This window comes from Lolium perenne, chromosome 2 (assembly GCF_019359855.2).
Source record: "Lolium perenne isolate Kyuss_39 chromosome 2, Kyuss_2.0, whole genome shotgun sequence".
Classification (NCBI taxonomy): Eukaryota; Viridiplantae; Streptophyta; class Magnoliopsida; order Poales; family Poaceae; genus Lolium; species Lolium perenne.
This window is the reverse complement of record NC_067245.2, coordinates 297,561,486-297,632,669: the sequence shown is the minus strand read 5'-3', so window position 1 is coordinate 297,632,669 and position 71,184 is coordinate 297,561,486. Positions and strand designations below refer to the sequence as shown.

At 46.1% G+C, this 71,184-nt stretch overlaps 3 protein-coding genes and 1 long non-coding RNA gene across 6 annotated transcripts; 1 reads left to right on the top strand and 3 right to left on the bottom strand.

Moving 5' to 3' along the window:
- Positions 1-7,803: 7,803 nt before the first annotated feature.
- Positions 7,804-9,289, bottom strand: LOC127336110 (3-ketoacyl-CoA synthase 12-like). Its single transcript, XM_051362874.2, has one exon. It carries the CDS (start codon positions 9,253-9,255, stop codon positions 7,864-7,866), a length of 1,392 nt encoding a protein of 463 aa, XP_051218834.1. The 5' UTR covers positions 9,256-9,289; the 3' UTR covers positions 7,804-7,863.
- A 20,365-nt stretch (positions 9,290-29,654) lies between these two features.
- Positions 29,655-34,227, bottom strand: LOC127336111 (G-type lectin S-receptor-like serine/threonine-protein kinase B120). The gene is made up of 9 exons (XM_071826752.1): positions 34,147-34,227; positions 33,534-34,058; positions 31,950-33,458; positions 31,396-31,494; positions 31,138-31,322; positions 30,806-31,016; positions 30,468-30,705; positions 30,219-30,369; positions 29,655-30,136 (listed from the first exon to the last, which is right to left on the bottom strand). Exons 3-9 carry the CDS (start codon positions 33,190-33,192, stop codon positions 29,837-29,839), a joined length of 2,427 nt encoding a protein of 808 aa, XP_071682853.1. The 5' UTR covers positions 33,193-33,458; positions 33,534-34,058; positions 34,147-34,227; the 3' UTR covers positions 29,655-29,836.
- A 1,113-nt stretch (positions 34,228-35,340) lies between these two features.
- LOC127336113 (G-type lectin S-receptor-like serine/threonine-protein kinase B120) lies at positions 35,341-50,098 on the bottom strand. Of its 3 annotated transcripts, XM_051362882.2 has the most exons (8): positions 49,246-50,098; positions 40,195-40,263; positions 39,164-39,262; positions 37,324-37,505; positions 36,507-36,717; positions 36,172-36,409; positions 35,915-36,065; positions 35,341-35,819 (listed from the first exon to the last, which is right to left on the bottom strand). In XM_051362882.2, the coding sequence occupies exons 1-8, from the start codon at positions 49,334-49,336 to the stop codon at positions 35,517-35,519; spliced, it is 1,344 nt and encodes a 447-aa protein (XP_051218842.1). In that variant the 5' UTR covers positions 49,337-50,098; the 3' UTR covers positions 35,341-35,516. The 3 variants fall into 3 exon arrangements, with proteins under 3 accessions (XP_051218842.1, XP_051218841.2, XP_071682854.1); XM_051362881.2 differs by lacking the exon at positions 49,246-50,098 and having other exon boundaries at positions 40,195-41,300; XM_071826753.1 differs by lacking the exons at positions 36,507-36,717; positions 37,324-37,505; positions 39,164-39,262; positions 40,195-40,263; positions 49,246-50,098 and having other exon boundaries at positions 36,159-36,299.
- Positions 50,099-50,810: 712 nt separating this feature from the next.
- Positions 50,811-52,593, top strand: LOC127336115 (uncharacterized). Its single transcript, XR_007873175.2, has 2 exons — positions 50,811-51,321; positions 52,254-52,593. It is a non-coding gene; the product is annotated as an uncharacterized lncRNA (long non-coding RNA).
- The last annotated feature ends 18,591 nt before the right edge of the window (positions 52,594-71,184 follow it).

The following is a 71,184-nucleotide window of genomic DNA, read 5'->3' as shown; positions in this document are numbered from 1 at the left end:
ACGGAAAGCAAATTGTAACCAAGGGTTTTGACAAGCATGACATCCACAAGAGTAATGTTGTGTGCAACCACAACCTTGCCAAAACCCAATACCTCGGATGTAGAATTATCCCCAAAGGAGACGGTGATATGATTTATGTTGGGCCTCAACTCCTTGACGAGGTTCTTGCCACCGGTCATATGACTTGTACATCCACTATCAAGTACCCATTTTTAACCTCCGGCGGCATAGTCCTACATGAGATCAATTCTTGGATTTAGGTACCCATTTTACAATGGGTCCTCTTTTGTTAGCAACAAGGGTCTTTGGAACCCAAATAGACCAAGCAACATAACCATCATATGGACCAACATATTTAGCATAAACATCACCATAATAATCTTTAAAGAGAACATAGTGAGGGTTATCTATTCCTGCACCATCATCATTAATGGTATTGCCCTTTCGGGTTTCACCATTAGCTTTCTCATGTGCGGGCTTGGTCTTTTTCTTGTTTGCCTTTTTAGCCTTGGTATTATAACCAAGTCCCTCCTTCCCATTGTTTGACCTTTGCTTACTCAAAAGATCATCCAAGGAAAGTTTACTTTGGGGAGAGGAGGCCTTAGCAAGTTCATCCTTCAACCTAGCATTTTCCTCAATAATATTTGCATGATCACATGAAGGAGTAGAGGTACTAGGTATGTCATATGAAGCAAGCCTAATTTGAAGTTGCTCATAAGACTCGGAGAGGAGAGAGTATTCACTCTTCAAGGCTTTGTGAGCCTTGTCTAGTTCATCTAGATCCTTCACAAGTTTCTCATGATCAACACCAAATTTGGCCTTTTCCTTTATAAGCAATTTAGTCTTAGCTCTAGCAAGATCTCTAGCTTTAGTGAGCTTGTTAAGTTTATCTTGAGGTTCCTCAAGACTTTCTAGCTTCTCTTCAAGAGATGCTATAGTTTCTTGACATTCCTCAAGAGCATTTTTAAGAGCATGTGTTTCTAGAGAGTCTTCTCTCTCTATTTGGCACTTTTTCTCAAGAGTATCATTTAGTTGAGCCATACGAACCATGAGACTTGAAACATGCTTCTTAGTGTTACCTTGTAGGTTACTAATGAAATCATCAAACTCTAGCATTTCTTGTTTCACTTTTAGACTAGCGGGATCAACCCCTAGATCATTAGCAATGTTAGGCATAGAGGGGTTAGGAGATGATACCTCGGAAGATTTAGCCATGAGGCAACTTTCTTCCTCCACATGAATGACCTCATTGGGAGATTCACTTGTTGATGAAGAGTTAGTAGCGAGGGAGGCAAGGGCAACCAATCCATTTGAGGTTGCATCTTCTTCATCATCAACATCTTCATCTCCGGAGGTATACTCTTCTTGAGTTGATAGCACAATAGATGTGTCCAAGGTGGACCTTGCCATGAAGCAATGTGCATTCTTGCGTTGAGGGTTCTCATTGGGTGAATCAAAGAGAGATGAAGAGGGAATGTTGGTGGTGACAATGGCGGCCACTTCTCTTGAGCTTTCCTCTTCATCATCACTAGCACTTGCAATCTCATCGGAAGAGTATTCTTCATTAGCCACTAGCACAATCCTTGAGGGCCTCTTGCCCTTCTTGTTCTTGTTATAGAACTTCTTGTTGGGGGGCTTTGAATATTTGCCCTTTGAGTCTTTGCTCTTGTCCTTGGGGATGAGCCTTCCACCATTAGTCTCCCTATTCTCATAGGGACATTCGGCAATGAAATGGCGCTTGTCATTGCAATTGTAGCAAGATCTTGTTCTTGGGCCCGAGCTTGAGGGACCCCTTGAGTTGTTTCTCTTGATGTTGTCCTCCTTGGCCTTGGAAGGATCAATCCAAAAGGTGTTTGCATGGAATGCCATGTGGTCATGGTAGTGGTGTTCCAAGTCTTCCGGATAGGTCATGCTCCAAGATGCCCTATAAGATTCTTGAGGAATCACTTCTTGCACGGGGTTGACCACCAAGGCAAGGTTGGACCCTTTTGTCATCCCAATGGCACGATTGCGGGAATCATGAGAGTTTTGCTCAAGCACCTTGAGAGCTTGCATCTCGTGCACGGCTTGTTGAGAGGTGAGAGAGGCATAGCATTCTCTTCCGACAAGAGTCTTGACATCAATAGGCTCGAACGGCATCATGCACTCAATGTACTTCTCCTTGATCCAAGAGTCATTAATGTGAGAGGCACCAACAATCTGGAAGGCGTCGGCAACGGTGAGAAGTCTTCCATACATGTCTTCATGATCTTCATCCGGAAGCCTCATGAATCCTTCGGCTTTATTCCGAAGAGCATTATACTTGTTCCTTCTTGTGCTCTCACTTCCAATGCAACCCGTGGCCAAAGCATCCCAAGCATCCTTGGCGGTGGTGAAATGCCGAACACGAGACAACTCCTTTGTCCCCACGGCGGTTTGAATCATGTGCAAGGCGGTATTGTTGAGTTGACTATCAATCGCTTCTCTTCTAGTCAACTTCTTGGGGTTGTAAGGATTGAAGCCTTCCTCGATGATTCTCCAAAGTTCATTGGAGGCACTGCGAACATGAGAGCTAAACTCAAATTGCCATGTATCGTAATCATTAACGGAAAACTTAGGTGGGTCGCCCCGGATGTTTATATGAGGATGGGGAACCGGTATATCGGGTGATTGGAAAGGTGGAGCTACTCGATTGTAGCTCTCACTTCCACTAGTTCCCTTGGGAGATGCAATGGGGGGTTTGATAGTGTTTAAGTTATCACCATTCATGGGTGCGGTAGCGGAGGGTAATACCGAAGTATCACCCTCTACAACCGCATCCGTGATATTAACCTCTATGGTGGGAGCCACAGGACGGGGAGGGGCCAAAAGCTCGGAAATCATTTTTCTCATGCTTTCCATTTGAGCATCCATGGATGATTTCAACGAGTTGATATCCTCCATGGTGACCGGCCTAGTCTCCCCTTCCGACGGTCCATCGTCCGGCATACTCTTAGGCGGTTAAGCCCGAAATAAGAGCCGAGGCTCTGATACCAATTGAAAGGATCGTATGCCGCACCTAGAGGGGGGGGGGGGTGAATAGGTGCTAACCAATTTTTAGTTCTTTTTCAATTTAGGCTTGACACAAAAGGTAAATTCTCTAGATATGCAACTAAGTGAATTTACCTATATGACAAGGCGAACAACTAAGCAAGATATAGCTAGGCAATATAAGAGATAGAATAGGATAGAGGTAACCGAGAGAGGAGCACGCGATGACACGGAGATGATTCCCGTAGTTCCCTTCCTTTGCAAGAAGGTACGTCTACGTTTGGAGGAGTGTGGTTGCTACGAAAGCCAAACCAACAGCCACGAAGGCTTCACTCAAATCTCCGGTGAGCAACGCCACGAAGGCCTAGCCCACTTCCACTAAGTGATTTCCTCGAGGCGGAAACCGGGCCTTTACAAGGTTCTTGGGGCACACATCCACAACCGAATTGGAGGCTCCCAAATCTGTTACAACACAACAATCAACAACAATACATCAACACAAATCAACTAGGGAACCAAATAGGAACACTAGCATGAGATCCCTCAAACAAGAGAGGGGGAAATGAGAATCGCTTCGGTGAGGATGTAGATCGGTGTCTTCTCCTTCGAATCTCCAAAGATCAAGAGCTTTGGTTGGGGGAGGAAGGAGATCTTGCAAATCTTGTGTTCTTGAGGTGGCTCTAATGGTGGTGAAGCTTGGCAGATTTTTCTTGCAATGATTGAGCAACTTGTCCCTTTGGAGAAGAAAGCTATTTATATGGGTGGAGCTTTCAGATCTGACCGTTGGGGACGAATTTCACTTACACCGGAAGTTCCGGCCAGGATGGCCGGAAGTTCCGGCTTCCACCGGAAGTACCGGCCATTCGGGCCGGAACTTCCGCCTTCGATAAAAACCCTGCAAAACAAAAGATGGGGCGGAACTTGGGCGGAACTTCCGGTGACCAGAAGTTCCGGCCAAGTTCCGGAAACTTGCGAAAACCTTACTGGACTATACTGAGCCACAAACTCGGAATTCCGGAACTTGTCCGGAAGTTGGGCGGAAGTTCCGCTGGGCGGAACTTCCGGCCAACTTCACCGGAACTTCCGGTCAGGAAGAAAAGAGCTGAGCCCAAACTGCGCTGAGGAGCTTCTGCTGAACAAGCCAGGGCGGAACTTCCGCCTGCTGGGGCCGGAACTTCCGCCAGTCACAGAAAAACTGCAGAACTTCAGAACAGCTATACCAATTCACCGATCCAACATAATTTTTGATAGCTTGTACCTGTCTACATCAACACACATAAAAATATACATAGTGTTGACATCAAACACACAAAACCCAAAAGGGCGGGAAATGTTCTTTCACTTCCCAAGGACAGTAAGTTCTGATGCAAACCCTCTCATTTTCGTCTAATACTGATCCGCAGTCATGGTGAGCTTCTTGGTGTCATTGAGCTGTTCACGCAGATGTTGAGCCTTGGTGCGAGAGGCAGTTTTGAACATAGCATTGATGGTGTTCCAGGCTTCAGCAGTGGACTCAACTCCAAGGGGATGGGAGAGGATGTCCGGAGACAGCGTGTTCAGCAGGAAACGAAGAACCTATTGATCCCTCGCCATCCAAGCGACACAGGCCGGATTTTCCACAGAGATTTTCTTCTTGTCGGCATCCTCTACTTCAATGAGCTTCGGCGGAGCACGATCTGTTCCCTCAAGGAGGGACATCACGTTGGCACCGCGAAAAGCGGGAAGGACCAACGCCTTCTATAGCAGAAAATTGCTATGGGTGAGCTGTTGGGCCAGAGGAGCTCCAAGGGCGGCGACGAGGCCAAAGCTTGCCGAGGACGAAATCATGGCGGCGGCGGGGCACGGGATGGGATGTAGGGTTTTGATGCTTTTTGGTGGTGGGGTTTTGAGATCGGTGGCGGCTGGCTTACAGCGGCGGCGGGGTTTCTTGATGTATGGCGGCGGCGGTGGCTTTAGGGTTAGCACACATCGTCGGCGGGTTTTGTTGGTGTTTAGTGTAGGGTTTTGATCGCGGTGACCGCGGGAAGGCTACGGTGACGGCCAGGTGTAGGAGAGGCGGCGGCGGCGGTTCGAGGGAGGAGCAGCAGCGGCGGCGGCGGTCTTGGGGTCGGCAGCTAGGTCAGGGAAGAGCCTACTCTGATACCATATTGGATGTAGTTTGGCGGAACGTACCGTGGAGCTGGGTACGGTTGCGTGTTATATAGTGGGGCATAAAAGCCGTATAGTACATGATAAGTATCCTTATACAAGGCCATACGGTATACAAACTTAACATCTAACAATGAACAACTATTCACGGTAAGTTCTTGCCTACAACATTTAAGACCTAGGCTATGATACGCTACAAACGTATCTATAATTTTTGATGCTCCATGCTTGTTTTGCACCAATTCCAACATGTTTTATAGGCACTTTGTATCACATTATGTCATTATTTGGACTAACCTATTAACAAGTGCCACAGTGCCAGTTTCTGTTTATTATTTTTGTTTATTGCAGAAATAGTCCAAAAAAGAAAGTGCTCGGAAAAATCTGGAAAATTCACAAAAATTCTTATTCACCAGAAGACTCCGGGAGCCAAAAGGGAGTGCCGGGAGAGCCACAGGGTGGCTATACAGGTGCCAGGCGCGGCTTGGGCCCTGGCCGCCCTGGCCCATGTATTCCCCCCTCGAGCACCGCCTCGCGTCGCCTCTTCGCCTATAAGAACCTCCTGACCCTAAAAGTTATGAGGCATAACATTTTCGTGGAAGAAGATCTCCTTAGCCGCCGTCATCACCGAAACCAAGTTTCGGGGGACAGAAGTCTCTGTTCCGGCACCCTGCCGGGACAGGGAAGTGCCCCCGGAGCCATCGCCATAGACTTCACCGCCATCTTCATCGCCATCGCTGCCTCCTATGATGAGGAGGGAGTAGTTCACCCCCGGGGCTGAGGGGCCGTACCGGTAGCTATGTGGTTTCTCTCTCTCTCGTGATATGCTCTTTTATGTGATCGTGGGCTTTGTAATATAGATGTTGTTGTGCTACTCTAGTGTTTTATCATATGAACTTTGGGGTCAGCGTGATCGCGATATGTACCATGTGTGGCTCCCTTATGAATTGTGTAATGTTAGTTCCTCCTATGAATGCTCAAAGTGATAGCGTGGGGTGTTCATGGTACTTGGGGCTGCATCTTGAGGTGTGCTTTTATAGCCCATGCACGATGAGTTTGTGTTCTTTATCCAACAAGAAAGTGTTTCGTAGTAGCATGATGAAGTGCTTATATTTATATCTAATTATGATTGCATTATTGAGAGTGCCACTGGTGAAAGTATGATCCCTGGGCCTTGTTTCCAAATATTACATCACACTCCTTAGTGCCAACGAAGCTCTTTTCTGGCACCGTTCGTTTACTGTTTTACTGCATGTTTACTTGTTGCATATTTATATTATCGCTCATATTCATCCGTACCACCTGTGTTTTACTATCTCTTCGCCAAACTAGTGCACATTTGATAAGTGTATCGGGTGTGTTGGGGATACAAGAGACTTCTTGCATCTTAATTGCAGGATTGTTTGAGAGGGATATCTTTGACCTCTACCCCCTGAGTTTGATAAACCTTGGGTGATTCACTTGAGGGAGACTTGCTGATGTTCTACAAACCTCTGCTCTTGGAGGCCCAACACTGTCTACATGAATATGAGTGTGCGTAGACATCAGGTTATCGCCTTCTTTTTTATCTTGTGAATACCTTCTGAAGTTGGATTTGTAGATGATACGTGCAGCTGGTGCACCTGGTATGGCCGAGGCACCTCTTCTTCCTCCTCTCCTTCCTCTTTCTGGGCCATTAGTAAGTTGTCTTTCATATAATTTGTTAGTTCATCTTATTTGTTTCGTGCTTACTGTCTCATGCATGGATACTCGCAGGGGATCCCATCGGCTGGTTCCACGACCCATCACATCATGCGGATACAAGACCTGTGACCCCATCTGGTAGTAAGAGCATGCCTCCGCCGGCCAATCATGATCTTCACAACCTAAGGAGGCAACTCTGCCGAGTTCTCATGCTCTTCTCCTTATCATGCTTGTATAAATTAAGTACTATCTTTAACCATATTGCCCCGTAGATACTCCCTTTCGTGCTTATTACCTCAACTTGTTTTTTTTTGCCTTGTGAGAATCATGTGTCAATAATGCTTGTCAAAATAATCTATTGTTTTTTTAGGTAAACCTTAAGCTTGTGTGATTTCAAACTTGTAGGATATACCTAGTTGATATCGACTTGCATCGAGGACGCACTAGTTGATGTGGACTTGGATGTGTTATGGCGGAGGCATGCTCGTAGTTGATGGCGGAGTCGTGTAGCACATCCTTATGTTGAACTTTTCACCCCTTGATGGCGGAGAAATTGTTTGGTCTTTGTGAACTATCATGTGTGGCGCCTCTCAGTCGAGCTTACTGGATTTCTGAACACGTACGTACCAATAAGGCGCGACGTGAAAGCAACGCGAGGTATTTATGAACTACTTAGCTAGCAGCGTACTCCCTCCGTCCTCAAATAAGTGGACATCTAGTTCTAAATCTTGTCCACAAAAGAGTGTACTCCTATCTTCCCAATGCATTTTAATTGTTTCTCTCTCGGAAATCAAACCTAATAATATTGAGCACATGTTCCCTTGTTTTCTACATGCACTTATCTCATTGGAGGTGAAATAATTAAAGGGGAGAGATGCATCTTCCCAATGTATTTTTTACTTCACTTTATAATTTATCTTTAAAATCCGCATGTACACTTATTTGTGGACGGAGGTAGAGTACTACGGTGACACACATTATGATTATTAACCTCACATTGCGCAACGTACGGGTAGCAGAGGTCTATAGAAGCAGGGTGTCGCCTTGGACGTCGTTCAACCAGCTATACTTCTCCATGTAGGGGTTCGCCATGGTCTCCGGCGGGTATTCGTCGACGCACTCCGCCCAGGCGCCCTTGTCCGCCATGGAGCCCTTCACCTCCCACACGCAGCTGTTGCACTTAAACCCCGACCCGAACGTGAGCATGAGCACCCTGTCTCCTCTCTTGAGCCTCCCCTTGGCCTCCATGTACGACAGCACGTACCACAGGCTGCTCGCCGACGTGTTCCCCCACCGGTGCAGGGTCATCCGCGCCGGCTCCACGTCGTAGGCGTCGAGATCCAGGCTCGCTTTCACCCCCTCAATGACCGCCGTGCCGCCGGGGTGGATGCAGAAGTGCTCCACGCCGGCCTTGAAGTTGATCTTGTTGGCAGCAGCGACGTGTGTTTTCTTGGCGTGGCCGCGGGAGAGAACTAGGTTCTTGCAAAGGTTACGGACAGCGAACCGCGCGAGCTCGGTCACGGGCAGGACGCGTGGGGCGAGGCGGCGCAGGTTCAGGGTCAGCGCCCGGGCGGCGGCCTTGGGCAGGTCCTTGCTGAGGCTGATCCCGGCGCGGCCGCTGCCGTCGTCGCGCTTCTGCGCGCTGGCGTGCGCCTCGTCGTCGGCGGCGATGTTGGCGCGCACGAGGTGTCGGAGCGCCATCTTGGCGCGCCTGCCCAGCGAGGGGTCGTTGGTGAGCAGCGCCGCGGAGCCGCCGCAGCGGAACAGGCAGTTGCCCAGCATCATGGACCTGTCGGTGCCGGTGTACCAGTGCGGGGCGATGGACTCGGTGGAGACCACGAGGGCGACGGACGCCGGCCGCGCCCGCAGCGCGTTGCGCGCGAGGTCCAGCGAGACGAGCCCGGCGCTGCACCCCATGCCGGAGAGGTTGTACGCGGCCACGTCTTCGCGCATGCCGAAGCGGCGCACGATCCGGGAGGCGAGCGACGGCCCCGGGGAGAACATGCAGACGTTGACGACGAGCACGTCGACGTCGCCGGGCGCGATGCCGGTACGTTGGAACAGGTCGAAGATGGCGGCGTCGAAGAAGGCGTCCATCTCGTCGAGCGCGTCCTGGTGGGTGGGCGCGTGCTCGCGGCGCTCGACGAAGTTGCGCGGGCAGTAGCTGTGCTCGCCGATGCCGGAGCGGACGATGACGCGCAGGAGGAAGCGGTGCTCGGGGAGGCCGAGGCGGTGGTTGCGAAAGATGAGGCTGCCGGCCATCTCCGTGCTCACCTTTCGGTCGTCGGACGGCTTGTGGCAGACGTAGTCCAGCAGGTAGCAGTGCGACCGCCGGCGGTGGGCGACCGCTGCGCGCACCAGGCAAGCCGCCGCGCGCGCAAGGAGGAGCAAGGTGAGCAGAAGAAGCAGATCCATTGTAGTACTCGTGAAATGTTAATTTCGAGCTTTGAGTTGTGTAGAGACACTGAATATATAGCCGACCGTGTGAGCTAGGCTGCCACTCAGTTTGCAACTTTGCATGCATTATAAATTGAAAAGTGTAGAAGGAAAAAAGTTGCATGGTACTCGGTCGGGATCAGTTAATCCCAACCTACACGAAGTGATTTCGTCAGTCCTTCCAAATCCAACTTAGGCAAGCTAGCTCAGGATCAGAGCCTGGGCAAGATGATTTCGCCCAGCCAAAATACTATTTTAGCCAGCTTTCTCTATTTGACCTTTAAAGACATGCACGATGGGGGGAGCCCGGGCAGCTGCCCATGCTAGCCGGGCCCTGGCTCCGCCCATGGCAACGGATCGACCTCCATGTGACGTTGCCGCACTTCATACCACTTCACTTGATAGTTGATACCTCTATATTCAGGCACGGATTAATTAATACCGGCATACACGGAGTAAGCAATATCACACTTAATCGCAAATGCCAATATATTTTTCAAATGCAAACTTTATCACAAGCTAGATATTATTGTTAGTGATGTATAGAACCCTTTATGCTGTGTTTGGTTGCAATGAATTGAGCTCTGAATTGAATTGGCAATGGAAAACCAAATCAACCAATTCAATGGAATACCACAAAGAGTGTTTGGATGCGCGTGGTATTCAGCTACAGAATTCAGATTTCAATGGAATACCAAATCCTGTTTGGATGTCACATGTGTGGAATTGAGAGTATGTTTTACTTTGAACAATATAACATATGTAATATGAATGAAAATAGCACAAATAGCAGAAAGTGGATACATTATGTCTTACAAATAGTAGAAAGTGGATACATTATGTCTCACAAATAGCACAAAGTGGATACATTATGTTTCACAAATAGCATAAAGTGGATACATTATGTCTCACAAATAGCACAAAGTGGATACAGTACGTCTCACAAATCATCAAGACAAGGTCATGAGCCATGCCTTCCTCAGTTCCATGGGTAGTGCCATGAGTGATTCGAAGGTGCGCTCGTTGGCGGTGACCTTCCCATAAGCTATCAACAGCTCATTACCCACCAAATCTTGGTGAGACATGATGATTCTACAATGCACAAACAAAGTTTGAAATTTAAATATGCATAGCCCAAATTCATATTAACATGGAAGCATTAACATTATGAACAAGTATGCATAGACCAAGTTTATATCTCATATTTTGCATAGCCCAATTTCATATCTCATAAAAGAAAACATGAATTTCAAACCTTGGCCGCAACACGAATTGGTCTCAACACTTCTCCTCAACTTCTGCAAAAATCGAAACAAAATTGTTGTCAGTACATACTCGGTACAACACAACACAGGGGATGCCGCCGCTCGTCCACACCGGGCAGGGACGCCGTCGCTCTTCCGCCCGAGTCCGCGCGATGGGACGTCGTCGCTCTTCCGCGCGAGTCCGCCCGAGTCCAGCGCACGATGGGAGGCGCGCGATGGGAGGCGCGCATCCGCGCGGTGTGGGGAGTCCAGCGCACGTCCGCCCGAGTCCGCGCGATGGGAGGCAGGCGCACATCCGCGCGAGGGGAGGCCGCCGCTCGTCCGGGAGAGGGGAGGCCGCCGCACGTCGTGGACCACTTCCCGCCGCCTCTCTACCACCGGCGGCCGACGAGGGGAGCTACCTAGGGTTCGGGTCGCGCGGGCAGTGGGAAGCCAGGGGGAAGGGGACCAAGGGGGAGAGGACTAGGAGGGGCGGAGGAGGACGGCCGGAGTGAGGACGGACGGAGGGAGGGGGCGGCGATGTACCTGGCGCTGGCGGCCGGCGATGCGCGGAGGAGGACGAACGGAGGACTGCCTCATACTTTTTCGGGAGAGACCGCTCGCTCGATTCAGAGGGAATACGGAGGTCGCGAGCTCTGAATTGGGGCACGGCATAAGTTTCCTCGCGCGGGCCAGCGCTTAGAATTGGGTAGCAATTCCACACACCAATATCTAGCACATCCAAACAACAGAATTGGGCCCTCAATTCTAGATTCCCCAATTCAGAGCCCAATTCATTGCAACCAAACACAGCATTACTGTATATTCCCAGTGTATGAGGAGTTACCTGCATATTGTACCACCTGTATATGTATTGGCCTTTGGCCAACAGTGAATACTAGTTGCTCATACACAACATGGTACCCGAGCTTTTGGTTTAGCTCTTTGCACGCTGCAACTCCGTGCTCGATCCGCACCACCGCCGATGATCTTTCCGGCTGCTGCTGCTTCACCTTCTTCCTCCTCTCCCATTCGTGTCGAGATCGAGTTCTTCTAGCTATTTTTGTCGTTTTGGAGCTTGATCTAGAGCTCCCGCTGCCTCAAGCTGTCCAAGATCCAGCCGTCCCCGCCCTCTTTGCTGCTGGCCGGCCCCATTTCGGCCATCACCGGCCCCGGCGCCGCCCTACACCGGCCGGCTGTGCCCGACCCGGCACCGTGCAGCCCTCTACAGGCTTGCCTCGGCCACACTCTGCCCCGGGCCGCCCCGGGCCGCCCCGGCCGTGTCGCGTCCTCTGCCGGCCACCCTAGCCTGCACCGGCCGGCTGTCGGCCCGCTCCGGCCGCCCCTTGGCCGGCCCCGGCCCGTCCAGGCGTTGGTGGCCTCCGGCCGGCCATCTGCTAGCCACGGGAGGGCTCCTCGTAAGCCTCCACGAAAATCTGGCTCTGGCTAGATCCAGATCCAGATCTGAGGGTTGACGAAAAAAAAGGATGGCATCCTCCCTGTCTGGCTATGTCAGTATCCCTCGCTGCCCCGTGATCTTTGATGGTACCAACTATGGAGAGTTTGTCGCCTTTACGCGCATTCACATGCGTGGTCTTAGGCTGTGGGGTGTTCTTACCGGCGAGGTCTCTTGTCCGCCGCACCCCACTGCTCCTGTGCCTCCTACCCCGTCGTCCGTGCCACCGGCCCTTATTGCGGATGCTACTTAGGCTGATCGGGATGCAGCCAAGTCTGCCGAGACTGATGCTGATGAGGCATATGAGGAGCAGGTACTTGCCTATTCAGAGGCTCTTGGCTCCTACCGTGATAGTTTGGCCATTTTTACTTAGTGGTGTGATGAGGATGCTAGAGCTGCTGTTGTTCTTTCGCAGAGTGTTCAGCCACAGTTTGCTTCTGAGTTTATTGGCCTCGCTATTGTCGCTGAGATGTGGTCTCACATTCGTCAGCGCTATCAGCCTTCTGCGAATTCTCTGTACTTTTCTGTGTTGCATCAGGAGCATGATCTTCAGTAGGGTGACTCTACTGTTGATGAGTTCTACACCTAGAGTGCGGCAATCTGGCGCCAGCTTGACTCCCTTCGCAGTACTATCTGTGGTACTTGTCAATGTTGCCGGACATTACGTTCAGATATGGACTTTCAGAGGATCCATAAGTTCCTGTCTAGACTTCGTCCAGAGTTTGAGCCCCGTCATGCTCAGTTGTTTGCTCGAGGTCGTGTTCCTATCTCAGAAGTGTTGACTGAGCTTCGTGCTGAGGAGACTCGTCTGTGTGGTGCTGGACTGCTTAGGACACCCTCTGTTCTTGCTGCTCGAGTTCCCACTGCACCTGCACTGCCGCTTCTACTCACACCACCGCCAGCTTCTTCTGGAGGAACCCGCCCTTCTCGCGGTGGGGGTCGCCCTCGTCCTCCTCGGTTCTGCACTCGCTATCGGAGGCCTGGTCATCTTGAGTCTGACTGCTATCAGAAGCAGTGGGGTGTGCCTCCTCATGCTCCCCCTTCAGCGCATGTCACCACCGGCTTCACTGAGCAGGATATCACGAGGCTTCAGCGTCACCTTGCCTCCTTTGGCTCTGCTTCGACGTGTACTGCTGCCTCCGCGGCTGGTTCCTCTACACAGTTAGGTACATCTTCGTGGGTTCTGGATTCTAGAGCTTCTTTCTCATGTCTCCTGATTCTTCCTCTCTTCTCTTCGCCCTCTTCCTCTTCCTGTCCGTGTTCTTACTGCCGATGGTACTTCTCTTCCTGTTGCTGGTCGTGGCATTATTTCTACTCCCTCCTTTTCCGTTCCTGATGTTTCTCATGTTCCCCATCTTACTCTTACCATGAACTTGTTTTCCGCTGCTCAACTTGCTGATTCTGGTTGTAGGGTCATTCTTGATGTTAATTCTTGTTCTATTCAGGACACTCACACTCGGGCACTAGTTGGGGCTGGCCCTCGGTGCCATGACTCCCAGGGACTTTGGGAGCTTGACTGGCTTCATGTGCCTTCTTCTACCACTTTACCGACCACACCACATGTGCTTGCTGCTTCCACTCCCGCCTCCTTTCAGCAGTGGCATCACCGTCTTGGTCATCTTTGTGGTTCTCGCTTGTCGTCTTTACTTCGTCAAGGTCTTCTGGGGTCTGTCTCACGAGATGTTTCGCTTCAGGGTTGTCAGGGCTGTAGGTTTGGTAAACAAAATCAGTTACCTTACCCTACCAGTGAGTTTGTATCTCAGCATCCCTTCGATTTGGTTCATTCTGATGTATGTGGCCCGACTCCCTTTGCTTCCAAGGGGGGCAACCGCTACTATGTTATTTTTATCGATGACTTCTCTCGCCACACTTGGATCTATTTTATGACTTCTCGCAGCGAGGTTCTGTCGATATATAAGAGTTTTGTTGCCATGGTCCATACTCAGTTTTCCATGCCTATTCGTGTGTTTCAGGTTGACTCTGCTGGTGGGTATATCTCCCAGCTGTTGCATGGTTTTCTTGCTGAGCGGGGCACTCTTGCCCATTTCTCCTGCCCTGGTGCCCATGCCCAAAATGGCGTGGCTGAGCGCAAGCATCGCCACCTTCTTGAGACGGCTCGTTCGATGATGATCGCAGAATCTCTTCCTCCTCACTTCTGGGCTAAGGCTGTCTCTATTTTCACCTATCTCATCAACCTTCAGCCCTCCATACCTCTGCAGGGTGGTATCCCTCTTGAGCGTCTTACTGGCTGTGCTCCTGATTATTCGACCCTTCGTCTTTTTGGTTGCGCTTTCTATGTTCTCCTGGCTCCACGCTGAAAGGATCGTATGCCGCACCTAGAGGGGGGGGGGGGTTGAATAGGTGCTAACCAATTTTTAGTTCTTTTTCAATTTAGGCTTGACACAAAAGGTAAATTCTCTAGATATGCAACTAAGTGAATTTACCTATATGATAAGGCTAACAACTAAGCAAGATATAGCTAAGCAATATAAGAGATAGAATAGGATAGAGGTAACCGAGAGTGGAGCACGCGATGACACGGAGATGATTCCCGTAGTTCCCTTCCTTTGCAAGAAGGTACGTCTACGTTTGGAGGAGTGTGGTTGCTACGAAAGCCAAACCAACAGCCACGAAGGCTTCATTCAGATCTCCGGTGAGCAACGCCACGAAGGCCTAGCCCACTTCCACTAAGGGATTTCCTCGAGGCGGAAACCGGGCCTTTACAAGGTTCTTGGGGCACACATCCACAACCGAATTGGAGGCTCCCAAATCTGTTACAACACAACAATCAACAACAATACATCAACACAAATCAACTAGGGAACCAAATAGGAACACTAGCATGAGATCCCTCAAACAAGAGAGGGGGAAATGAGAATCGCTTCGGTGAGGATGTAGATCGGTGTCTTCTCCTTCGAATCTCCAAAGATCAAGAGCTTTGGTTGGGGGAGGAAGGAGATCTTGCAAAACTTGTGTTTCTTGAGGTGGCTCTAATGGAGGTGGCTTGGCAGATTTCTTGTGCAATGATTGAGCAAGCAACCAAGGTAGAAGAAGGGGGGTATTTATACCCCCCCCCCCACAGAAAATGAGCCGTTGCAGCTTCCGGGGGGGCGGTAAGGGCCGGATAATCCGCCCCCCCCCCCCCCGGATAATCCGGCCTCTGGGACAAAACCATGACAAAATCCGGCCAAATGTCCGGCCCCATGCCAGACTTGTTTTTCTTCAGGTCCTTAGCCAAATTCGAGGGGGCCGGATATTTCCAAAATATCCGGGCCGGATATTCCGGCCCTGGTACAAAACCGGGACAATATCCGGGCAAATGTCTGGCCCCATGCCAGACTTGTTTTTCCTCAAAGACTTAGCCAAAAACTGGGGGCCGGATATTTCCACAATATCCGGCCCGGATTATCCGGCCTGACCAACTTATTGCTGCTTCCTTTTGACATATATGAAATCTCTGTACCACTTAAACACACATTAGTGTATGACATATATTGACATCAAACACACAAAACATAATGTGAGAGATGTTCTTTCAATCTCCCCCTTTTTGGTGTTTGATGACAATATACGGATTTGCAAGAGAATCACTATAGAGACAAGCATGATGGCAAAAACATAGAGGCACTCCCCCTACATGTGTGCATATAAATAATTTGCATTTGAATACAAATACACAACACATAGGAGTGAGATGCCTCAACACAAGAGGTATCCAACATGAGCTCTAACAAATAGACATTGACAAATATGAAGTTGAGATAGGATGCAAGAAATCATACCCATGTGTAGATATATAATACGGAGATATAGCATCACACATAACATAATAGCCTTGATCTCAACAAATAGAAATCCGAAAACCATAACAATGTCTCACACCACATAGCACATAGTTTTGAACGGAACACACAAGCAAACCAAATAGTTCAAATAAGAGGGAACACAAGCAATAGAAGAATGATAAACGCATATGCTTGTGCCCAAGCCATGCAAATCCACGAGAGTCCTAATAGAACACTTCTCCCCCTTTGGCATCGAGACGCCAAAAAGGGGACAAGCGCGATGCTACACGTCCCATGGGAATCACTCGGAGGCATCTTCATCATCGGACTGGTATGCCGCTTCCTCATCTTCATCTTCAGTGTCAGGTGCATCCGGAGAGCGGCGAGTGAGGTTGGACCTTTGAAGACAATCATCAAGATCACTCCATGGAACCTGTGCAGAATGCCATCCACTATAACCTTGGTGAGCTGGAGGCTGAGGCGGGGGTCCTTGATCACCACTGAGCTTGTGTAGAATAACCGCCTGAGTATGCTTAATCTCAGAACGCTCTCGGCTAGCCGCATAGTTCTCCTTATGGATCTCAATGTTCATGCAAAGGATGTGACGCTGAAACCAACTAAGATGGCTCACTTGCTTCCTCATAGCCGGGACATCAGGATGGCGAGCAGGAGCAAAACCACTAGAACGAGCATCACCCATGAAAGAGTCAGGTGCAGGTACAACAGAAGAGACTGGCTTAAGCCTGTAGGCCTTCTTGACATTGTGCTTCACCAAAGGGTACCCACTCAAGTCTTCACCACCCAAAGCCACAGAGTTGTTGATGAGAAGCTGGATGTAGGGTGCATAAGGTATGGTGGTCCGGGAGACCATGGCATCATGGATCTCATGAAAGATGAAGTCCATGACATCAAGAGTGAAGTCCCGTTCCTCATCGACATCACGAGCACACCTAAAGCAGAGGTGCATAAGATCCACAAGAGTTCCCCGGAGAGCATCATTGTTACCACCACTTGGACAAATGGTGGCCTGAAAGAACCGGAGCAACTGACTGTAGATAGGAAGCAGTCCCTTGGCGAAACCAACTGTTCCCGCTGAGGTATAGAGATGAACCAGTGCATTCTTATTTGTCTTATGTGGTCCATGAAGGCGACGACCACCTTCTGCAGGAACTCCAAGAAAACCAGCAAATCGGCGTAGAGTGGCACTACAGTGAGTGGAGCCCATCATCCATTCCATAGTGCGGTCATCATCTTTCTTGATTGCCAATGTGTCAAAGAATTGCTTCACCAACTCTGGGCTATAGTCACATTGAATCTTCATGATATCCTTCAAGCTCATCCTGCCAGCTACCCAGATTGCATCTTCAAAGTGATTATTGACTGCCAGAAGGTCCACATCAATAGACTGCATGGGTCTCAGATTCTTCATGGGCTCATAGATGTCCTTGTAGATGAACTCCTGCTCCATGCACCAGTATCTCCTGCCCTCTATCTCTTCATCCCTTGGGAGGTCTTCATACCAGTTCTTCATGCGGATAGCGGAATAAGAGATTGGGTCCATGGTCTTGTAGTTTTCCCTCACTTCCTTGTTCTTCCGCCTTGAAGTGACAGACTTGCGAGGTGCATTGGGTGCAAACTCGTCACTTGAGCGATCATGCCTAGGGCGTCTCCGACCACCCCAAGAAGCACCACCTGTGAGAAGCAAAGGCGGGTAGCAAAGAGAAGGTAATGCTCATAAGTCATGTAAGATACAGTAATATACTCTAGAAACATACTATAAGTCGGTACAAATCTAGACATGATAGATTGAAACAAAAACTGCAGTGGCGATGAAGCTCCAGGCCGGATAATCCGGTGTCCCCTGGGGGCGGATAATCCGGCCTGCGCGGGGGCCGGATAATCCGGCCCTGCGAAACTTGCAGTTTTCCAATCAAAAACTTGTCTAAGACCAGATCGGCCTCATAGCATGCAAGAGGAGTATACTACACTTGATTTGGAACAACTAGACACCAATTCCACCAAGAAAATAGCACATATAAAACACAACATCTAGGGTTAGAGATTGTGAATCATACCCACATCCATTGTGGAAACCGCTTGGAGGAGAAGGTAGCTAGGGAGGAGATGCACCCGATCCACCCAAAAACTCCGAGAGGGAGCGGACGGAGCGTCTCCGGCGAGGAGGAGGAGTTCCGGCGACCTTGAGAGGAGAGAGAGGAGAGAGAGGCGCGTGGGGGGTGGTGTGAACCGTTTGCCCCCCCCCCCCCCCCCCGCGGCCTCGTCCTCAGCCCTTTCAAGATCTACCCAGGCCGGATAATCCGGCCCTAGCTTAGGGCGGATAATCCGGCCGGGCCGGATTTTCCGGGGTGCCCTGGGGCCGGATTATCCGGTTTTCTGGAAAATTCCAGAACACCGGGAATCCGGCCCATCTTTTGTTGGTTATTTTCATAGACCCATATGCGATGCAATAATGTATCACGTCACATATAAGATGCAAATTTACCAATAAGATGGAGCAACCTAGATCATCCGACCGAAAAACCTCAAACTCCAAGTTTTTTATCAAACATGACAAATGAGCAAGATGGAAGTGGCTTATAGGAGAGAGTAGGCTTAGGTTTTAGAAGATACAAACTGTTAATGGTACATGGTCACTCAAGTTTGCAAGATATGAGCAAATAAGGCCAAACTAGAGTGATTTCCCATAAGAACATGGAGTTGTCAAATAAAAGGCGATAAGATCCAAATAACTCCAACTCTTCACAAAGAAGAGTGTGGTGGCCTAGGCCACCATATATGAGTGTTGTGGCATGGCACCGCGAAGATATATCTTGGGTCCAAGCCACTACTCATCATTGAAGCTCACATATCAACATATGATATAAAGAGAATGATTTCTTAATGTTGGCATTATGGGGGGAGGGATAGCTCAATAATTTAAACCGAACTCCCCCTATTTCCATGCCCACATCTAAACCAAATAAAGTTTTGAGACGAAGGTGTGTTTGCAAGATGGTCAAGCTATACTCCTTGAATCAATGATATTTAGCTCATTCCTCAAATAAGTGAACCTTGCTTCATCAAGAGGCTTCGTGAATATATCGGCAAGTTGATCTTTGGTAGGAACATAGATAAGCTCAATATCACCACGGGCAACATGATCCCTAATGAAATGATTCCGGATCTCAATATGCTTATTTCTTGAATGTTGCACCGGATTATAGGCAATCTTGATAGCACTTTCATTGTCACATAATAGAGGCACTTTGTCACAAATGACACTGTATTCCTTTAAAGTTTACCTCATCCATAACAATTGAGTGCATCCACTTGCGGCGGCAACATATTCGGCTTCGGCGGTGGAGAGAGATATACAATTTTGCTTCTTAGATGACCAACACACCAAGGACCTACCAAGAAATTGGCAAGCCCCGGAGGTTGATTTCCTATCATCCTTGTCTCCCGCCCAATCCGCATCGGTGTATCCATTGAGAATAAAACTTGACCCTTTGGGGTACCAAATACCATATCTTGGGGTATCAACCAAATATCGAAAGATTCTCTTGAGAGCTATCATGTGGCTCTCATTAGGAGAAGCTTGATACCTTGCACACACACCAACACTCAACACTATGTCCGATCTAGATGCACAAAGGTAAAGCAAGGATCCAATCATGGAGCGATATACCTTTTGATCCACCTCTTTACCATTGGGATCAAGTGCAAGATGACATTTGGTAACCATAGGAGTGGCAACACCTTTCATCTCGGTCATCTTGAACCTCTTGAGCATGTCTTGGAGATATTTTGCTTGGTTGATGAAGGTTCCTCCTCTCAATTGCTTGATCTCAAAGCCAAGGAAGAACTTCATCTCTCCCATCATAGACATCTCAAACCTATCGGTCATAAGCTTTGAGAATTCATCATTGAAAGCTTTGTTAGTAGAGCCAAAGATAATATCATCAACATATAATTGGCAAACGAAAAGCTCCCCATTGACCCTCTTAGTAAAAAGAGTGGGATCGATTAGCCCAACATCAAACCCACGGTCTACCAATAATTCCTTAAGGTGCTCATACCAAGCTCTAGGAGCTTGTTTGAGACCATAAAGAGCTTTATCGAGCTTGTAGACATGGTTAGGGAAGTTGAGATCCTCGAACCCCGGGGGTTGCTTAACATAAACCTCTTCATGCAAAGGACCATTAAGAAAAGCACTTTTCACATCCATTTGTTGTAACTTAAAGTTATGATGCGATGCTTAAGCAAGAAGGATACGGATGGACTCAAGGCGAGCCACGGGAGCATAGGTTTCTCCAAAGTCAATTCCCTCAACTTGAGAGAACCCTTGAGCCACCAATCTTGCCTTGTTCCTCACAACATTTCCAAACTCATCTTGCTTGTTCTTGAATATCCATTTAGTGCCAATAACATTGCGGCATCCCTTTGGCTTCTCTACTAAGGTCCACACTTTGTTGCGCTTGAAGTTGTTGAGTTCTTCGTGCATAGCTTCCAACCAATCTGAATCTTCAAGGGCTTCAAATACTTTCTTGGGTTCCACTAAGGAGATATAAGCATGATGGTTGCTAAAATTAGCCAATTGCCTTCTTGTGGAAACCTTTGCCCTTATATCACCAAGAACCTTATCATGAGTGTGATCACGAAGCTCAAGATTCCTTTCTCTTCTTGCTAGACGACGGGCCTCGATCTCCTCCTTGGTTCTTCTTGGCCTTGGAGGTATCACTTGATCAACTTGATCTTTTGGGTCCCCGTCTTGACCTTCAACTTGAGCAACTACAATTTCTTGTGAGTGCTCAACATCATGTGCTTGATCTTGGACATCATTTGGTGCGGAGCAAATATCAAATGGATACTCGCCGGAACCATCATGAATTCTTGGTTGATCTTGACCTTGATCTTGTCCTTGATCTTGTCCTTGATCTTGCCCTTGATCTTGTCCTTGATCTTGCACACTAGAGGGAGGGTTTTGTTCTTGTTCTTGGGTTGGTGCATCATTTGCTTCACTTGATGGGGTTTGTTGATGTTGAGAAGATGAGGGCTCCACCGTGGTAGAGCATAGTCCTTCCCGAGACGCCACACCGTGTCCCTCAACGGGGCGGAAAAATCCCACACCCATTCTTACTATGGCATCTTGAGGTATTTCATCACCTGCACATACATCAACTTGCCCCACTTGGAAGCCATCATTTTCTTCGAACCTCACACTACAAGATTCAATGATAATCCCGGAGGCTATATCAAAGATTCTATAAGTGTGAGACTCGGCACCGTAACCAACAAATATACCCTCCAAAGCTTTAGGAGCGAATTTAGATAAACGAACCCCTTTGATTTTGTAGAAACACTTACACCCGAACACCTTGAAGTATGAGATATTAGGCTTGTTCCCGGTGAGTATTTCGTATGGAGTCTTGTTCAAGCCCTTGCGGAGATAGAGCCGGTTGGAGGAGTGACAAGCGGTGGAGATGGCTTCAGCCCAAAAGTTATAGCGGGATTTATACTCCGCCATCATAGACCTTGCCATATCCATAAGAGTCCGGTTCTTCCTCTCCGCAACACCATTTTGTTGAGGGGTGTAAGCAGCGGAATATTGATGACGAATCCCCTCATCACTAAGAAAATCATTGAGTGTGTAGTTCTTGAACTCAGAGCCGTTGTCACTTCTTATTGCCATAATGAGGAGGTTGTGTTGGCGTTGCACCTCGGTAGCAAAATCAATGAATATTTGTTGAGTCTCATCTTTCGTCTTGAGAAAGTAGACCCAAGTGTATCTTGAGTAGTCATCGACAATCACCAAGCAATGTTTCTTCGCACCAAGGCTTGCATGAGTAACGGGACCAAAGAGATCCACATGAAGGAGCTCCAAGATCCTCTTGGAAGAGATGATGGTCTTGCTTGGGTGCGGAGAGTCATGCATTTTGCCTTCAACAAAAGCCCTACAAACACGATCTTTGGCAAAAGACACATTTTCCATTAGTCCCACAATATGGTTCCCCTTGTGAAGACTTTGCAAAGTTCTCATGTTGACATGGGCTAGGCGGCGATGCCACAACCAACCCACGTCCGCCTTTCCAAATAGGCACATCGCACTTGTCGTGGTGGTCCCCGAAAAGTCCACCACATACAAGTTGTGTTCGCGATACCCAACGAATGCGACTTTTAGAGTCTTGCTCCACAAGAGGACCACAATATCATTATCAATAAAGACGGCAAAACCCATCTTGCCAAGGGCGTAAACGGAAAGCAAATTGTAACCAAGGGTTTTGACAAGCATGACATCCACAAGAGTAATGTTGTGTGCAACCACAACCTTGCCAAAACCCAATACCTCGGATGTAGAATTATCGCCAAAGGAGACGATGATATGATTTATGTTGGGCCTCAACTCCTTGACGAGGTTCTTGCCGCCGGTCATATGACTTGTACATCCACTATCAAGTACCCATTTTGAACCTCCGGTGGCATAGTCCTACATGAGATCAATTCTTGGATTTAGGTACCCATTTTTCAATGGGTCCTCTTTTGTTAGCAACAAGGGTCTTTGGAACCCAAATAGACCAAGCAACATAACCATCATATGGACCAACATATTTAGCATAAACATCACCATAATAATCTTTAAAGAGAACATAGTGAGGGTTATCTATTCCCGCACCATCATCATTAATGGTTTTGCCCTTTCGGGTTTCACCATTAGCTTTCTCATGTGCGGGCTTGGTCTTTTTCTTGTTTGCCTTTTTAGCCTTGGTATTATAACCAAGTCCCTCCTTCCCATTGTTTGACCTTTGCTTACTCAAAAGATCATCCAAGGAAAGTTTACTTTGGGGAGAGGAGGCCTTAGCAAGTTCATCCTTCAACCTAGCATTTTCCCCAATAATATTTGCATGATCATATGAAGGAGTAGAGGTACTAGGTATGTCATATGAAGCAAGCCTAATTTGAAGTTGCTCATAGGACTCGGAGAGGAGAGAGTATTCACTCTTCAAGGCTTTGTGAGCCTTGTCTAGTTCATCTAGATTCTTCACAAGTTTCTCATGATCAACACCAAATTTAGCCTTTTCCTTTATAAGCACTTTAGTCTTAGCTCTAGCGATATCTCTAGCTTTAGTGAGCTTGTTAAGTTTATCTTGAGGTTCTTCAAGATTTTCTAGCTTCTCTTCAAGAGATGCTATAGTTTCTTGACATTCCTCAAGAGCATTTTTAAGAGCATGTATTTCTAGAGAGTCTTCTCTCTCTATTTGGCACTTTTTCTCAAGAGTATCATTTAGTTGAGCCATACGAACCATGAGACTTGAAACATGCTTCTTAGTGTTACCTTGTAGGTTACTAATGAAATCATCAAACTCTAGCATTTCTTGTTTCACTTTTAGACTAGCGGGGTCAACCCCTAGATCATTAGAAATGTTAGGCATAGAGGGGTTAGGAGATGATACCTCGGAAGATTTAGCCATGAGGCAACTTTCTTCCTCCACATGAATGAGCTCATTGAGAGATTCACTTGTTGAAGAAGAGTTAGTAGAGAGGGAGGCAAGGGCAACCAATCCATTTGAGGTTGCATCTTCTTCATCATCAACATCTTCATCTCCGGAGGTATACTCTTCTTGAGTTGATAGCACAATAGATGTGTCCAAGGTGGACCTTGCCATGAAGCAATGTGCATTCTTGCGTTGAGGGTTCTCATTGGGTGAATCAAAGAGAGAGGAAGAGGGAATGTTGGTGGTGACAATGGCGGCCACTTCTCTTGAGCTTTCCTCTTCATCATCACTAGCACTTGCAATCTCATCGGAAGAGTATTCTTCATTAGCCACTAGCACAATCCTTGAGGGCCTCTTGCCCTTCTTTTTCTTGTTATAGAATTTCTTGTTGGGGGGCTTTGAATATTTGCCCTTTGAGTCTTTGCTCTTGTCCTTGGGGATGAGCCTTCCACCATGAGTCTCCCTATTCTCATAGGGACATTCAGCAATGAAATGGCGCTTGTCATTGCAATTGTAGCAAGATCTTGTTCTTGGGCCCGAGCTTGAGGGACCCCTTGAGTTGTTTCTCTTGATGTTGTCCTCCTTGGCCTTGGAAGGATCAATCCAAAAGGTGTTTGCATGGAATGCCATGTGGTCATGGTAGTGGTGTTCCAAGTCTTCCGGATAGGTCATGCTCCAAGATGCCCTATAAGATTCTTGAGGAATCACTTCTTGCACGGGGTTGACCACCAAGGCAAGGTTGGACCCTTTTGTCATCCCAATGGCAGGATTGCGGGAATCATGAGAGTTTTGCTCAAGCACCTTGAGAGCTTGCATCTCGTGCATGGCTTGTTGAGAGGTGAGAGAGGCATAGCATTCTCTTCCGACAAGAGTCTTGACATCAATAGGCTCGAACGGCATCATGCACTCAATGTACTTCTCCTTGATCCAAGAGTCATTAATGTGAGTGGCCCCAATAATCCGGAAGGCGTCGGCAACGGTGAGAAGTCTTCCATACATGTCTTCATGATCTTCATCCGGAAGCCTCATGAATCCTTCGGCTTTATTCCGAAGAGCATTATACTTGTTCCTTCTTGTGCTCTCACTTCCAATGCAACCCGCGGCCAAAGCATCCCAAGCATCCTTGGCGGTGGTGAAATGCCGAACACGAGACAACTCCTTTGTCCCCACGGCAGTTTGAATCATGTGCAAGGTGGTGTTGTTGAGTTGACTATCAACCGCTTCTCTTCTAGTCAACTTCTTGGGGTTGTAAGGATTGAAGCCTTCCTCGATGATTCTCCAAAGTTTATTGGAGGCACTGCAAACATGAGAGCTAAACTCAAATTGCCAAGTATCGTAATCATTAATGGAAAACTTAGGTGGGTCGCCCCGGATGTTTATATGAGGATGGGGAACCGGTATATCGGGTGATTGGAAAGGTGGAGGTACTCGATTGTAGCTCTCACTTCCACTAGTTCCCTTGGGAGATGCAATGGGGGGTTTGATAGTGTTTAAGTTATCACCATCCATGGGTGTGGTAGCGGAGGGTAATACCGAAGTATCACCCTCTACAACCGCATCCGTGATATTAACCTCTATGGTGGGAGCCACGGGACGGGGAGGGGTCAAAAGCTCGGAAATCATTTTTCTCATGCTTTCCATTTGAGCATCCATGGATGACTTCAACGAATTGATATCATCCATGGTGACCGGCCTAGTCTCCCCTTCCGAAGGTCCACCGTCCGGCATACTCTTAGGCGGTTAAGCCCAAAATAAGAGCCGAGGCTCTGATACCAATTGAAAGGATCGTATGCCGCACCTAGAGGGGGGGGGGGGGTGAATAGGTGCTAACCAATTTTTAGTTCTTTTTCAATTTAGGCTTGACACAAAAGGTAAATTCTCTAGATATGCAACTAAGTGAATTTACCTATATGATAAGGCTAACAACTAAGCAAGATATAGCTAAGCAATATAAGAGATAGAATAGGATAGAGGTAACCGAGAGTGGAGCACGCGATGACACGGAGATGATTCCCGTAGTTCCCTTCCTTTGCAAGAAGGTACGTCTACGTTTGCAGGAGTGTGGTTGCTACGAAAGCCAAACCAACAACCACGAAGGCTTCACTCAAATCTCCGGTGAGCAACGCCACGAAGGCCTAGCCCACTTCCACTAAGGGATTTCCTCGAGGCGGAAACCGGGCCTTTACAAGGTTCTTGGTGCACACATCCACAACCGAATTGGAGGCTCCCAAATCTGTTACAACACAACAATCAACAACAATACATCAACACAAATCAACTAGGGAACCAAATAGGAACACTAGCATGAGATCCCTCAAACAAGAGAGGGGGAAATGAGAATCGCTTCGGTGAGGATGTAGATCGGTGTCTTCTCCTTCGAATCTCCAAAGATCAAGAGCTTTGGTTGGGGGAGGAAGGAGATCTTGCAAAACTTGTGTTTCTTGAGGTGGCTCTAATGGAGGTGGCTTGGCAGATTTCTTGTGCAATGAGCCGTTGCAGCTTCCGGGGGGCCGGATATTCCGGCCTAAGTAAGGGCCGGATAATCCGCCCCCCCCCCCCCCCCCGGATAATCCGGCCTCTGGGACAAAACCATGACAAAATCCGGCCAAATGTCCGGCCCCATGCCAGACTTGTTTTTCTTCAGGTCCTTAGCCAAATTTGAGGGGGCCGGATATTTCCAAAATATCCGGCCCTGGTACAAAACCGGGACAATATCCGGGCAAATGTCCGGCCCCATGCCAGACTTGTTTTTCCTCAAAGACTTAGCCGAAAACTGGGGGCCGGATATTTCCACAATATCCGGCCCGGATTATCCGGCCTGACCAACTTATTGCTGCTTCCTTTTGACATATATGAAATCTCTGTACCACTTAAACACACATTAGTGTATCACATATATTGACATCAAACACACAAAACATAATGTGAGAGATGTTCTTTCACACGCGAACACACCAAGCTGACCGCTCAATCTGTTGAGTGTGTCTTCCTTGGCTATAGTCCTGAGCATAAGGGATATAAGTGCTAGGATCCTATTGGTCGCCGGATGTGCATATCTCAGGACGTCACTTTTGATGAGTCTCGTTCTTTCTACCCGCGTCCCTCCTCCTCTTCCTTTTCGGTGGACGATATCTCTTTTCTCATGTTCCCTGACTCACCTCCTCCAGTGCCTCAGGTTCCTGCTCCGCCGATTCTCTCCCCACCTTCTACTCCTTCTCCACCCACCAGATCCCCCTCTTCTCCCTCACCGCCTTCTCCACCCTCCACACCTTCCTCTCCTATGTCACCTTTCTCGCCTACGGTGGTCCCTCCCTACCCTTTTCACTACTCCCGCCGTCCCCGTGAGGATGATGATTCTCCTCCTGACATTCCCTCCACCTCTGGTGTGATGCCCTCTCCGTCCGAGCCGACTCATCATCTTCGTGCTCGTTCTTGTCCTCCTCCTGATCGCTATTCTCCCACTCACTACGGTCTTTCTGCTGTCCTTGAGCCGACCTCTTATCGGGATGCCCTTGCTCATCCCGAATGGCAGCTAGCGATGGCTGAGGAGATTGCTGCTCTCGAGCATACTGGCACCTGGGATGTTGTCACTCCTCCTTCCTCTGTTCGTCCCATCACCTACAAGTGGATCTACCAGATCTAGACTCACTCCGATGGTTCTCTTGAGCGCTACAAGGCTCGTCTTGTCGCTCGCGGGTTTCAGCAGGAGCATGGCCGTGACTATGACGAGACCTTTGCTCCAGTGGCTCACATGACCACTGTTCGAACTCTTCTTGCCGTTGCTTCTGTTCATCACTGGTCTGTCTCTCAGTTAGATGTGCAGAATGCTTTTCTGAATGGTGATTTACGTGAGGAGGTATACACCTCCTGCTATTCTATTCCTGATGGCATGGTCTGTCGTCTCCGGCGCTCTCTATACGGCCTTAAGCAAGCCCCTCGAGCCTGGTTTCAGCGTTTCACCTCTGTGGTGACCTCTGTTGGTTTTGTCCCTAGCGCACATGACCCTGCGCTCTTTGTCCACACATCTTCTCGTGGTCGGACTCTCCTTCTTCTTTATGATGATGACATGATCATCACAGGTGACGACACTGAGTACATTGCCTTTGTCAATGCCCGTCTTCGTGATCAGTTTCTCATGACTGATCTTGCTCCTCTTCGCTACTTTCTTGGGCTTGAGGTTTCCTCTACCTCCGCTATATCTCCCAGGAGTAGTATATTCAGGACCTTCTCACTCGTGCCGCTCTTGGTGATGAGCGCACTGTCGAGACTCCTATGGAGCTCAATGTCCATCTCCATGCCACTGATGGGGACCCTCTTCCGGACCCGACTCGCTATCGTCACTTGGTTGGGAGCCTTGTCTACCTTGCTGTCACCTGTCCTGACATCTCCTACCCAGTCCATATTCTGAGTCAGGTCATGTCTGCTCCCACTAGTGTCCACTATAGTCATCTCCTTCGTGTCCTCCGCTATCTTCGTGGCACTATCCCCCGTCGTCTTTTCTTTCCTCGCTCCAGCTCCTTACAGCTCCAGACCTACTAAGATGCTACCTGGGCTAGTGATCCATCAGATCGCAAGTCTCTTTCGGCTTACTGTGTCTTTCTTGGTGGCTCTCTCATTGCTTGGAAGAACAAGAAGCAGGTTGTCATCTCTCGTTCGAGTGTCGAGGCTGAGTTGCGAGCGATAGCTCTCTTGACGGTAGAGGTGACTTGGTTACGCTGGTTACTTGAGGATTTTGGTGTTTCTGCTAGCGCACCGACTCCGCTCTTATCGAACAATACTGGTGCCATCAGCATTGCGCGTGGTCCGGTGAAGCACGAACTCACCAAGCACATTGGTGTTGATGCCTTCTATGTGTGTAATGCTGAGGATCAGGTTATGGCCTTCATTATGTGCCCTCCGAGGTACAGCTTGCTGACTTCTTCACGAAGTTCCAGATTAGAGCACATAATGGGTTCTTTCTCTCCAAACTCAGTGTTGTTGATCCACCATGAGTTTGACGGGGGGGGGGGGGGGGGGGGGGGGTGTTAGTGATGTATAGAACCCTTTACTGGTTCCAGTGTATGAGGGGTTCCCTGCATATTGTACCACTTGTACATGTATTGGCCTTTGACCAAAGTGAATACTAGTTGCTCATTCACAACAATTATCTCCGTTCCAAAATGCAAGTGTTTTTTTAGAAAGTACTATCTCCACTTCAAAATGTAAGCTCTCTTTGAAAGCTAAATTAGCTTTATAAAAAATATTATATTTTGAAACGTAGATAATAATTGTTAGTCTACCTCTATATTCATGTGTCCAGACAAGACCAACGCACTATTCTTGTGAAACGCTGAAATCTATCCCATCAAAATTTACTGCATGCATCGAGCAATGCTACTCACCTTTCTCAACTGATAAATCATGAGCTGTGTGATTCATCCGGGCCTGAAAAATGAATACAGAGGTATCAAGTGAAGAGGTATGAAGTGAGGCAACGTCACATGGATGTCGATTTACTATGGTCTTGGCAACAGATCGATTTGCATAGTTGAGTGCAGTACCATGACGGATCTGGGTACCTAGGCTAGCTACTCTTTAATTTTAGTAAACACCTCCAGTACTGCTAGTGCTAGGCATGTGGTAGAATTGAGGCTGTCGTCGTACCGAACACTCGCACTTAATTTCCCTGTACATTGTGTAGTAGTACAATGTACTTCTCTATGATATAAATGAAAAAGGCAAACTGTTGCCCCTATCTGGTCTGTTCAATCAAAACTTTCTCTCTGCTATCGATCGCCAAGACTCATATTGGTAAAATGATTTTATCGAAAATAAACACAATTTCCAGATCATAGTAAAATACTAAAGACATATTAGTCAGGCAAAAGAGAAGTACTTCAGTTAACATTAAACACCCCAGGTTATAGCTAAACATAATAGAATAGTTCCCCGTTCTACTGATTTACGGCAAGGAAAAGCAAATACTCCCTCTGTTCACTAATATAAGACACTTTAGATATTTAAAAATGGACTAGATACAAACCAAAATGAGTGAACCTACACACTAAAACTAGGCCAAATACAAACTAAAGTGAGTGAATCTAGAAAAGAGCTAAAACGTATTATAAAAGAGAACAGAGCGAGTAGTCTACATCCACAAAAATATCCGAATTAAACACACAACAGATAAAAGTACCAGCTGTAATGTTTTGCATTTAAACTATTAACATACTGACATAGTGTCTACGGTGGGTGGCAAGAGAGGCATTACCAGTAACCAATCAGTAAAGGGATCTCGAACCAGCCAGGTCAATGAGCGAGTCATTGTCCTCCCTATACATGATAATGATGTGTTGCATCAAAAGAACCTAAATCATTATTTTGGGCATGCTAGCAACTGAAGATGACACCATGAAGAGCATACAAAGCAAGAAAATATTTGTTCGAATTAGAACATTCTCAAATTAGTTCTCCAATTCGCAGCCTTTTCGCGTACCGCACAACAACCGAATAAAAGATTCAAATTCTACATATTGTAGATCATTAACCATACGTTTGCCTATACTGAAATTTGCAAATATAGACTAATTAGACCTGCAACATCTAACGACCCTCTAATGTTGTGATGCTCACTCCATTTGCAGAATTTTCCATGCTCTCCCTTGGTCCTTGAGTTTCCCAATTCTGCATAGCAAAATATGCAGGCTGCTTTGGTGCAGGGAGTAGTGCACTTTCATTCTCTAACATAAAAATAACTGATGACATAAGCGGTCTATCATCAGGATGATCTTGAACACACAAGAGACCAACATGAATACACCGTAGAACATGAAGTGGACAGCTCTGAATGACTGAAGAGTGCACTAGCTCTGTTGCTTTTCCATCTTGCCACAATCTCCACGCCTGAACCAATAAGATCAACTTATGATCAAGTTTCTGCGTTTTGTTTGAGCTATTGAAATTTTATGCATTTCTCCAAACTTACGTAAGTTGTAAGGCTGGAAAAGTTCATTATAAGCTGCGGTGAGCTGATCTTCAAGCCACTTACAATCTCCAAAATAAGAACGCCAAAGCTATAGGTGTCCGATTTTACAGAAAAGGCACCTCCCATCACATATTCAGGCGACATGTAACCACTATTAAAATAATTCAAACAAGAAAGTCATAATTTGAGATCAACTAAACAATAGAACACTGGAAGTTCGATAGGTGTCTGGTGCATTTAATTACTTACTATGTCCCAACAACCCGGGAAGTGTTTGCATGCCGTTGGTTTCCACGAAAGATCCTAGCCATACCAAAGTCGGATATTTTCGGAGTCATTTCTGAATCTAGCAAGATGTTGCTTGCTTTGAGATCTCTGTGAATTATGGTTAATCTTGAATCTTGGTGGAGGTAAAGCAGCCCTCTCGCCACCCCATTAATTATATTATAGCGTGTGGGCCAATCTAGCACATATTGTTTTGTAGCATCTACAAAGATGAACGATAAATATATTCTATCATTAGTCATCGGGCGATACCCTGTTGGTTGATAAGAAATTTACAATTTGTATCAAAAGCCTGACCATACCAAAAAGGAATGCATCCAAGCTTTTGTTAGGCAGGTATTCGTAGATAAGCAACCTCTCATCTCCATGAATGCAGCAACCAAGAAGTCTAACTAGATTTCTATGCTGCAATCGAGCAATCAGATCTACTTCATTTTTGAACTCCTTTATCCCTTGTTCAGAGTCAATACTAAGCCTTTTGATAGCAACATTGTTGAGACCATCCAACATTCCCTACATGATTGCATCATCGTGAATTATGAAATGACAAAAGCAATTCGTTTTCACACTAAATTATTATCCTTGCAAAATGAATATGTGCTATAGAAAATATGGATATAAAACTTTTTGTTACCTTGTAAACTTTGCCAAAACCTCCCTTTCCGATTTGTTTCAAGTCAGAGAAATTATCTGTTGCAGCAGCAATATCTTCGAAGCTAACAAATGGTAGCTCTATACTTTCGCCTCCAGTTCCATTGGAAGAACTAAGGTACTCTGGCATCACTCTCTTCTGGATTTCATTCTTTCGTTGTTTGCTTGCTAAAGATAAATTTCTTAATACCACTTATAAAATGAAGTTGAATTTTGATAAAAAAGCCATTGTTTATTTTACCCCTGTATTTGCATATCCCGACAAGGGCTATACATGTGAGTATCAATAGGCATGCAATGGCCGGGAGTACAATCTTTAGCAATCTTCTATTCTTTTGAACTGCAAAATATGTCCTGTAAGAATTTAGCACATCACATTTTTAAAGAAAAATAAGTTACTACATCAAGCATTACTCATAGGAGCATGCAAATACTTGCACACAATAGCATAAATGTTCGGTATGCCAAGCAACTATGCTACTACTGATCCTGTCCAGAGTTACTAATAGGCTTATGGTAAGTTGAAGTTTTATGTTGCAATATGCTCGTAAAGAACAGTTCCAAGTTTACTGATTATTTTATACAACAACAAAACTGGCTGCAAAGAAGTATTGATGACTGCGATTATACTGTTAAGTTCATAACTTAGCATATGTCCCCTGCTTAAAGTGTTGGTGTTGAGTTGATGGGCATAGTCCTAAGTGTAAAGTTTCATTAAATAAAGTCCCATGACAAATTTAGCACAGTGATATCATAATTCATAAGTTTACAGTGGACTACTGGAGTGGTGCATACCAGGAGAGTCAGCAAGCCGGACGAACAGGTTCTCGCCACGATTGCTATACTTCCCCGTGTCGACGAGCTCCGTTGTCCAAATCAAGCACCTTGACTGGTCAGCCATAGAATCGTTACTATTCAAGTTAGTGTAAGTGTAGGCCGTACATGAGCAATTGATGGTGCACTCGGCCGTGCACTCGTCGAAGCTTCTGTTCAGGACATGGAAGGATTTGGCTGGAACCTTCATCCTAGACAAGGTCACAAAATGACTTTGCCTACTGCATTCCAACGCCTTTATTCTTCTACATCCGCTCGAGAAGTTAAGACCAATAGGCTCAAACCCATCGAGACAACGGCATGTCGCGACAACCCCCATGTTGTCACAATAGCCGAACGGGCCACATGAAGCATAGAGGTCGCAGCTGCTACTGGGGTCCTCGGCAGTGGTTGTCCATGACGAATTGTTGTTCCAGCTAAGACTCCTTAGCATGCCTGTATAGTCGAGCGTAAGACGTGCATACGGTGAGCCAGCAGACACGGAGAATTCATAATAAAACCCATCACCTGTGCCGACAATCGCTTCATAGATGATTGTGTTCTGGTATATTCTACCATCCACTGTCGAACCACTGAACATACTGAGGCGGGTGTAGGGCATAGTCCCATTCCAAATGACTAACTGATGGCCCGAGCTGAGGTCAAGGCTCAAAGAAAAATCTCCGGTGGATGGGTCAAGGGGCCCTCTCCAAGCAACAAGCCGCCCAATGATACGGGCCTTGTCGCTGAGGAAGAGCCTTGTGCCTGGGAGGATGGTGTCTGTCGGATGATCAAAACTCTGCCATATGGTTGTGCCATTTAGAAACTGGAGGACCAGGTTCCCCGTGTCGAGTAGCACTGCAACAACTCCCATGCCAGCGATGTTGTTCTTCGTTGCCCAAGGGATGCGACCCTGGGAGTCAGACAACACCAAGTCAGAGCTGTTGGTGATGGCGAGCATGGGGGATGAAGTGGCGGCGATCGGGTTATCACGATTGGCAGTCCATACGACGGTGCGGCCAGGGATGTTGTGGTACCATATGCTGAGGTATAAGCTCGTGTTGGAGCCGTCCGGCGAGAAGAAGCCAAGCGCAAAGTCACCGCCCTTGGAGACGAGCGTGTCGCCGGAGGAGAGTGGCTTTGCGTCTGTGAGCTGGTCATCGGATCTGCAGGATGAACTCAAGAACAGGAGGATGAAAATGGGAACGCAAGAGGGCATACCCATGGTGCCTCTTCTTCGATCTGGACGCAGCTATAGAAGCTAATCAGCCGAGGTGCGAGGTTATGCACTTCTGCTGAACAACTTAGCAAGTGGATATGTGGTTGGAGTCTTCTTTCTCGACGTCTAAGTCTAATCTCGCCTCTTATCTCAAAAAATGGAGAAATATAGAATGGTTAAGTGTCACGAGAATAGTAATGGAGCAAGACAGCAACGTTGACACAGAGACCATATCAAAGATGGCCAGAGCAAAGTCCAAGTCTTCAAAGGTGCTGCACGCGCAAAGAAAAATCCTCACCAAATTGGAGTGAGAGGGCGACAAGGGAAAGGCATGTGAATTTGCTTACTGAGGAAGAGTGTTGCGGTCGCGTAGGCATCCGTGTGGTGAGTTGGTGACTTCTTCTAGCTCCGGGACGGTAAAATCAATGAAAGAAGACGACAACTATCATACTCCGTACCAATGATGAAATACTTTGGGTTTAGTCTCTCATCTTTTTTTTACTTGGGGTTAGCTTCTGTAAACAGCAGAGTCTAATTGAGATTAATCCATAATGACGTATTGCATCAAAACAATATAACATCCATCTTTCTTGGCACTGGCAGCAACATCATACATTCATACAGGGCAGGAAAATCTTTGTTTGAACTCATCAAATATGACATTCTCGATTGGTTCTCAGTTCAACCTACCGAAATATTCAAATTCCAACTACTGTTGATCCTAAAGTATACTACCACCCATACAGAATGAACCCAAGAATAAGAGGATGAAAATAGGAATGCTAGACTTACCTTGTAAGTTTTAAGGCCATCTTTTTCATCCTCTAGGAACCAACCAAGGAGAATGTGGATCTTCAGAACAATTAATTCTGCTGCAGGGAGTGAAGACAATTCTGAAATTGGACGTATCAATGATAACGACGCGATAATAAAAAATGCAGCATAGACTTAGTCACGTACACCAAACATGATTAGCAGATGATCGGCAGGCAGGAGGCTAGACCCTGAAGTCCCAAACAATATATGCTACACTACACGTGCAGAGGAAATTTGTTGCTACGGGTTCAGATTGAAGGTTTGACTTTGGACTAAGAGAGAGTGCAGCAGGGGAAACCTCAGGGCTTGTTGGCGTGGCGGAGTGTTTGACTTGTTGGGGTTTCACGACGTGGCAGCGGACGTCCGCGGTCTCCTGCCGCCGCCGACGCCTACCACGGCCGGCGGTGCCACCGCGAGAAGCGCGCGCCGACCGCCGCTGCCGAGGACGACGCCGACGCGTCGCTCTCGGTGCGGGACCTGGACGCTACTGCATGATCGATTGGGATCGGAACGACGCCGTAGCTCCTCCATTCACGCCCGGATTGATCGATCCGAATCCGATCGAGATACTGCGAGTCTGCGATAATCGGCGCGGATTTGGTCGAGGAATTCATGGAATGGATGTATTTTTTTTCTCGAGGGTAATGGGCGCTTGATATGGGCCTTTCCTCCATCGGCCACTTGGGCTTTCGACCCGTAAGCACTTAAAGTTCAGACACGGAACTAGTGGGCTAGAGTCGTATAGTTGCCATTCTACCGAGAGAAGAAAGCTTGAAAGCGGCGACGGGTGGATGACGGACGGCGGCGACGCCGACGCGTGTGGCTGGCTTCGGCGGCCACCCCGCCGATCCGGCGCCCCGATGGAGGCGTTCAGGACTCGGAGGAAGCTGTCGGCTCATGCTGTGGTCGAGCAGTGGCCGGTACGTACGAGCAAGGACGAAGGGGAGGTTTGGTCGTGTCAAAGTTAATCGAGACGATTTAACACTCCAGGGACATCATAGCCCCGCCTTGTGCCAAGGTACTATCAATAAGCATTTCGGTTTCTGTTCTAAACCTAATTTCGCTAGGTTATTTACTTGATGTGCGAAGGCCTAGTGGGCGTTTCGAATTTCAGTTTACAATTCTTTTCTTGATGAATCAAATGGGTGTATCATATGTAACGAATAAATGATGATTACGGTAATATTTCCAAAACATACAATTTCCCCAGGCGATCGAACTGTAGATGACTAGCTAGAAGGTTATAATCTTATTCAACGGGGCATTCCAACATGGGTGGTTTTTGATAACTGAAAGGAACCCTAACTGAAATCAGAGAAAACTCTTTGACCAACAAAATTAAAATTCAGTTGGTTGTATCGATCAGGTCCGGGGTAGCAATTATTATTCAAATTTCTCATATAATAAACTCACGAATATTACAACCACCTACGGAAATTTCAGTTCACGGAAAGTGAACCATAAAACTATACAACTAGTTGTACTCAAATTTGCTACAATAAGTTGTGAAACATCTAACGGCCCTTGAGTGTTGTGATACTTACTCCATTCAAGGAATTCTCCATGCTCTCACTTCCTTCTCCATCCCCACAGTTACTCACTGCAAAATATACAGGTTGCTTTGGAGCCGGAAGGAACGTAGTTTTGTTTTCCAACATAAAAATAACTGATGACATTAGGGGCCTATCGCTGGCACGGTCTTGAACACACAAGAGTGCCACATGGATACACCGTAGAACTTCGTCATGCGGGCAGCTTGCCAAAACTGAAGAGTCTACCAATTGAATTGCTTTTCCATCTTCCCATAATCTCCATGTCTGACCAATAAAATGAAGTCAATATCAAAGTTAATAATTTTGGGGTGTTGAGGTGTGAGGAGGGGTTAATTGGAAATGTGTTCCACACTACTCACATAAGCAATAAGACCACAAAAGTTTGCTATGAGATGGGATGAGCTGATCTTCAATCCACTAACAATCTCCAAGAGAAGAACACCAAAGCTATATGTGTCTGATTTTACAGAAAAAGCACCTCCCATCGCATATTCAGGTGACATATAGCCGCTGTTTAAAACGTTCGACAAACTATCAGCAAGAAATGTACAAAGTAAAATATGCAATACCATAAAAACTGGAGTTTTAAGTGATTGTTAATAAATCAGTTACTTACTATGTCCCAACAACCCGGGTCGTGTTTGCTTGGTTCTGGTTTGCACCAAAGATTCTTGCCATACCGAAATCTGAAATTTTGGGGGTCATCTCTGTGTCCAACAAGATGTTGCTTGTTTTAAGATCTCTGTGGATTATTGTTAATGTTGAATCTTGATGGAGATAAAGAAGGCCTCTTGATATCCCTTTAATTATCTTGAACCGTGTGAACCAATCAAGTACGTGCTTTTGTGCAGCATCTTTCATTGTCAATAAGAAAGGGAGCTAGTCATCATGAGTATGATAATGGTTAATGTAAGAATTATGTGATATGTGATAAAAAAAACTAGCACATACCGAAAAGAAAGGCATCCAGACTTTTGTTAGGTAAGTATTCGTAGATCAGTAACTTCTCATCTTCATGAATGCAGCATCCAAGAAGCCTGACCAGGTTCTTGTGCTGTAGTTTGGAGATTAGAACTACTTCATTTTTGAACTCTACTGTACCTTGTCCAGAACCCTTACTAAGCCTTTTGACAGCTACCTCCTTTCCACCCTCTAGTGTTCCCTGCATGAGTGCATATTTTTCAATTGAGTAAGAACTATAAACTGACGTTTTGAAGTCTACTATTATTTTTGCACAAATAAGTGCATTTTAAATCCTTTTAGCTGTGAGCACGTTACATGTTTTTAACTCCAAAATGGTTTTCTTTGTAGTTTGTACCCTTGAATATAACAATCAATGGAAATCACCAATTCATCCTAAACCACACCGATTTTAGATAATATGGCATCAAGCATTCAAGATGGGCATGTCTCACTAATTCATCATCCACTTCTTCATGTATCAATTGATTGTTCAACAAAGCTTTCGGATAGAAATAACAATAATTACTATTATTATGAAATGCTAAGCTCATAAGTCATCAACTCTTCCTCATAGATGCACATGTTCCAAATCTGTGGTAGTTTCTTGGTTAAGACAGCTGCGGAGAGGTGGGAAGGGGGTGGGTATTTTCCTAGCTTGTTTCTTGGTTAAGACAACCCTTCATGTATTAGTTGATAAACAATGATTTGAGATCAGTGGTGGATTCATACAACAGTAGAGGGCAATTTAGGCTTGTTTTTTATTCTATCCAAAACATATTCTGCTGTAAGTACCACTTTCTATTACCTTGTAAACTTTGCCAAAACCTCCCCGTCCAATCAAGTTGGAGTTAGCAAAGAATTTTGTGGCTGAAAGGATGTCTTTGAAGTTAACAAATGGAAATTCTGTATTTTCTCCTCCGAGCTCATTGGACGTGCTAAAGTATCCTAGCATCATTTTCCTCTGGGTCTCCTCATTTCGCCGTTTACCTGCTAGTTACATCCATTCTTTTTCTTAGCTCTTGTACTAATATAATTATGTGGAAAACAAGAGGGATGACTCCTTTAAGTCTGGCTCTCTTCGGTGCCCTCTCTCGTCGCTCCCGTGGGCGACAGGGAGGGAACCCTAGCCGCCTCCTTCCCGCCCCTACCTCTCCTCCTCCCCCTCCTCGCCGCCGCCGGACGGCGTCGCCGGGCAAAGCCTGGGCGCTGGCGGCGGCGGGGCCCTCCTTCCCCCTCGCACGGAGAAACGGCGCGGGCCGTGGCGGCCGTCGAGGGCACGTACTTGGCGAGGGTGCGGCGGCGCGGTCGGTCCTCCGGCGGCGTGGTGACCTCGTGGTGGTGTCGGCGTGCTCGGGGCGGCGTGCCTTTGCTGGCTGCTGCGGCGGCGGCTGGTCTCGGGCGGCGCGGGCTCGACTCCATCTCCGGCAGCGGGGGCCTGCAGTTCAACGGCGGCGGCTGAGGCGCGAGGGTCTGGCTGGGGGACGACGGCGGCAACCATTGGCGGCATGGTGGGCGGCGCAGCGCGGCAGGTGGGCTGCGCCGGCGAGATCTGGGCCCGATCTGGGCCAGGCGGGCCCGATCTGGGCCCGATCTGGGCCTGGCGGGCCTCTCTGCGTACGTTGGCCGCGACCAGTCCGGGGCCAGGCGGGCCTTCGGTTGGCAGCCACCGCGTGCTAGATCGGTGTCCGCTCATTCCTCAGCTCGACCTCTCACGCCCCTTGCCCCTGCCGCTGGTCCGTATGGTGGTGGCGGCCGGCTGATGGGTTGGGCGTGGATGCCGGGGCGGCGGCCCTGGAAGCTGCACGTTTGGCTCTACGGCGAGCGACGTTGCAGTGGTGGTGGCTTATCTCCTGGGACATGGGGATGGCGTGGAGTGGGCAGCGGGGATTCCTGGCGTCGGTGGTGCTTCGGCAGTGGCGGCTCCCAGATCTGGTCTCGGAGGCTCTGTTTGATGACGGCGGGCTGCACACCGGTCCGTCGTGCGGTGGGAGTCGATTTCGGGCGAAAGCCCAGCGCTTTGGCGCCAACGGTGACGGCGCCCGCGGGTGTCGTGTCCCTCTTGGGGGCACCGTTGTGGTTGCTCCCCTGTGCTTGAGCTCCGGGTGAAAACCTTTGACCGTTCTTGGTCTCGGCGACGGCGGCACCTTGTGTCGTCACCCTCTTGGGGGCATCGTCGTGGAGCTTGGATTCCCGTGGGCGGTTCTCGTTGTCATCGGCGGGCATGCTTAGATCCTCTCTCGGTGCTTCGATCCCGGCGAAGGGTGGACTTGGCGGCTTCCTATCTTTTACACGTGACATTGGGGTCTTGGTTCCTGGTACTTGTTGTCTGCGGGCAGGATCGGCGCTCCACGGCCCGGAGCGGGAGGGCAGGCGGCCCTTCCCGGCAAATAACTTGGTGGGTACGAGATGACGTTGTCCGGTGGTTTCACAAGGAGGCGGGGTGCATCTTTAGTTAGGAGTGTCGGTTGTACCTTGGAGGGTGTGACATCTCCTTTCTATTCTCTGTTTTTTTATCTTTGATCTGCTTTGTAAAGAGGTCTCCCCCTCTACCTTGTATCGGTTTGGCCGTGTGTGGCTTTATTTATAAAGCGGGGCGAAAGCCTAATTCGAAGAAGAAGAAAACAAGAGGGATGCTTTTACTCTACCTCTGTATTTGTATATCCAGACGAGGGCTATGCATGATAGTAGCAGTAGGCATGCTATAATCGGGAGTGTAATCTTCACTGAACTGACCTTCTTGTCAACTGCAATATATGCAACCAATCAAAAATTCAGTATTCACTTGCATACGTACCATGATGGATATGTGAAGATAAACAAGTGCCTAGACTAACGTAATTTAACTACACAAACCACCAGGGATTCTGGTAAATCAAAGATTCGATCATCTAAAAAGAAGCATTTGATATTGTAATGTGCTTGTATAAAAAGTACAAATTCAAATTAAATAATTAATTGGCTGTTGCCTACGGTAAAAAACAGTAACTGGCAATAGTTTTATTGAAAATCTAAGACATGAAAATTTAGAAAAGAATTGCCAATGCATATTTTGAAGTGAAGGCTATAAGGAGGAAAAAAAAGAAGTAACATGTGCCTTGGAGAAAATCTAGGAAAATAAATTTGAAAAAAAATTGTGCATTTTTAAAGTGAAGGCTGTAAGTTTTATAATTTACCATAGTAATTGAAAAACTCTATAGATTGCTTTTGTAAAATGTTGTTAAAGGATGTCCTGTTTATCTAATCAAAAGGGAAAGTTTTCGATATGCCACTTATAAAATTGAAGTACCAATATTGTTCAAAATATTCAGATTGGATATGCCTAGATATTTCTAGAAATTTACTTTTATACTATTACTTATCTGCCGGCTTTAATAAATATGTTACCGTGCAAAACAATGGACAAACCTATGTAATGAAGACTGTGCTAATATTCAAAACATAAGTAATACAACTAAATTTTCTAATATCAATGTATTGGCATGTGAACTACTCGGATACACCGGAATCGGTAGTTTAATAATATCAATGTATTTTCACAAAAGAATCATATCCACATCACCCCCCTGATAACGTTTGGTATTAATTTGTTGAACATATGACATGAAAAATCTGTCAAGACTAGTGAAATAAAATTCTAATGATTTGGAGAAAAAATAAGGCATGGAAAGCTGATTACCAGCAGTATCGGCAAGTCGGATGTGTAGGTTCTCGCCGTTGGGTATCTTCCCAATGTCGATAAGCTCCCCTGACCAAACCAAACATCTTGACGGGTCGGCCATAGCACTGCCACCACTCATATTGGCATAAGCGAAAGCCGTGCAGGAGCAGTTGTGGTTGCACACGGCCTCGCATTGATCAAAGCTTTTGTTCCGTATGTGCAAGAAATTTCCAGGAACCTTCATTTCAGGAAATTGTAAGTTGTTGGAGATTGCGTACACGAAGTAGAACTCATCTCCGGTGTTGATGACCGTTTGGTACAAGATGGAGCTGGTGTTGGTCAATATTCTGCCACCGGCTACTGGCATACCATTCCACACACCCAGGCGACAGTATGGGATGGTCTTGTTCCAAGTCAATACTTGAAGATACGGATAGCTAGGGTCGCCACTGTATGAAAAGTCCCCAGAGGATGGGTCATCCAAGCCCTTCCAAGCAACGAGCCGCTCGACGATTTTTGCCTTGTAGCTAAACACAAATTTCATGGCTGGAAGTATTGTGTCGGTCGGATAATGGAAGCTCTGCCATATGTCCATGCCATTCGGCAAGCGAAGGACAAAGTTCCCCTGGTCAAGTAGCACTGCATGGGCTCTGGTGGCTCCAGCGGTGATATTGGTCTCCGTCCTCCATATATTGTGGCCATGGGAGTCAGACAGCACCAGATCAGAACTGTTGTTGATGATTAACGTCGCAGATGAATGGGTGGAGATTGGGTTGTCTCGGTTGGCCACCCACACAATGGTGCGTGGTCCAGGGAGGCTGTGATACCATATGCCAAGGTAAAAGCTGTTGTTGGTACTGGTGGGAGAGAAGAAGCCGAGAGCAAAGTACCCGCTATTGGAGATTAGCATGTCGCTGTGGGTGAGTGGCTTTGCATGTGTCAGCTGGTCATCCGATTTGCAGAACGAACTCAAGAATAGGAGGAAGAAGATGGGAATGTAGTGGATAGACATTGTGCTTACCTCTCCTTGTGTCAAGAGTAAAAAATTGCACACATATATATAACTGAAGTGTATATTTCTTTGGAACAGTTCAGCTGCAGCAAGTGGAAAAGTAGTAGGGAAGTTTCTGTCCATCCAATTGATACTCTGCTCTGCTCTTATTTCCCTTTTCGAACAGGAAAAAACAAAGGATGGCGAAGTCCAGTATTAATTGGACTGGTGATGGATAAAGACGAAAATTCAACACAGACCATAGCAGAGATGGCCGGCAAACGACCGCCAGGAGAGCAGACTACAGGTCTCCTATGACAATGGACGAAACGTGGAAACCTCACGGCTTGTCATGGGACTCACGGCATACGACCGTATACTAGGTTAGACTTCAGACCATAGTACAATTGTGTCAGTTGAAGACAAGTTACTATTCAAGGGAACAAAGCTCCAGGCTAGAGCCGAGGCACTAGTCTTGTGGGTTTGCATTATTTTTTCTTTCCCAGGAAATTCCTCTGGGTTTTTTTCTTTCCCAGGAGATCTCTTGAAGCACAGTCATGTTTTTGCAATGTTTTTTCAAACATGTGGGCCTCATGGGGCTGATATTTTAGGAAATTTTAATGGGGCTGATACTGTTAAGTATATCTGTAAGATACCCCATGTTTGGATGTTGGTGTTGATTTGATATCCCTACTATTCAAGTGGAAAACTTCATTTTATACAGTGTAATGGCACTTAGGGCATCTCCAGCCGGCCAACCAATTTTAGACACCAAATATGCTCGTTTTGGTGAAAGTTGGGCAGTCTGCCTCTTTTTTTTCATTTCACCCAATTAGCATATATAAATAGAAATAGCATCAGTATTGAATTTAATAGCTATTAATTACCACTAATTAGGGAATCACGTAGAGAATTTCCACTAAGTACTGAACAAAAGTGCAAAATGACACGACTTTCATACGGAATACACAAACTAAGATATATATGTGTGACCATACATCACATGATCGGATGATCATTTGCTTCTTCAGAAACCATGCCTGCTTTGTCAGGTCCATGATGCTAAGTTGGCGAACATGATCCAGTTCTCCTCAACAAGCAATTTGGCCTCTACCTCAATGGCTTTTGACTGGGCATTACTCTGTTCAACCTTAAGGCTCTCTTTTAGAGGTCAATAAAGCTTACCATTAAAAAGACAGTTCACGAGTTGGGCTCTCGGGCCGCTCGCGTGAGCCGCCCCAGGGCAACACCGAAACCTAAAAAAAGCGACCCCGATCTACTTCCTCCGGCCGCTGCCACCGCCGGCGTCGGCGGTGGCGGCCGCGCCCGGTTGTCGAAGGCGGCGGGCAGGGTCGGCGCGCCCTCGACGGGTTCCTCTCGCGCGGGGGGAGACGACTCCGGGGCGGCGCGGTTGGCTTGGGTGTGTGGAGTGGAGGAGCTCGCTGTAGCGCGGCGGGGAGGCGCTGAGGAGAGGAGTTGCTTGGCAGGGGAGGCAGCGGAAAGGGAGCGCAATGGTCTCGTAGGCGTGGGTTGGGGCGACGGCGCGTGTCGAGGCGTTGGCGGCCCCGGAGCGCGTCTAGGGAGGAGTTCCCTGGCGTGGTGGCCGGCTGTTGCGCGACGCGGGCGTGCGGCGGAGCTTCTCGCCGGCGCTAGCGACACAGTGAGTGGTGGAGGCGCGGGGGCCGATCTGGGTTCATCTGGGACCGATCTGGATCCTTCTGGGCCCGATTTGGGTTCCAAGGGCCAGGTGCCTCGCTCTGCCGTCGGCCAGGAGCGGCCTGACGGAGCACTGGGTGGCCTGGTACGTGCGGTTGGTGGTCTGGAGGTTGCAACCTGTCAAGGCTGGAGGTAGGAGATGGCGTATTTTCGGCTGTGCTCGGCGTTGGTGGACCGCGAGGCTATGGCTCCGGTGGCGAGGTGCTGCGGCGGTGGCGGTGTGCTCTTCGAGTTTGACTGCCCCAATCCACCGGGTAGCGTGGGTGTTGTGCGGCTACACGGATGAAAGTCTGGCCCGCCTTGTCGGTGCCGGTGGCGGTGCCTGTGGGCGTCGTTCCCCTCCTTGGAGGCGTCGTTGAAGTGTGTCGGCACCCCTCGCTACCGCGGTGGTTTGGTGGTGTCTCCGGGCGAAAGCCTAGGTTCAGTTGAATCGGTGCAATGGCGGCATCTTTGATGTCGTTCCTCCGTTGAGAGCCTTGCGTTCGGAGACACAGCAGTTTGTGACTTGCTGCGATCCTCCGGTGCTCGTCGCTTTCCAAGGTGGATCATCCGGGGCACTATGCACGACGTCGTCGGAGGAGTCCAAGACGACGCCTTTGTTGGAACCGACAAAATCCCGCCATCTTCTCCTTTAATGGTGCGTTGACAAGGAGAGTTCTGTTGGAGGTTTCGGTTGGTTGGCGTGGAGCGAGGCGTGGCTCGATGTTCTTCTTAGGATAGGCTCTCTTGTGTTGGAGTTGTTTTTCGTTGGTTGCTTGTCTTCTGATTAGCCTGGAGTGGAGTTTGTACTGCGCTCGTTGTTTGCAGCGAGTTGTAGTCATCTTGTATTTAAAATTCTGCCTTCTATAAAGATAAGGTACGCATTCGGCGTACTCTCTCGAAAAAAAGCTTACCATTTAGGCCTCGTTCTCCCAGGGTTGCCTCTGTTTCCTCTTAGCATTTGCTTCCTCTTTATGGACCATCAACCTTTTCAACGCAGTGCAAGTGATGATGCACATCACACTTATTGAGATCTTGCTTGGTGGCCTTGTGGCCTCTTGGATGAACCACATGACCACCATTGCTTGGGCCACACTCTTCAAGATCGATGACCCTTGATTCATTGCCACGCTTCTTCGAGCCTTCTAGACCTTTTTTTTTTGTATGAAACATAGCTTAGTTTCTATATGGGACACTTCTTGATCTCCATCCAACAATGGGTCACTATGAAGGGTTTATTCTCATATTGCTCCTTGAAGTAGCCCAAAGCTTGGGGCACCTACATATATGGAGAGAATGCACAATATATACTCACATATGCAATTAACGTTGACATAGTTAAAATGGCCGAGGTTTTAACAAATCCCCAACATCGATGCCGCTCACGGGCTGTGCTAGCACATGCTCGTATGCACTAATTTTTTTTTATTGCACTCCGCTTAGATGAATGGCCATCTCTTTTGAAGAGAGACACTTGAAAAGGCCTATCGGAGGCATGGAAAAAAGGACTTAGTGGCATGTAAGTGTCACGCTGCCGGTATCTCGTCGTTGGTAAACGATATCGGCAGCGTTGCAGACACCACACCTATAGTAAAAAGAAACAGACCAGGCACATACTTTGAATCATCCGTCATTTAATAGTAAAGATAAAAGTTGATCAGATCAGCGCGCTCACAACGTTTTAGCTACTGTAGATATGGTATTTATCCACTCTTCCATCCAGCCATTGCCTGACACGTAGCTCTCTCCTTTTTTTTCTCCATCGTTTGCTCAGTTAGTTGCTTTTCCTCTCTTTTTTTTTGGTAAGAGGGGAAACCGGCAACCGGCTGTTGGCCTCTCTCCCTCCTTTCTACCGTCAATTATTTCTGGTTATATTTATTACTTTCTGGTTGGATCGGTCAAGGCGGTGGATGGTCAAAGCGGTGCCCTCGATCCCCTTCGTCTCTCCTTCTCCCTATTGCCATCGCCCACATTCTTCCCTGGGGCCGGCGACCTCTTCTCCCTCTCCGGCTGTTGTGCCATCTACCTAGGCGGCAGATGGTGTGGAGGAGATTTTTGGGCCTTTCCGCTCCTTCCCGACGCGGATGGTGGCGTGATGCGGCCCAAAATCAATGCGAAGGGATGGCCGCGAGGATGGCCGCGAGGGTCCTGCGCTTGGGTGCTAGAGGGCTTCGATAGCCTGGTAGTTGGCCGCCATGGCCATGGCTTGATGCGTCGCGATGCCGTACCGCTGTGCAGCCAGATCTTGACGAGCGGTGACGCCCGGTGGGGACTTCAACTGCAACATTCGAGGCTGGACAGGGCACTGTCTGAGTCGCTGAGGGATGTTGTTTTGCCTCTTCATTGTTTAACTCATGGGACGTATTTCCCTTCCCTCCTAATAATTCCCTTTTTCCTTCAGCCTAGGTCATTCCTTTTCCTCCATCTTATTGATTCCTTTTTTTGTTTGTATCTTTTTGGTCGCCTAGGTGTTGGCCTAGGTTGTTGTGGTCTCAGCATCCATTATAAAGATCAGTTTACATTTGGTTTCTCCATTCTTGAAAATTGGAACTACGATTTCTACCGCCGTTCATGTCAATCGATACTAAAAATAATATTTTACAGGGTACATGGATCCAGCGACCTGGCAAAATTTGTTTGAGTTCGACTTCATTATTATTACAGTGAGGTACCTTCTAAATATTCAGACACTTCATTTAGCTATTGGCACTTATAAATACAATGCATACAACTAGGTTGAGGAATTCATCTTATCATCTATGAATGCTCACTCCAATATCAAAGAACAATTAGTAAACATATGTTTTTTTAACTACAAATGCGCCTGCATATTGGCTTATTGCACTTATATTTCAACTGACTGATTTTCTGCACCATAACCAACCAATGCTAGATTTCCATCTGTTGTATAGTTACTTGCTAACAAAATTATTTGTTCTCTGCATGAAATATGCGCTCGGGCTTAACTGATGTTTCAGGGCAACACAATGGAAGGCTGTGACATCTAATCAAATATACATGTACAGAGAACAACTAAAGGAAGGTTTGATCTACAGATTTGAGTCTTTTATTGTTTCAGCAAATACAAGATAACAGATCATGCTTATATGATCAAGATTTCTAAATGCACAAAGGTCATCGAAGCCATTCCAGAGGCTGAAAACTTTCCTCTGTTCACGTATAACGTGAAATCATTTGATGTTCTGCAGTCACGCACAGGGAACAACACCGTTCTATCAGGTTCCCCGTTAATACAAGCCTGTACATTTCATTTTTAATTGCCTGATTTTTATGTCCACTTAAATCTCTTTTTTTCATATAAATTCCAGATGATTGTTAATGGATATCATTTCATAGAAGACGCATTAAGAGCCAAGGATGCATATTCGCTTAAAAGATGTTAGGTATGGCTTTTCGTATAGGTAGCAATACTTCAGCATGCTGTTATGAAACTGCATGCGTACTGATAGTAAACAACCTTTGTTAAGCGGTAAACGCAAGCATGTTCCCTCTAGGTATTGCAAGTTATTACTGATGTTCTACATAGAGGGCTACAGAGTATGATTTGGACTGTTGTTACAAATCACTATCTCAAAACATACTTTGTTATTTCTAACTTTTACTTGCCTTCCAATTTTGCATCTCATAGAACGATATGTTGTCCTTATATCAGGACCTTAAAAACAAGAAAAAAGATTAGGTTATGTCGGCATATGATTTTCAGTTCGATTTTTCAGTTTATGAATTCCTATAATTTTGATGATTCTTTGTTACTCAACTTTCAAAGAGCATAGTGATTGCAATTATTTTCATACTAGGTGTTGCAAAGGTGTTGTTGGTGTTTTACATCCATTGCTGCACAGCTAATCTTTCATGGTAATTTATAGAACAAGGTGTCACGAAGGTATTGGTGATGTCCTATGTCCATTGCTTCACAGCTGCATAATATGTCTTCACAGCTGGACCCTATTCACTGAAACAACTCTATGAATACACTTCAACATTTACCCTTCTCAAAATGTTTTCCTTTTATTATACTGCAGGAAACTTGCTATTGATCTTCCTTCGACACAAGTGTTCCCACCATATCAAATATGCAATGAATCGGTTCAGTAGAGGAAAATATTAGATGATATTGGTCTTAACGTCATACTTTGCTACCACTTCTTGGGTATTAAATTTACAAGCTTCTAAATTTTGTTCCGCCGATTGGCAGGAAGTGGCCGTGCTGGGTCCGATGGAGTGGCAGTTCATGCTGGTGGCGGTCCTCCTACTGGTGATCATTTTCCTAAATTGATTGGTATGCAAGCTACCAATTTTACTTCTCCTTCAAAGAACTCTGCTATCCGGAGAGATCATTCAATCGCAAATACAGTAGGCTCTATTTAGATAAAAGAACTATGTATCAAGCTCCCTGTTATCTCTGTACCTTTTGAGTTAGTGTGCTCGAAACTGCCACTTTATAATGTTCTGCTGTATCTGTGTGTTGTTGTATATAGTTGCAGTCAATGAATATATCAGAGACTTCTCTTCTATTTCATCTTCTTCATATTATTTTCTAACGCCTCAGAAGATCCGCGTCACAGTTGTCTACCATGTCTGTAAAGTTTGCTCTGCTTATGATGATATTTATCTTGGTGAAGAAACGTGTCTTCAGTCCATGGTTTTACAATACTTGCCTAAAGCTCGTGACCTTTTCATAATCTATTTGTACATAAGCTTATCTTGTACATAAGCTTATCGATTGATATTTCTATATATTATCCAATGGTCTGCTATATTTAATATATGTACCTCACAGATCAAGTTGTAAGACAGTAGTCATGGATCCATGTGTATAGAGGTATATGTACATAAATAGGAGACACATCTATTTTTGCTAAAGCCTTCTTACTAGATGAGGTACACATGACCATATTTGGTAATCCAACCATATCATAATAATATTTAGGCACAGTACAAATATTAGCACCTAGCTTACCTAAGCATAGCATTCAGATTTACGGATAGTATAGGGGGAAGTGATATCAACATAGCTGAACACCAGTTGCCAGAGTTAGTGTGAAAAGCTGCAAAGAGGCTAACTTCGAGATTCCCTTCCGCAGACATTTGAGAGGTGAGTTATTGGATCAATGGCAGCATATCTTGAATACCTTGCTTTTGGCTCCCTCTCATGATGAAAATGATAGGATTACTTGGTCTCTAAATAAGAATGCTATTTTCTCGACTAAATCCATCTATACTTTCCTGGAAAAAAACCTGGCCGGTGCTCACTATAATTGGATATGGAAATCCAAGATACCCTTGAAAATCAAAATCTTCATGTGGCAAATGTGTCAAGATGCTATTCTCACCCGAGATAATATGAAAAAAAGAAAGTGGCCTGGTTCTCCAACTTGTTCCTTTTGCAGACAGGTTGAAACAAACAATCATCTCTTTTTTACCTGTAACACCTCCAAGGTAGTCTGGGGAGTCTTGGCTATGGCTATGGGAGCGAATTGTGTCCCTACTTCCTTTTGGCAGGCTATGGCTTGGTTTCATTACTTTTCTCCTGGGTTTGATAAATTCTATATCATTATCATCGCGGCTATTTGTTGGGCCATATGGAATGTGAGAAATAAGATCACCTTTGAAAAGCATGTCATGAAATCACCAAGCGAAATTTCATATTTTGCGGTGGCTTTGATCTTGTACTGGGCAGGTCTTCAGAAAGTGGAGGACAAAGGGTGCTTGGTCGACGGAGCGGACAAGATGGTGCAAGCAGCGGCGTTTGTCTACTCCAGGTCCAGGCGCCCAGCAACGACATCCGGGCAAGGGCAGTTGCTGATGATTACGGGTGCCTGAGGTCCCTCCATCGTCTCTTGGCTGATGTCCCAGGATGTTTGAAGTGTGGATGATGGTGCTTCCAAGCTTTTGCTATGGGCTCTGCTACTTCCTTAGTTGTTCAGTTGTTTGTTTTGCTCCCTGGTTTCTGTGTTGTTTAAAAACCCTGTTAAGGCTAGGATTCTGTTATAGTGGTATCAGGTTTTTGTCTCATAGCGGGTACTCGACGGCGAGTACTCGTAGTGGGTTTCCTGATACTGCTCCAGCTCGCTTCCCCTCTCCCTAACCCCTCTCTGTTGTAATTACTACTTGAACCTGTTCTTTCCGTTTATTGCAATGGAAAGGGGTGGAAGCCCGGTTGGAAAAAGTTGCCAGAGTTAGCAAACTGAAAGTCTCAGGGTGTTTTCCGTTTTCTTAATGTGATGGTTTCAGTTCTAATCTGTGCATTACGTTTTCCTGCTGGCAGCAGTGAACATCAACAAAACACTTATGATATTATGCAGTCATAGCTACATATATTAGTCACAATAACTACTGTATATAAAGGCAAAATAACATACCGGTTTCTGTGAATTCTAGCCGCACTTGCTCCAGTATATAGGCAGTATAACACTCCTCGCCGCCGGATCCATCCATCCCGCGGTCGTGCATGGATTCAAGGCGGCCTGTGCCGTCACCTCGGCAAGGGCCCACCCCGCCCGCTTCGCCACGACCCCTGCTGCCCCCATGAAAACCACCGAGCGCGGCCTCCGTGCATCACCCTCTTCATGTCCATGCAATGGAGAAGCTCGACCCACACGATGGCCAATGCGGGATGTGGCAACGAGGACCTCGCATCCCGGTCTTTCCGCCAGTTAGGCCTGAGGATCAGCACAAGACTGCGGCGGCAAGGTCGCCGTGGCAACGAGGACCAACCAGTGAGGTCGTCCCACTAGAGCAGCTGCTGCGCGGCGTAGCCGACCTCGATGCAGGTCGCGTTGTCGGCGGGGAGCTGCGGGCTGGTCAGCTCCTGCTGCGAAAAGGAGGACCACTAGCTCCTCGGTGGTGAAATTGCGGTGGACCCGCGGCTGACCCTCCTCGACGCGGACATGCAGCCGCTGCTCGCCGACCTGGTCATCCACCGGCTGATCCATGGCGCAGCCGCGCAAGGGACAACATGCTCAACTCGGTACTGCTTCCGGAGTTGGTGGCCGGGTGAGCTCTGACGAGCATGGAGCTCTGCCAGTGGACAGCGGGTGAGGAGAAGGGCGGGGATGGAAGGGAGGGACTAGGCTGCCCAGCTGCCTGAGGCTGGGTTGGACGCGGAGTGGGGAGGCGGGGCAGCAGCGCCGATGCGGGGAGGAGGAGGGCGAGTCGGTCCGATTTGGGGATGGAGCAGAGGAAGGAGACGGTACATATGCTAGAGATAGGCTTCCTCACTGTTGCCTCCCATACTGTCTACTCCGTACTTAAATCACTTCTTAGCAGCCACTTAGGCCCTTTGTACTGACAAGTTCGCGAAGCCTAAAGCTAAGATAGTCATCATCATCAACACGAAAGGGCAAATCCATGCCACTACTAATTTACATACGATATTCTGATCGCAGCAATCAGATTATACATCCTTTGAAAAAGAGACATTTTGTTTCTTAACAGCTCATACAAGCATCCAAACGTGAATTGTCACCCATATTCTTTATCCAAATAAAACTCACATCAGCATTTCAAAAACCAAATTAAGATTGAAAAGAGAATAGCACCATGGTTTTCAATTTCAGTTTCGGAAACATTTCAATTTCAGTGATTTCGGTTGACTATTCGGCCAATGGACCAAAATTATCTCTCAAAATTCATCCAAACATGCAAAATGAAAATATTTTGATTTTTTAAATTCATGTGTACCAATGATATATTTGAAAATTTACAAAAGTAATTATCCTGGGGTGTACCGAAATTACCAAAAATTATTACATTTTGTTGCGATTGTATTTAAAATGGTTTCCATGGATACCGATAGAATTTACGTCAACAGATTCACAGCACAGGCGCGGCGTGCCGCCGCGCCATTGCTTCCTAGTATTATAATTAAGTACGGAACCTTTAAAGCTTGGTGGGAGCGATTGTAACACTATATGGTAAGGTTGCAAGTGGTGCGGGATGACCCGCCACGCCGCTAGGCCGCCCCGCAAAAAACGCCCGCGCGGCGCCGCTGGGCCGACCGCGTCGATAGTAGCGGGATAGAGCGGTCACGCCGCTCGGCCCGCTAGCAGCCCGCAGTACCGCATTAGCCCGCAACCATCAGTTTGCGCACACTCCGTCTCTCCCCCGACCCTCGTTGACCACCGCCTCCACGCCGCCGGCGCCGGCGCCGGCACACGGGAGATGCCCCGGCCTCCTCTTCCGACTCACCCCCGTCTCGGAGGACCCGCTCGCAGTTCTTGATGGTGGGGTTGATGGCGGCGCCGCCGCCATCTCCAAATCCGGACTGCCCTGCTGGAATCGTTGACGGAGAGTTCTTCCTCCACCGTCAACTTCCGCCGGCGTTTCGTCGCTATCAACTTCCGCAAGATCTACATCGTCGATGTGCCCTATTCTCTCCTCCAAGAACAAAGGATCCCTGGCATCTGTAGAAATCACTGCCCAAGATCATCTCCAAGGTATGTCACTCGAGATCCTCCCCTGTTGTCTGTGTTCTTGTTTCATGAACCATGGGATCTGTGACATGAGTATTGACTGGTACAACTACACCAATCTTTTCAATTAATATCTTTTTTAGCGGAATTATTCAGTCTGATACAAAAACAAAACGAGATGAGAAAGAAGCCAAGGATTCAACTACCTGTGCAAGGCTCTGGCCGGCACATTAACCCAGATTATGGTAAACTGGTGAAGTTATTAAACCCAAATTAACATTACTGTGTGTCTCACTAGGGTACGCCAAAATTTTGTGGTTGACGTGAGAACTTGGATTATAACTTTCGTCCATTTCTTGACTGTTCAGGATATAACTTTCGTCCATTTTGGGGTTTCTTCTGCATATTTGAGCACGATACATGCAGTAGATTAGCTTGTATAGATGAGTGTCTGCTTTTTTTAGTTTTACTTCAACGAGTGTCAGCGGATTTCAGTGACGCTGTCAGTGTAGAGGTTCAGTTTGCTGCCAGTATAGAGGAGTTCTGTCCATCTGTGAACATTTCTTTTTGTCAAATATAAATTCACTTGTGAACTTAAAGCTGTTCAGACATTTCTTTCGTCAGTTAAATTGACTGAATGGTTATGATTTTTATGTGTTTCTGTATTCCTCTGTTTAGCGTATGCATATTATATTCAGCTCCTTCGAACAAGTGCCTAATATGCTGGGATTAATTTTGAATCTGTGTTTTGTTTTGGTTTTGTTTTCAAGTTTGAGTTACTCCATGGATTCATGTTCCAGTTGCTGTTTGATATTCGGCTTTCATGACGTGCGTGAGATTGGAAAGTGCAACAATGTTTTAAATGAAACTGCATACTTGATTTGTTGCAATGTGGTTATTTCTTGCGATGTCAGTGTGCATCTTGATTTACTACTCTTTTCCAATGTGTTTTGCAGGTTTTAGACTGCAAGGTGAAGGATCAACAACTATGTACATGGCAAATATTATTTTTTGTAATGAGCCAGAAGAGTTCTCTAGCGCCGGCTTCGGCGGTAGTCGGCTTCGGCTGTTACCGGCGCAAATTTTCTCCTCTACAGCCATATTGGCGATCGGTTAGATAAGCTCTAACGGTGTGGTCGAAACAGAAGCAAGTACCATTGTGAATAATTATAGCCTGATAATTTGATGCTAAGAATGCATGGTGTTTGATTCTGTTATTTCACTACCTTTTGGTTTATAATCAGCTCAGTACCTTGTGGTCATGGTTCATTTTGACAACATGAATTTCATTGATTTCGTGTGATTTTTCTGCGGAAAATTAGTGGCCAAATAATCTGTCCGAGACTGGATTTCATTTTTACAGCATGAATTTTGTTGATTTCGTATGATTTTCCGTTCTTCTACTGGAAGAAAGTTGATGTCCTAGTTGTTAGAACTGCTCTTGATGAGATTACCTTATCTTTAGACCAGTATCTTACTGATTTTTTCAATCTCATTGTCTTTTTCCGCTGGACAATGGTGACTGACATGCTAGCTTCCGATCGATCAGCTGTACAAAGCTAGGTTCCGATCGATCAGCATGTACGTAGCTAATGCAATTGATCAGCGCGTGCGCTTGCGAGCTGATGCGCTAGCTTCCGATCGATCAGCATGTACGTAGCTAGCTCAACTGATCAGTGCGTGCGTTTGCGGGATGATGCGGACTGCCCGCAGTGTCCGCTGTAATTCTAGCGGTTTGTTGCGGCAAACCGCGAGGGTCCGCACATAAGTCGTTGTCCCGCGATGCTTTGTAGCGGCCAGCCGCAACCCGCCCCGCTTGCAACCTGACTATATGGAGATCAGCCGGGGTCTTGCATCCCAGATCTTCAAGATGATGAACGTAGCATGTCATCTTAATGGCATGCCGCTATGCTCCTCCATCTTACATATATAGCTTTCAGCTCTTCAACCATTTCATAGGCCCCATGTTTCTCAGAGCGCAAACTAGTAAGAATGGCACACTTAATAATAATTTAGTCATCGTTGCGTGATTCATACACGTTATGGTCATCCGTGCAGTAAAAGAAGGAACGTCACTTAGCGGTTTTTTGAGCACATAAGATTTCTTGCGCATAGTGAGGACAATTCTCACATTGCAGTGCCAATCATTGAAGTTTATCCAAGACTTTTAGTTTTTCTTTCTCAAGAAACGCATTGATATTGAAAGAAGCTATAGCTTTGGCCATCTACAAACATAACATTTGTAAAGAAAATATAGACCATGTTTATGATAATTAGTTTAAGATTTAATTAAATTACTAATAATCTCGTACTAAATTTAACATCCCTTATAGTTAATTAGTGGCACACATTTCAAATCCACTACACCAAGTTCGATCATCACGTGAGACGATGTAGCTTCAGTGGTAAAGAAGTTAACATTTTAAACATATCATTTATATGACTCATGATCAACCTTTCGGTTTGTCGTGTTCAGAGGTGATGTCTGTACATGCTAAGCTTGCCAAGTAAAACCCTAGTATTTTTGCATGTACAAAACTGGCTTACACTCGTTGTATGCGAATGTAGAGTTTACAATATCCAATCATCACGAGTTTCTTCAAAAGGACGAACGTTTTGAACGGCGCATACTAATGGATAATACATTATTATCTTGATAGTATTCTAAGGGATCATCTTATAATACTAATGTCGTACTAAGCAAATAAGATGCATAAATAGGATAAACATCACAAACAATTAAATATGTGATATGGTTTAGCCTTTTCCTTCCACATCTGATCTCCATCTCCTCTGATCTCCATCTCCAATGCACCAGAGTATGATGTCCTGTAAAAACAAGTTAGACGCATCTACTTTGTTATTGGAAGTTTTACGTGGCTTGTATGTATAGAAGAAGAACCGTTCTTACCTACGGATCACAAACCACAAATGTTGATAATACAAGTTGCTTATTAACCTTATACAAGCCACCCTTTGCAAAGACCATATTAACTACAATGCGACAAGCACCCGCATTCTGATTGTGAATACAAGTTGAATGTCGAGCACAAAACCGGCTCGTAAGCCTACGAGTAAGGATGGTCTGGGCTGCTTGATCACACTATACCCCGATATAGATCAGTACACATGCGGAGGTAGCAACAAGAAGATCAAACACCAGCAAGGCTTATTGTGTTCTACTCGCATATAAAATATCTATGCATAGATCTAGCTCTGATTCGATTCGTACCATAGAAAAACAAAATATCCGTACAGATGTGAACAAAACGAGACCCAATCTAAAAGAGCCAAGATCTAATCTACAAGATGCAAGTAGCGAGGGGGAGAGTTGAGATCTATGTACACCATAGCCATGGGCAGCCCGGCCCGAGGCCCGGCCCGAAAAATTCGGGCCTAGGCCTGAAATTGTTGGCCCAACAGCGGGGCCGGGCCTAGGTAGCCCGAAAACGCGATTTTGCACTACGGCCCGGCCCGTGGCCCGATGGGCTTGGTGGGTATTTGGTCGGGCCGGGCCGGGCTTGGGCCTGTTTTTTCAGTGTCGGGCTTTCCCCGGCCCGGCCCGACACATGCAGAGGTATAACGTACACTTGTAGATCGCTAAGCGGAAGCATAAAAACGCGGTCGATGTAGTTTTCTTTATCAGGTTCCAATCTGATCTAAGCCGAGATATGGACACGTGCAGATTGATGAAGTCTCCTCCTTCTTGGTCCAATAAGGGAGGTGGAGAGTTAGATGAGATTGGATCCGCAACACGACAGCAATAGCGGTGGAATTTATACAGGACTTTGTCTAAGCCGGAGCAGTTGTGGAGAGGGATGATGCGGGAGAGGGAGCGGATAGAGTTTTTTCCTTGGCCCCCTTGTGCGCCCCCTCTCACTTATATATAGGGGCAGGGAGGGAGTGCGGACAAAGGGGAGGGGAAAAGAGTCCACCCCTCCCACGATTGCTTCCCTTAATTAGGGTATCCCTTAGGCTGGCCGACTTGGGCCCTTTAGGGCTTGTGTGCCAAGGCCATGTAGGCCACTCCCTCTTGGTCCCTTGCAGGCCTCCCGAGAGTGTGGGCCTTGGCCCTTCGGGAACCTTCTGTACCCTTCCAATACAATATCAGAAAAATCCGAACTTTTTCCGAAACTCTAAAAATGACTTCCCATATATGAATCTTCTTCTCTAGACTATTCCGGACCTTCTCGTGATGTCCACATCCGAGACTCTGAACAATCTTTGGTTTCTCCATTATTCAAATTTCATTACTACCCTAGCGACATCAAACGTCAAGTGTGTGACCATACAGGTTCGAGAATGTGCAGACATCATCAAGACACCTCTACGATCAATAATCATTAGCATGACCTGTAAGTTCATAATGATTCGTACACATTCAACGAAGATTGGTTACCAGCTGAAACACAAAGTATTCTATCAATCCCATATTCTATTCTCTTTGTCTCGTGATATTTTACTTGCCCGAGATTCAATGGACGGTATCATCATACCTAGTTCAACTTCGTTCGCAGCAAGTACTTTTTACTCATACCGTAACACATCATTCGTGTGATTAACTCATTAGTCACGTGCTTGCAAGCGATATAGAATGTGTGTTACTCGGGCGGGCCCGGAGTATATCTATCCGTTACTTGGATGGAAAATGCCACTCTTGACACATACCACCCAACAAGGCTTTCTGAAGCACCCAAGAGTACCTTTATAAGAGCATCACTAGTATTACCCCTAAACCCTCAAACCCTCGAAAATAACCGTATTTTTACATTTTGTGACCGAAAAAACACGTAGACTAGAACCCCTTAACCCTTGAACCCTCAAAAAAATTTAAGGGCCCAACCCCAACTCCCCCTCCCAACCTGTACATTTGAGGGTTGGAGAGGCCCAACCCCTTCAACCCATACTCCTCCACACGCGCGCGTGGGAGGGAAAATTCAGCCCCTGACCGGCCGCCTCCAAGCACGCCGCCGCCGGCCGCCGCGCGCCATGGAGCCGCCCCCAACCTTCGCCCTCCCGCCCGCCTCCTCCGTCGCCGCCCCCGCCGCCTCCCTCGCGGTCCCACCCCCAATCCCCGCCCCCGCGACCGCGGTGGAGCACCCGCCCCTCCCGAGCGGTGCGGAGGTCGCCGCGGTGGTCGCCGCCACACACATCGGCACAAAACGGTGGCGCGCTTGGCAGCACGTCGTCCAGCTGCAGCCCGCCACCGCCTCGGTCCCGCCCGTCGTCCCGCTCGTCGCCCCGCCCGTCGCCCCGCCCGTCGCTCCGGCCGCCCCGCCCGACGCCCCAACGCCCACCAGCAAGGGTCGTCGGAAGATGGCGGCGCTTGAGCCGAAGAAGCCAGTGGGTGCCAAGCCCATCGTCAAGAAGACCACCTCGCGGAAGAAGGCCGCGCCGGCGCCCACAATCGCTGACCCTCCACCCGTCGTGCACGAGGTGCTCGATGTAATGCCCACAACGACGACGTCGTTCATGGGGCTTCTCCAGGATGCGGGTTTGAGGGTTGCGGCAAATACTAGAACCTTCGAATCCTTAAAAGTTTGAGGGTTTGAGGATTCTAGTATTTGCCCCTGTTTTTTACCCCTCAAAAGTGACAAAAATGCCAATTCTCAACCCTTAAAATGCTTTAAAGATTTGAGAGTTTAGGAGTACTACTAGTGATACTCTAATCACCCAATTACAAAGTGGTGGTTGATACTCTTAATGCATTCTCCGGTATAGGGGAGTAGCATAATCTCATGGTTTGAGGATATGGTACATTTGACATTGGAAAGCTACGGCAGTTTAAACATTGATACGATCCAATTACTTTGGTTATTTAGGTTTTGTCCATCATGTCATTCTCCTAATGACGTGATTTTATTATTAACTGATAATACATGTCTATGCTAGGAAACCTTGGCAATCATTAACCAATGGACCCGTCTAGAAACTTACTAGGGACTTGGTGTTATTTACAAACCACGTAAGTATTAGGGATTTCTATTTTCGTGCCCTCGGGTCGTTAGTTGTACTCAGTTTTCCCCAGCCCCTTAGTTTTTCCTCAGTTTTCCCCAAGCCTATGTCTGAAACCCGCAGAAGGAGCTCAGACGGAAGGAATCCGTTTATTTGGACGTTCTGTGCTGACGTGTTGCGCCGCGTCGTGTGGGGCTGCGTCGTGTGGGGCCGCGTCGCGTGGGGCTGGTAGAAAGGGACCGCGTGGGACAGGACGAGAAGCGTTTGGTTGCACGTGAGCAGGAGCTGGGTTTTGTCTCTCTCGGCCCAAATTGGCATTTTTAAGAGCACATTTTCCCCTCTTTCTCTCTCTGTCTTTTTCACCAAATTAGTATCAAATCTATAGAAGCTTCTATTTCTGTCTTTCTTCAATATGACAGCAAATCTAGAAGCTAGTATATGATAAATTCTCAACAGCATAATCAGAAAACTAAGTATAATACATAAACTGCATACAACAACCAAAAGCAGCCAATAACGTTGTTAATGTTCACGACAAACTAAGCTAAAAAATATACAAGACGCACGCAATGTATGGACAATAAGAAGATTAGGATACCCCAGGATGAATGAATTTGTTCTTCATTCCTCCTCATATATTTCTTCTTCCCCCCATTCGTGCATTACCCCAAGGAAATATGCATTGAACTCCTTCCGTCTGCAGTGTGAGGCCAATACATCCTCCAAACGGTATGGCCTGTGTTCATTTCTCATACCGTAGAGTCCTATTCTATCCACACGTAGTGGCCACTCATCCCAGGCCTTTGTATCATGAGAGTACTCTCTGATATAACCCAAATCCTTGTAGTAGATGCTGCCAGGTCGAAGTGTCGGGTACACTCTGGTGTCGACGGAGATACACCGGATATAATTCACGAAGAAGGCATTACTGCCAATGTTACTGACCGGATGGAGAGAGCGGCTCTGAGTGTCCACACGGTACACCAATGGTTTGCCCGCCAAAGCCTCGCTGACCAACAACACAAGCAGCAGATCACCATCCGACTTCACAAGGTAGAACTTCTGACGTCCAAGTTCTGGAAATGAAATTAGTGTCTCCGTCTTGACAGTGCTCGCGCGCTGCTGCAACTGTACATTGGTGCACACTATTCTTCCGATCTCAAAATTGTCCGCAGCTACTGCATACAGTTCACCATTGAACGGGGTAATGCAACGCAGACAATGGTTCTTGATCGAAAATCTTCCTACTCCCCAATCTTCATTTATATCCTTAGTTGGAGTGCTCTCATCGACCCAACCAATTTCTGGCGGGTAATGTGCGGCAACGAAGACCATAGTCGGGGATTTGATAACAGCGACTGATTTCAGAAAAACAGATGGCATCTGCGCCTCAAACATAGTGTTCGATTTCTTTGTGAGTGGGTTCAGAAGCCGTATCTTGTGCGGCGGGTGAAAGTGCATGGGGCCCCCATGTGTGGTTTTGGTAATTAATGATAATCTCTATGGACTAATGTTTGCATTGAGTTATATTTGTAGGAGTTGTCCATAGGCAATTCTTGAACCATTTGTTAGCTTCAAGGTTGCAATAAGAAGAAATTGATGAAGGATATCAAGTGTCAAGTATGTCTTGAAGATGAAGATGAAGTGAGCCCTCAAGTTACTTCATGACATCAATATGATGAAGAATGAAGAATGAAGTGCAAGTTCAAGATGAGCCAACTCGAAGAGTTCATAAGCTTGAAGCAATCAATATGATGAAGAATGAAGAATGAAGTGCAAGTTCAAGATGAGCCAACTCGAAGAGTTCATAAGCTTGAAGCTTGCCATGGAGAAATGAAGTGCAAGTTCAAGATGAGCCATCTCGAAGAGATCCTTTGCTTAAGTCTTGCCATCCATATGGTGATCATGGATATGTGAAGATGCGCCGAAGAAGAAGCTCTCCCATGGTGGATTATGGGGGAGCAATCCACATGGTGGTCATGGTTATGTGAAGATGCGCCGAAGAAGAAGCTCTCCCATGGTGGATTATGGGGGAGCAATCCACAAGACTTCGTCAAGCAAACACAAGCAAGAAAGGCGTTCCATCTTGTTGAGGTCAAGATCATCGTCAACGAGCTCAAGTGGAATGCGCAAGTATAAGGTTTGATCTTGATAGGATTTCATTCTCACCGATCTCATAGTGTAGTTGGAGACCGGTTTATAGTATAGTTGTCGTACTATCAAGAGGGCTCTCGAGTGAGTAACTCGATCGTATCGTTCGGAGAGAGCTCAAACCTTTGCATCATTGCATCATCTTTCTTGGTTGTTATTTGGACCTTATCCATGTGATGTTTTAGAGCTTGTGCTTATTCTCATGACAAGCTCTAGTTCAACGAAAACGGATTTCGCATAGATCACTGGTTGCGTTTTTGAGTTTGGTTCATCATCTTACTTGGTTTTATTTGGATCTTATCCATGTGATGTTTTAGAGCTTGTGCTTATTCTCATGACAAGCTCTAGTTCATTGAGAATGGTTTTTCCATGGGCAACTTGTTGCATTTTCAAGATTGGAGATTTTACCGGTATGTCTTTTTGAGATAGGTCAAACATTTCATCATTTGTTTCTATCCTCCTTTGCTAGACTATGATGTTTCTATGCATATTGTTGTAGAGCTCGTTGTTGTGATTTCAACGAGCCCAAGATCATCGAAATCGGAGTCCGGATGCAAAAGTTATGCCCGTTTTAGTTTTGGTGTTTCTACAGTTTGCTTAGGCCGGATATTTCGGAAATATCCGGCCCCCTCGAAATCGGCTAAGGACCTGAGGAATTGCTGCTCAGTATAGGGGCCGGACTTTTGGCCGGATTTTGACCAGGTTTTGTCCCTGTGGCCGGATTATCCGGGGGGGGGGGGGGGGCGAATTATCCGGCCCTGGTTTTGACCAACGGCTCGATTTTCTTGGGAGGTATAAATACCCCCCTTCTTCCTCCTTGGGCTGTGGCTTCTCTTACTCTCTCTCTCCTCCATTGTTGAACTAGAGAAGCTTGCACTATCTCTTAATCCCTCCATGATTCTTGCCCCCATTTGAGGGAAAAGAGAGAGGAGATCTAGATCTACATTTCTACCAATCAAATCCATCTCTTCGTGAGTGGAACTCTCTAGATCTTGATCTTGGTGTTCTTTGTGAATTCCTTTGTTCTTCCTCTCTTATTCCCCCAATAGCTTTTGTAGCTTTGTTGGAATTTGAGAGAAAAGGACTTGAGCATCTTTGTGGTGTTCTTGCCATTGCATTTGGTGCATCGGTTTGAGTTCTCCACGGTGATTCGTGGAGGTGAAAGCAAGAAAGTTGTTACTCTTGGGTTCTTGGAACCCTAGACGGATTCTAGGCCTTTGTGGCGGTTTGTTGGGAGCCTCCAATTAAGTTGTGGATGTGTGCCCCAATCTTTGTGTAAGGCCCGGTTTCCGCCTCGAAGGAAATCCCTTAGTGGAACCGTGACCTAGGCCTTTGTGGCGAGGGTCACCGGAGATTTAGGTGAGGCGCCTTCGTGGCGCTCGGTGTGTGGTGTGAGTACCGCATCTTGGGGTGAGGCCTTTGTGGCGTTGGTGTGCATCGAGCAACCACACCTCAAGGTGAGCCTCTTGTGGCGTTCGGGAGCACTAAGCCACCGCACCTCTCCACCGGAGATTAGCACTCGCAAGAGTGTGAACTCCGGGATAAATCATCGTCTCCCGCGTGCCTCGGTTATCTCTATACCCGAGCTCTTTACTTATGCACCTTACCTTGTGATAGCCATCGTGCTTGAAGTTATATATATCTTGCTATCTCATACTTGCTTGTATTGTTTAGCATAAGTTGTTGGTGCACATAGGTGAACCATTGCTTAGAATAAGTTGTTGGTGCACATAGGTGAACAATAGTATATAGGCTTTGGGCTTGACAAAGTAAACGCTAGTTTTATTACGCATTTGTTAAGCCCATCTCGTAAAAGTTTTAAATCGCCTATTCACCCCCCCCCCCTCTAGGCGACATTCGTGTCCTTTCAATTGGTATCAGAGCAAGGTCTCTCATTCTTAGGCTTCACCGCCTTGAGAGTAAAGATGTCGGCTAGAGGATTAGTGCACGATAACACTCTTATATTAGATGGCACAAATTATGATGTTTGGAAAATTTGCATGCTTAGTCATTTTCGGGACATTGACCCTCATATGGAGAAAATTGTAGATATAGGTTTTTCTCCTCCTATGGATTCACAAAATCTATCGTTAGAGGATGAGAAAAATTTATATCTCAATTCTCAAGCTTCTTATGTTCTTATGAATGCTTTGAGAGATGTAGGTCTTTTTCCATACTAGCTTTTTTGGAGCGCTCATGAATTATGGACAAAGATTCAAGATAAATATGATGTGTCCAATATTATTAAGGATGGTTGTATTGCTTCCACTTCCGGCTGTGATGAGGTCTCATCTTCTTCCACTTCACCAATGTGTGGCAAGACACAAGGTAATGATATGGTGAGTGGTGATGAAAATTGCGATGTTGATATTGAGCTTAATATTGATGATTCTTCATCTCTATCTCATTGCAATGATGCATCTATGGACATAAACACATATAGCACTATAAATCATCTACATGCTTGTGTTAATAGTCCTTGCATATCATGTGTAAGTTTGTTGAATAAATCTCAAGATGATATGCTTTCTTTGTCTTGTGACCATGATAAAAATGCTTCTATTTCCTCTAGTTGTTATGTGACTAACAATGTAGAGGAAACCAACAATTCTATTGGTCAAGACAAGATCTTGAAAGGAGCCTCAAGTAACTCCTCATCTTTATCTCACGGCCCTCATATATGCCTTATGGCCAAGGGTTCCACGGTACCTCCTACCATGGAACCTAATATTTCTCGTGGTGATAAGGATGAGGATGAATATGAAGAAGAGGATTGGGTTGTCTCTCTACGCGATAAGGGTAAGAGTGTATTCAAGGTTCTTTACAAAGATAAAATTGCTAGCTCTCACTTCTTTGAAATCTTGACTACCGCTATTGAGAGCCAAAAACTTATTTGGATGCATGAGAACACCATTGATAAAAAGGGTGCTCTTGAACGAGAGTATGCCGATGATGTAGCATCATTAAAGAATGAACTTGAAGAAGAACAAACCATCAAGGAAGCTCTTGAGGAGACCTTTACTCTAGAATTGTCTAGAGAAAAGGAAAACCATGATAGAGCTCTTGAGATGGCAAATGAACTAAAGCTAAAAAATGATAAGCTTGTGTTTGTTAATGCTAAACTCCTTGAGGATTTTGAGCAACTCAAAAAGGGCTCAAGGGTCATTGAGAGTGCGCTCACCAAACTCACCGAGTCGCATGAGCAACTTAAAGCTTCTTATCTAAAAGAGCATGCCAAGTTGCCTTCTCCTATTGCTATTGATAATGATGCTTGTGCTACTAACTCTACTTCTTGTGAAGCATTTATCTTGAAGGAGAATGTTGAGCTAAGGGCTCAACTTGAGTTGCTAACTAGAAATTATGGGAAATTGGAAGAAAATCATGGAAAGCTTTCTAGCTCCCATGAGGATCTTCTAGCCTCTCATGATAGGCTAAAGTTAGCTCATGAGGCTATCATATCAAAGGAAACACCTTGTGAGCCTCATGTGGATACTAGCACTACTACTCAAAATGCTATATTGCCATGTGCTAGTCCTAGTAATTCATCCACTCATAATATTGCTAAATCTTGTGATGAATTATCTTCCTTGCCTTGTTGCTCTAACAATGAAGATTCTACTTCCTCTAGTAGTTGTGTTGTTACTAACCATGTAGAGGAAATCAAAGAGCTCAAGGCCCAAGTCACTTCTTTGAAGAATGACTTGGTAAAGGGTCATGAAGGGAAATGCAAACTTGACACGATGTTGAGGGATTTGGATTTGGTGATCAGGTGGGTAGCTACGCACGCGCTCCCTGCCGTTTGATTTGCTTTTAGATTCCTTCTGCGGGCGGGTATGATCACGGCGAGGACACGGCGTGGAATCTGCTTTTTGCGCCTGTTCAACTCTTGTGGACCCAAAGCCAGCTGCTGTCGGCCAGGGAAAGGCAAAAAAAAAGGGAAATATACGCGTACGCGCCGCGCAAGCAGTACCTCCGTGCGGCTTATCTCCTTGTTGGTTTCTCTCAGGCACACGATTATCTCTCAGCCACACACGGAAGGAGCCCCGCGCCGGAGAGAACCGGAGAGAGGCGTCAGAGCGCCGCGCCGGAGCGCCGCGCCGGGCAGGGAGGAGGCGCGTCGCAGTGCCCTCCTTTTGCCGCTGCCGATGAGCTCAAGGACGAGGCGTGTCGCGCTGCGGACTCCATCAGGCCGCCGCCGACGAGCGTGAGGAGGCGTCGTGTCGCGGTGAAGGCTTCGCCGCCGCCGGCGAGCGCGAGGAGGCGCATCGAGCGCGACGCGGGTAGTGCTCCGCCAGGCCGCCGTCGAAGGGCGCAAGCCAGGCGACCGACGAGGACACAGCAGCGAGCAGGACACCGGAAGCGAGCACGGTGGTGAGGCCGCCCCAGAGCGCATGTCAAGCGAGGCTGCTGCGCCAACGTCGAGTACGCAACATGGAGGCTGTCGCCGCCACTGTGAGCGTTAGGAAGGTGCGATGAGCATACAGAGACGAGTATAACACTAGCGACCCGGATTTTTCCCCCTCGCCTGCTACATCTCGTTCTACAGATTTTTTTCGTTGGAGATTCTCCTGGGCTATTTGAACTATGGGTTGAACTATTCTATGAGCATATACTCTAGTGTATGTGTCTACAATTTTTTTTTGGAGAAGGGATTAGGCATTCGAATTTGGTAGCCACGCACTGGGAATCTATCAATTTGATAGCTCGTTTCCTCTTTCCTCTTTTCCTATATTAGAGCGATCAACCTTGCAATTACTATGACCAGCCTAGATCCATCTCCGCCATGCGATTCGGCGCCGCCGAAGACAGGCGACAACGACGACCGGCCAGCTTGGAGCCATCTCCCCGGAGAATTCCTGTACAGGAGCTCGCAATGGATCGGGGCGCGACAGTCAATCTGTGGTGTGAGCTGGGGTGGGGTTGGAGAGGATTAGAGTGAATCAGACGTGAGACGGGACCACATGCTACTAGTCTACGTTTCCCATCTCACAGAAAAACGAACGACGTTAGACACGTGTAGATTGCTGAGCGCGTGCGTAGCTACCCATCTGTACACCGAGCTTCATTCGCGATGTTGAGTATGCAACAATCTCCCAATGACAAGAGTGGACTTGGATTTAAATCCAAGAACAAGAACAAGTCCAAGAACAACAACAAGAAGAAGGTCCAAGTACAAGTCAAAGACCCGGCCAAGATTGTTTGCTTCAAGTGCAAAATTGAAGGGCACCATGTTAGATCTTGCCCTTTGAAGAAGAAGCAAAAAGGGAAGCGGCCTCAAGCTCAAACTCATATTCAACCTCAAGTTGAAGAAATGTCACTTCCCAAGAAGAATCAAGCCAATGCTCCCATTGTGGAGAAATCTAGTGAGAAGAAGGAGAAGAAAAGAACTTGCTACATATGCCGCGAGAAGGGTCACATCTCCTCCTTTTGCACTATTGGTATCTCATCCAACTCTATCACCGTTGATGATGTTTATTCTCTTCGTAAGGATGAGGGTGGCAATGTGTTTGCCAAATTTGTTGGTGCTCAAAGTGGTGTCAAGAAAAGAACCATTTGGGTTGCCAAGCCTATTGTGACTAACCTCTTAGGACCCAACTTAGTTGGGGACCAACAATCCAAAACTTGATCAATAGGTGCTTGTTGGAGGGCATTGGAGACTTGGCTACATCATGAAGAATTAAGGGATCTTCATCATTTATATTATCTCAAGCCAAGTCTTTTGGTTATCTTACTTCTATCATACACCCAATGTTCCTCCTTGCGGTAACATGTTCTCAACTCATTTATATTGAAAGTTACTCGCCCCTTTGCATGTGTTAGTTTTGTTCCTAACATGTGTTTGTATATTGTGCTTCCTAATAGTTTTGCTTGAGAAATCAAGTCTATGCATGTTGGGTTGCACACCATGTATTTGTGTTTGTGTTGGAGCCTCTTTGCATCTTGTTGTATCTTATATGGCTCTTATGAGCGATTAATGGACAATTCCATTTTGGGGAGTGATATTCCTTTGGGAATTTCATGATCCTAAACAATGTGTGTACATGAGGAATATCACTTAGAATTGATATTGCGAGATTATCTAGTCGCTATGTGGTATGTCATCTTCATGAGAAATTCAAATTCTAATGTCCATTAATATCTCTACTTGGATCTTATTTGCCTGTTGTGAAAAGAAATTCCTTATCACATTATGGGGGAGTAATAAGCTTTATGCATATTACAAGCCTAGAAAATGTGAACATTTGAGGTTGTGTCACATAGAATTGATACCGTAAATTATCTCTCTCCTATGTGGCATGTTTGCTCAAACAAGCTCCAATTTGCTTAAATGGCTTCATTGCTAATATCTTTGTGGATCTTCTTTGTGAAAGTTTTTTCTTGGCATGGTTTTTCACAACGTGTCCCTCAATACATTTTTGGAAAACCAAGTGCTTCAAGTCATACTATTAATTGCTTTGCATGTTGGTATGAATACTATTAATTGCTTTGCATGTTGGTATGAATACTATTAATTGCCTTGCATGTTGGTATGACTAAATGAAGCTATCAAGAAACTATCTTTGCATGATGGTTAACTCTTATCTTTTACCATATGCTTTGTTCGTTGTAAATATGATCTTATGTATACTTACAAACTACCACCGGGAAATATTTCCTAATACCTCTTGTCCTAGGACAATTGGTAATCAATTATGAGGTAGATATTTATTGATCATATCTACATTGGCTCTTGTATTTATATTGCCTTATTTATTGCCATGAATTTGTTGTGCTTTGACTCCCATGTGTCTTCCTTGCATCTTATGGATCTAAGTTGTCTATTCAAACTTTCTTAGCATTGTTAGAAGATATAGGTAGCGTGATGATCCTAGTTTTGTGCATTTTGTATTCATATAAAAAATCCTAGATAATGCACCAAACTTGGGGGAGCTCTTCTATATTATTATAATGCTTAACATCTCTTGATCTTTATCAAAAATTTGGTTTTGGGAGACATAAAATTTTCTTTTTGGTACTTTGTGCCATCATAAAAAGTTTCGAGGGTTTGGTTTATTTGTTGGAACCTTGCTCTCTTGGGAGTTGGTTATCTCATTCCTTTGTGTTTAGGTTTAATTAGCTTCTTATAATGAGATAAGTCTTAAGAGTCAATCTTGTGTTGATTTGATTCTTTGATATAATTTGGACAACCATTGTCTCTTGGTTTATTTGGTGTTTTATCCAAATTGTATCTTCCTTTGGTTCTTGAAAGTATTGTGCATGCATATTTAATATATGTATATCTTATGGCATGTGTCACTTTCTTTGATCCAATATATGGGGTAAACTCCATCAAATCCTAATTTGGCTAAGATGTGCATGAAATTCAATTTCATATCTATATGCACATAGAATTGTGGAGTTTGTCCTATATGTTATAGTGTGTCTAACTACTTCGGACCCAATTAGTTTGGGGACCATTTTGTACTTACCTTTGTGTTAGGTACAATGGATATGCATTGAATGCTTGTCTCACTCTTGGAAAGAATTGGTGACTCAATGGTAACTTGAGGCAAGCTAGGATGGTCAACGAACACATATCTACTACATCCACACCAATGCTATCTTGGTAACAAGTATCTTCTCATGCATACTTTTCTTGTATCCAACCTTATGGTTGCATCTTGGCATGAATCTCTTGATTTGCAAATGTTGTGCTTCTTGCAAAAGTCTTAATGAAACCTCTTTATTGTGAATGTGAGTAATTTGAGATGAGTGTATTTGTTGGGAAGTATTTTAAATCATGCTCATGATTCATCCATCCCAACTATGCCTATCTAGCAATTTTGTTGCATATCAATTCCTCAAGGCTCTCACATGTGCAATATAGATGAAAGTGCAAATTTAGTTACTTCTTTTGGTATCCCCGTTTGTGATACTTATTGCCTTTCTCAAATGCATCCCAACTATCTTCTATCCCTTGTTGATATTTGTGATGTATTTTAGTTGGTTGTGGTTGAAGTTCATGAATGTATAATAAGATAAAATTGAGCCTTTGGCCATGCTATTAAGCAAAAATTCTTATTGGTATATTGCATGACTTCGTCTTCGATATCATACTATTTTTCTTGCGTATCTATTTTATGTGTGCATGTTTCTTTGTGGATAAATATCTTTGTGATATTGCCCACTTAGAGAAACTTATACACATAAGAGATGATACATCTCCTTTTGATATCTTATTTATTTATTGCGTGTTGATTGGTCATGCTAAGCAATATAATTCATTGAAGACTATGATGATGCTTTTTGCTCATCCTTGTAATAGTCTTATAATATGCTTTATCATGCCTTTCACATATCCTCTTGGTTGAGCCTTTTTATCATGGTGTCTCTTACTTGTTGCTCAACTATTTGTTTGTTGCAAGTGTTTAGCTTACTTTTCTATCTATGATCTATTACAAATGTTTGTGTTTTAAATGAGGGAGTGAGGATTCCATGTTATGCATATTGTATTCAAATGCAACATTTTATTTTATGCATGTACCTTGGGGAGCTTCCTCATTTGATTTAGAACACTATCTTGTGGTGATCATTAGAGTTTGATTCACCTGGTATCTTTTGTTTTTGAATGATATTATGGGAGTGATGATTCCATTTTTGTGCACTTTATACTCCAAAGCAAATTGTCTAGTTTTGTGCACAAACCTTGGGGAGCTTCCTCATATTATTTAGAGCAATCTTCTTGATCTTATCATAATATCTATCTTTCTTTTGGTATCTTCCTTGTGGTTCATTTGGTTGCTTGCTTCATTTGTTGAAGCTTCTTGACTTTGTTATCTTTTTGCAATCTTTGATCCTATCTATAGTGTGATTCCTTCCGAATATTCGTCATTGGATATGTGCATTTGATTCCACTCAAATTATGAGAACTGCACACGCTATGGAGGAACTCTCACTATATTGGCCTTCTAAATTTTTCACCCATTTCGGCAATTGGTGCCAATGGGGGAGAAGTTTGGAGGGTTTAAGGGAATTTGGTTATGTCTTTGCTTTATGCTTAAGCATATGCCTTTATTGCATTGCATCTTGTTGCTTTGTATAGTTGAATATTTAGAGGAAACTCCACTAGGCTTTGGATGCCAATATATGCAATGAAAGTCAAGATCATTCACACATGCATATATTATGGGGGAGTTTGCTCTATATATTCAACTTATTTGTTACTTAAATTCCTTATATAAACCCTCTCAAAGAGATTGTCATCAATTACCAAAATGGGGGAGATTGAAAGTGCATGGGGCCCCCATGTGTGGTTTTGGTAATTAATGACAATCCCTATGGACTAATGTTTGCATTGAGTTATATTTGTAGGAGTTGTCCATAGGCAATTCTTGAACCATTTGTTGGCTTCAAGGTTGCAATAAGAAGAAATTGATGAAGGATATCAAGTGTCAAGTATGTCTTGAAGATGAAGATGAAGTGAGCCCTCAAGTTACTTCAAGACATCAATATGATGAAGAATGAAGAATGAAGTGCAAGTTCAAGATGAGCCAACTCGAAGAGTTCATAAGCTTGAAGCAATCAATATGATGAAGAATGAAGAATGAAGTGCAAGTTCAAGATGAGCCAACTCGAAGAGTTCATAAGCTTGAAGCTTGCCATGGAGAAATGAAGTGCAAGTTCAAGATGAGCCATCTCGAAGAGATCCTTTGCTTGAGTCTTGCCATCCATATGGTGATCATGGATATGTGAAGATGCGCCGAAGAAGAAGCTCTCCCATGGTGGATTATGGGGGAGCAATCCACATGGTGGTCATGGTTATGTGAAGATGCGCCGAAGAAGAAGCTCTCCCATGGTGGATTATGGGGGAGCAATCCACAAGACTTCGTCAAGAAAACACAAGCAAGAAAGGCGTTCCATCTTGTTGAGGTCAAGATCATCGTCATCGAGCTCAAGTGGAATGCGCAAGTATAAGGTTTGCTCTTGATAGGATTTCTTTCTCACCGGTCTCATAGTGTAGTTGGAGACCGGTTTATAGTATAGTTGTCGTACTATCAAGAGGGCTCTCGAGTGAGTAACTCGATCGTATCGTTCGGAGAGAGCTCAAACCTTTGCATCCTTGCATCATCTTTCTTGGTTGTTATTTGGACCTTATCCATGTGATGTTTTAGAGCTTGTGCTTATTCTCATGACAAGCTCTAGTTCATCGAAAATGGATTTTGCATAGATCACTGGTTGCGTTTTCGAGTTTGGTTCATCATCTTACTTGGTTTTATTTGGATCTTATCCATGTGATGTTTTAGAGCTTGTGCTTATTCTCATGACAAGTTCTAGTTCATTGAGAATGGTTTTTCCATGGGCAACTTGTTGCATTTTCAAGATTGGAGGTTTTACCGGTATGTCTTTTTGAGATAGGTCAAAACTTTCATCATTTGTTTCTATCCTCCTTTGCTGGACTATGATGTTTCTATGCATATTGTTGTAGAGCTCGTTGTTGTGATTTCAACGAGCCCAAGATCATCGAAATCGGAGTCCGGATGCAAAAGTTATGCCCGTTTTAGTTTTGGTGTTTCTGCAGTTTGCTTAGGCCGGATATTTCGGAAATATCCGGCCCCCTCGAAATCGGCTAAGGACCTGAGGAATTGCTGCTCAGTATAGGGGCCGGACTTTTGGCCGGATTTTGACCAGGTTTTGTCCCTGTGGCCGGATTATCCGGGGGGGCGGATTATCCGGCCCTTACTTAGGCCGGATTATCCGGCCCTGGTTTTGACCAGCGGCTCGATTTTCTTGGGGGGTATAAATACCCCCTTCTTCCTCCTTGGGCTGTGGCTTCTCTTACTCTCTCTCTCCTCCATTGTTGAACTAGAGAAGCTTGCACTATCTCTCAATCCCTCCATGATTCTTGCCCCCATTTGAGGGAAAAGAGAGAGGAGATCTAGATCTACATTTCTACCAATCAAATCCATCTCTATGTGAGTGGAACTCTCTAGATCTTGATCTTGGTGTTCTTTGTGAATTCCTTTGTTCTTCCTCTCTTATTCCCCCAATAGCTTTTGTAGCTTTGTTGGAATTTGAGAGAAAAGGACTTGAGCATCTTTGTGGTGTTCTTGCCATTGCATTTGGTGCATCGGTTTGAGTTCTCCACGGTGATTCGTGGAGGTGAAAGCAAGAAAGTTGTTACTCTTGGGTTCTTGGAACCCTAGACGGATTCTAGGCCTTTGTGGCGGTTTGTTGGGAGCCTCCAATTAAGTTGTGGATGTGTGCCCCAATCTTTGTGTAAGGCCCAGTTTCCGCCTCGAAGGAAATCCCTTAGTGGAACCGTGACCTAGGCCTTTGTGGCGAGGGTCACCGGAGATTTAGGTGAGGCGCCTTCGTGGCGCTTGGTGTGTGGTGTGAGTACCGCATCTTGGGGGGAGGCCTTTGTGGCGTTGGTGTGCATCGAGCAACCACACCTCAAGGTGAGCCTCTTGTGGCGTTCGGGAGCACTAAGCCACCGCACCTCTCCACCGGAGATTAGCACTCGCAAGAGTGTGAACTCCGGGATAAATCATCGTCTCCCGCGTGCCTCGGTTATCTCTATACCCGAGCTCTTTACTTATGCACCTTACCTTGTGATAGCCATCGTGCTTGAAGTTATATATATATATATATATCTTGCTATCTCATACTTGCTTGTATTGTTTAGCATAAGTTGTTGGTGCACATAGGTGAACCATTGCTTAGAATAAGTTGTTGGTGCACATAGGTGAACAATAGTATATAGGCTTTGGGCTTGACAAAGTAAACGCTAGTTTTATTCCG

Excerpts from the sequence above, each read along its gene's own strand:
- LOC127336110 (XM_051362874.2), bottom strand. The coding sequence starts at position 9,255 with ATGGATCTGCTTCTTCTGCTCACCTTGCTCCTCCTTGCGCGCGCGGCG.
- LOC127336111 (XM_071826752.1), bottom strand. The coding sequence starts at position 33,192 with ATGGGTATGCCCTCTTGCGTTCCCATTTTCATCCTCCTGTTCTTGAGT. Across the intron at positions 31,323-31,395 it reads CGGGATATGCAAATACAGGG|CAAGCAAACAACGAAAGAAT; the intron begins GTAAAATAAACA and ends ATTTATCTTTAG. Across the intron at positions 30,706-30,805 it reads CTTGGATGCATTCCTTTTTG|ATGCTACAAAACAATATGTG; the intron begins GTATGGTCAGGC and ends TCATCTTTGTAG.
- LOC127336113 (XM_051362881.2), bottom strand. The coding sequence starts at position 41,188 with ATGTCTATCCACTACATTCCCATCTTCTTCCTCCTATTCTTGAGTTCG. Across the intron at positions 39,263-40,194 it reads CCGACTTGCCGATACTGCTG|TTGACAAGAAGGTCAGTTCA; the intron begins GTAATCAGCTTT and ends CATATATTGCAG. Across the intron at positions 36,410-36,506 it reads TCTGGATGCCTTTCTTTTCG|ATGCTGCACAAAAGCACGTA; the intron begins GTATGTGCTAGT and ends TGACAATGAAAG.